The sequence below is a fragment of the Capsicum annuum genome, chromosome 4 (genome assembly GCF_002878395.1).
Source record: "Capsicum annuum cultivar UCD-10X-F1 chromosome 4, UCD10Xv1.1, whole genome shotgun sequence".
NCBI lineage: Eukaryota > Viridiplantae > Streptophyta > Magnoliopsida > Solanales > Solanaceae > Capsicum > Capsicum annuum.
Window position 1 is genome coordinate 215,174,631 of NC_061114.1, and position 72,089 is coordinate 215,246,719.

The following is a 72,089-nucleotide window of genomic DNA, read 5'->3' on the forward strand; positions in this document are numbered from 1 at the left end:
CATATCCAGTGTATTCCCACAAGAGTGGGGTCTGGGGAGGGTAAGATGTACACAGTCCATACCGCTACCTCCGAGGAAGTAGAGAGGCTGTTTCCGATAGACCCCAGCTTAAAGTAGAGAACAGTAAACAAAGGGATGGAAAACATAATAGAAAATCAGGAATAAGAAATAATGAAATAGACATCATAGAAATATGAAATACGAGACATAAGGGTGACACGGAATAGGAAAATAGGTACTAAGACATAAGACCTAGTAATAACCTACACTCCTATAAAGGACCCTATGAACACGAAACTAGGCTTACTAACCCAGCTACACTAGACTCTCCAGACTGCAAGCTACAACCCACACACCTGCATTAGACTTCTACCCTTATCCGCGACCTCCATACCTTCCTATCTAGGATCATGTCTTTAGTCAGCTGGAGCTGCTCCATGTCATGTCTAATCACCTCCCTACAGTATTTCTTCAGCCTACCTCTACCTCTTTTAAAGCCATCCAAAGCAAGCCTCTCACATCTCCAGACTGGGGCATCCGCACTCCTCCTCATCACATGCCCAAATCATCGCAGTCTTCCTTCCTGCAACTTTTATTCCACTGAAGTCACTCCCACCTCTCCTGAATAGTCTTATTCTTACTCTGTCACCTTTTGTAAGCCCACACATCCAATGCAACATTCTCATTTTGACCACCTTCAATTTTTAGATGTGCGAGTGTTTGACGACAACACTCCGCACCATACAACATGGCCGGATGGACTGCCACTCTATAGAATTTGCCTTTAAGCTTAAGGGGCACTTTATTATCACATAACACTCCTGAGGCTAGCCTCCACTTCATCTAACATGCTCCAATACATTTAGAGACATCCACATCAATCTCACCATTCCCCTGAATCGTAGATCCAAGATACTTTAAACTGTCTGTCTTACATACATCCTGGGAGTCCAACCTCACCACCCCTTCGTACTCCTATCTCAAGTCACTAAACTTACATTTCAAATACTCAGTTTTGGACCTACTCAACCTAAACCCCTTAGACTCAAGAGTTTGCCTCCAAACTTCCAATTTGTCATTCACACCCCCTTGCGTCTCATCAATCAGCGCCACATCATACGCAAATAACATACATCAAGGCACCTCGCCTTGAATTCTCCGTGTCAACATATCCATCACCAATGTAAAAAGGAATGGACTAAGATTCGATCCCTGATGCAACCCAGTCTCGATCGAAAACTACTTTGAGTCTTCTCCCACTGTCCTCACCCGAGTCTTCCCTCCATCGTACATGTCCTTAATAGCTATAACATATGCCACTGGGACCCCTCTCACCTCCAATAACCTCTAAAGAACCTCCCTCGGGACTTTATCATATGCCTTTTCTAGGTCGATGAACACCATGTGTAAATCCTTCTTCCTTTCTCTATACTGCTCCACTAATCTCCTCACCAGGTGGATTGCCTATGTCTTCGAGCGACCAGGCATAAATCCAAATGATTCTCTGAATAGACACAACCTTCCTCAACCTCCGCTCGATCACTCTCTCCCAAATCTTCATAGTGTGACTCAACAACTTAATACCCCTATAGTTGTTGCAGCTTTGAATGTCACCCTTGTTTTTATATAACGAAATCATTGTACTTCACATCCAGGCCTCAGGCATTCTCGCAGTCTTGAAAATACCGTTAAATAAATTTGTCAACCACCTTAAACCGACCTCACTAGCATACTTCCAAAAATCCACCAAAATCTCATCGGGCCCCGTCGCCTTACCCCTCCATATCCTATGAATAGACTATTTGACCTCCTCAACTTCAAAACTCCTACAGTATCTGAAATCACGACTCTCCTCCGAGTGCTCCAGCTCCCCCCACGCAATGCCTTTGTCTCCCTCCTCGTTCAAAAGTCTATAAAAGTACTCCTGCCATCTCTTCTTAATATGAACCTCCTCCACCAAAACACTACCATTTTTTCCCTTAATGCACTTCACTTGATCAAGGTCCCGGCCTTCCGCTCCCTAGATTTAGCAAGTCTATATAACCTTTTCCCCATCTTTCACCTCTAACCCCGCATACAAGCTCTCGAACGATACCGACTTAGCAGTCGTAACTGCTAATTTAGATTCCTTCCTGGCTACTTTTTAAGCGTCCCTATTCACCCATTTCTCCTCCTCATCTTTACTCTCAATTAACTTAACATATGTCTCCTTCTTAATCTCCACTTTCTTCTTCACATTCTTATTCCACCACCAGTCCCTCTTATGTCGTCCTGCCCGGCCACTCGAAATGCCTAACACTTCTCTGGCAGTCTTCATGATGCCGCTGATAGCCCTATCCCACATAGTATCCACGTCCTCCCTGCTCTTCCATACCCTTTTTTCCGCCACCTTTTTCCCCTATCTCCAGAGCATTAACTGGCGTCAAGCAGCCCCACTTAATTCTAGGTCGACCCTCCCTGACCCTTCTCTTCTTGCACTTCTTGATAGACAATTCCATCACTAGAAGCCTATGCTGGGTCGAAAGATGTTCACTCAGAATGACTTTACAATCCTTGCATAGCCCCCTATCCCCCTTCCTAAGCAGTAGAAAGTCAATGTGGATCTTGGCTATCACGCTGCGGAAGGCAATTAGGTAATCCTCCTTCTTCGAAAAACTCGAATTCACTATCACCAGCCCAAAGTCCATCGCAAAATCCAATAGAGCAGCTCCCTTACCATTTCTGTATAATAAAAAATAATAAAATAATTATAGAAGAATTTAAAAAAAAAAGTAATAAATTTTTTTTAAACAATATCTTTTTAATTTTTTTGAAATAGCACAATAAAAAATACTTGAAAGAAAATGGGCCAAATGGCCAAATGACTAGTGTCCCGAAGGTCAGCAAAGAAAGGAGCCTGACATATTCTTGGTAAACCTTTTAGGGATCGTTTGGTAGGAATACAGATAATACATGGATTAGTAATACAGGGGTTAATAATGCAGGGATTAGTAATGAAGGGATTATAGTGCTTGATTATTTTTTATCAAGTGTTTGGTTCATTGTACTAAAAACAAAATATACCATGGATTGTGTTTTATTTAAAACTCTACAACAATCTTCTTTACATTTATACCCTTAAATTTTTGTGGGATTTTCTGTTACATTAAATTAGTCAAGTTAAAAACTAGAATATTAATAAAAATTTATTACTAATTTTCAAGTGTAATGTGTCACTACAAAAATCCTTAATAGAATGGTGGACTTTCAATATTTTTTTATTGTTCAAATACGACTTAAATTATAGATTTAAGGCTACATAAATGTTTAAATACCTAAAACTTATTTTTTAAAAAAAAAAATATTCAAGTCACCAATCCATGAATTAAACTTCTTTTATTTAAAAAGCCTCCTTCCCTACCAAGAAAACTTCAAACCCAGTAAGTAGGGGCTTTGGGCTGTAAGTGATAAAAAAGTTTTAAAATGAGGTGTAGGTGACACAAGTCTTAATAATTGAGTGGAGGTGACAATTACCTAATTATGGATTAAGAAATTTTGAGAAATTTCAAAATAACCCACAGATTTTTAAATTTACACTTTAATCCAAATGTTAGTTAATATAACGGGAAACGTAGGGAAAAAACGTGTTTTTCTCTTTTCTCATTCGTTATTATTTTCTCTCTCTTCGTGATATTTGTTGTTCATTGTTGTTGTTGCTTTATTCATCATCTTCTGATTTATTATCATCATCTTATACTTCATTATCATCTTCATATTCTTCTTGTTGACCTATTACTGTTGTTACCGCAACTGCTGCTCTTTGACCAATCTTTTAGGTCAACTTTTATTTTGTACATCACTTTCAACTTTGGCATTTACTTGAGAGGGAACTTTGATAAGTCAAATTATGCTTTTTAGTTGAATTTTTTATATGGGTAACTGCTAGTGTGCTATTTTTTCAACAATAGCTAGTACGCAAATATGAATGCAACATAAGAGCAATTTGTTTAAGCAGATACATCATCTGTGGCACCATATAAATATTCTGTTGCAACAGAAGACTCATGTTGGATTCATGTTTATGGTTCTAGGTGCCCGTAATATGAATCAAATAGATGGGTATTCTGTTGCAATAGATTAGTAATCTGTTCAAACAGACAATTAATTTGTTGCACCATATTAGTAATCTGTTTCAACAGATAATTAATATGTTGCACCAGATTAGTTATCTGTTCCAACAGACAAGTAATCCATTGCAACATAATATATATCTGTTGCAACAGATAATTATTCTATTGCAACAGATTAATAATCTATTTCGAACAACACAATACAACTCCTGTCACAAACCCAACAAATAACTCATATGTTGATCTTTTGCTATTGATACTAGATTCAAATTATTCTTTAATTATAGACACATTGTTGAGAAGAAAAAATAGACAGAATGAAAATTAAATAAGAATTAAAATGTCAAAGTGGATCAAACATAAATTTTTTATTAAAAAAAATATATAGGTAAAAGAAAAAAATAATCTTAATTATTATTATCATCATTATCATTATTATTTTTATGGTCAGCCGGCAAATTTTCAACCTGCAGCAGAGCGCCCTCCTCAGCTTGCGGATCTGCCGCAACATCCTTACTCTGACGGCGGCCAACTCCCACTGCAGGTCATGAAGCTCCTTCTGCAGTTCCTGCATGGCGTCTCGTAAAATAGTGACATTCCACACTGGATCATCCATATCTAGAACATGCATAAATTGACAAAATACGTAAAAACAAAAGAAAAAAAAAAGAAAGAATTCAAATGTAATACAACATATATTTACACAAAAGCAAGAAAAAAACTTATCAGAGACATAAAAAAGCTATCAAGTCCTTGAAGAGAAAGTAGTTGAAGGTGTAACAGTAACAAGAGCAAGGAATAAATAGAGTGTAGTAGAATGAACGATTAAGGAGGGACTTATTTATAGAGGATTGAACTTGAATGTGTTAGGCAAAAATGTGCAATTGTTCGCCTCCATTTATTAATGACATTTTTCATTACTGTGAAAAGTTATGACTTAATTAGATTAAGCAATATTGTGATAAGTCATAACTTTTTAGATTATTATTATTCATTAGTTCTTTCCAAGAACCATATTTATTGAGTTGTCACAACAAATTCTATATTTATTGTATCAGATAACTCATATGTGACAACAAATATATCATCTGTTGCAACAAATAAACAACCTGTTGCATTAGATAATATATCTGTTGCAACATATAATCTATCTTTTTTTGAAAAAAAATATCATCATATTACTAATCCAAATTTTCTAATTTTTTTATTATATAAATTAATAAAATAGATTTAAAGGTGCAACTGTTCGCCTACATTTATTAATGACATTCTTGATTACTGTAAAAAGTTATGACTTAATTAAATTAAGCAATGTTGTGATAAGTCATAACTTTTCAACTTATTATTAATAATAGTTCTTTCTAGGAACCGTTTTTATTGAGTTGCGACAACAGATTCTATACCTGTTGCATCAAATAACTCATCTGTAACAATAGATATATCATTTGTTGCAACAAATAAATAACCTATTGCATCAGATAATCTATCTGTTGCAACATACAATCTATTTTTTTAAAATTATCATCATATCATTAATCCAAATTTGATGATTTTTTTATTATATAAATTAATAAAACATATTTAAAAACAAAAAAAATGTGAAAAGAAATGACGCCTATTTAATATTAACATCAATTATTCAAATTAAATAATCATTTTTTACGGTTATAAATTGTGTTTATCATTTATTTCCTCATTATTTAAAAGAAATGACTTAATTAAATCAGGCTGGTGAGTTTTTTATTATTGTGAAAAGTCATGACTTTTCAGCTTATTATTAATAATTAGTTCTTAAATTTAAATAACCTTTTTCTCAATTTAAAAATCGAAGACACCTTTTCAATAATCGTTTATTTAATAAAATAATAACCATTTTTATTGAGTTATGGAAACAGATTGTATATCTGTTGCATCAAATAACACATCTGTTGCGACAAATATACTATCTGTTGCAATAAATCGAACATCTATTTTAGGATTTTTTTTATTTTTTCTAACAGTTGATTCATCAGTCGCAACAGATGGAAAATTTGATGCATCAACAATATTATTTGTTTGTTTAATGTGTTTAGACAAAAAGTCACGGTCACGACTGTTCACCTTTTTCTTAACAAACAATCATCATATAACTTAATCCTATGTTGTGACTTTTTTTTATTAAATAATCTTTCTTTTACGGTTATAAATTGGGTATATCATTTAGTTCCTTATTATTTATTTACGAACCATTTTTCATATTAAATAGTAGGAGAATCATGACTTTCCACCACCCTCTCAACAATAACCCTTTTTTATTATAATAACCGTCTGTTGCAACATATGATCCATCTGTCGCATCAGATTAAACTCTGGTGCCATAAATGCTCAATCCTTACCTCCAACCATCGACATGTTAAGAATAAGGAATAAATAGAATTATAATTAAATATTAAATAAGAATTAAAAATTTAAAATCGACTAAATCTAACATAGATTTTTGAATCCTTAGGTAGATTCGATATAAAAAAAGGAAAATACATACGCTAAAAGAAAAAACATAACCTAATTACTACTACTACTACTACTACTGTCAACCGGATAATTTTCATTCGGCAGCAGCAGGGCCCTCCTCAGCCTTGCTCCAAAGTCGGCCAAATCCCTCTGGAGTTCATCAAATTGCCTTTGAAGTTCCCACAAAGACTCTACATGAATCTTCTTGTACGAATCTGGATCAGTCATATTTGTATTGTAAGTCTAGTAGAATAAATGAGTGAGAGTGAGTAAGGAGGCCGGAGGGACCTATTTATAAATGGTTGAATTGAAAGGGGTTGTCAAACAAAAAGCCACGACTGTTCATATCCCTTAATTAAATAAAACCAGTGACTTTTCGAATATGTAAATTAAAAAAACGGATCTAAATTTTATTGTATTTCAAAAAAAAAAAGAAAATTGCTTTAAAATAAATCTAATAGATGGGTAATCTGTTGCAACATATATTTTATCTGCCGGATAACTTACAACATATTGACAATTTGTTACAATAGATGGATATATTGTTTGCTTTTCCAACAGACATGTCATATGTTGCAACAGATTGATCACCTGTTGTAACAGATGTCTGCAATTGTTTCACAATTTAAACAGATATGGCATCTGTTGCAACTTGCTAGTCAGTCATCTGTTTATCCAATTTAAGTTATAGATAGGCTAGGAAGAATAAGGTGCGTGCAGATGGATCCACTATCATATGTGTGGGAGTTAAGGAAGTATTACTAATAAGGTCATCGGGACAACACACACAAAATATAATATTTTTTAATGCAGTTTTTAACTGATTAGGCACTGAGCATTCAAATAGATCCTGCATTGTACAGTTAAGTTTGATGGGTTTGAATTGATAAGGCTGAGGGCCCCATGAAGATGGTGCAGATACTCTATTATGAATTACTGACGATTGTTGCTCATGTTTATGCGTGTCAAGTTTTGAGAAGGGATCAATATTTGGTGTCATTGTAGAGATCCAATAGCAATTGGACTTAACTTTAGGTGTTCATTGGACTTTGAGAAGGCCTTTAAAGCCTCGCACTGCATCAAACAAGAACGAAAAACCAATAGAAATTCCCCTGACCTAATTATATATGGAAGGGTTGATTGAGAAGATGATTATACGCCAGAAGGATCCAAATGAGAATGCTTGCGAAGGAAAGGGGAGTTGATGAAAGACTATATCATCTGAGAGCTAATTGAAGAAGAGACATAGTATAGAAAGTAACTTCTAGCGAGTTTGGCCAATGAAATTATCTTAAAACATGATAAATCTGAATCAAGTGCAAATATGAAAAGTATATCTGATAATGTAAATTCCTTTGTTGTCTCTCTGAAAGAAAAATAATGCAGATGGACACTTTGCTAGAGAGCTGCGACTAGGTAGCATGGTCGGGATTATCACCTAGATAGAAAATAGCAGAAGACCAAGAAAGCAGCCTTACGTACATCGAGGGTTGAAAGGATGTACAGTAAGTCTAGAAAACTTCCTCTAACAACAACTGCAGTTAAAGTAAGGAATCTAAGCGAAGGCGACAATTTCTGAATCAAGTACACATATTGTTGAAAACTTCCTTATTTTCAAATATTTTCAAAAGACTTTTGTACAAGACTTCTATGATGTTGAGATATTATTAATAATGCCTTCTGAAAACTTTCGCTCTGGCAAGAATTTCTGCTGACGGTGTAGATTTTTACATGGCAGATATCTTGTCATCAGTAGAAATTCTTGTCGTAGAAAAAGTCTTGGGAAGGCATGACTAGGAATCTCTCAATGTCACTTGATATTAAGAGATTATTGTTGATGCCTTCTAAAGACTTGTGCCCTGGCAAGCATTTCTGGTGATGGTGCAGATTTTTGTATGGCAGATATCTTGTCATCTATATTGGAGAAGAACGATCAACAGAAAGGCTGAGAGATTAAGCTCATTTGATTTGTTCACTAACTCGGGCAAAGTTTTTTGATAAGGTAATGAGCCTAGAGTTAGGCTTGGTAGAGTCGGTTTAGATCAAACATTACGTAACTCCTTGCTTATTAATTTATCAAATTCCTTAAAGGTTGGTTGAGCAAGATGTATTGAGCAACGCTCGGTAAAAGTGAGTTTTTCAATGTTTGGGACCACATCTTGAGTGTGCATCAATATATTTTGATCTAAAAACTTACACAAAGACCCTAATATATCCTTTAAGGCTTCTAAAGAAAGTGTTTTGAGGGGCTTCTAAAATGCCACAACTTTGAAGATGGTGTTCCTGATCGAGCTCACAAAAGATCAGGAACTCTATACCAAATTCAAAGACAGCAACGACAAACATAAAGACCGAATCAGAAAGTTGGAGGCAAGCTTGAAAATTATCGAGATTCGCATACTACAACAAGCCTCTGATCTTCTCCAAGGAATGTTGAAAGCATGCTAAGGCAAGAAAACACAATCAATTATAACCATATTTCTAAGGAAGTAATGACACTTAATCTGCCTTTCAATCTCGTTTGTGGTTCCGATCAGGTCAACAATAGTGGACCTAATCGAAACCACAAACAAGAAGGCATGGAATGCAATTTAAAATTCAAAAATTATCGTTTTCGCTTAGATTCATTACCTTAACTGCAGTTGTTGTTGACGAAAGTTTTCTAGACTTACTGTATATTATTTTAACCCTCGATGCCCGTAAGGCTGCTTTCTTGGTCTTCTGTTATTTTCTATCTAGGTGATAATTCCGACCACACTACCTAGTCGCAGCTCCCTAGCAAAGTGACCATCTAAACTATTTTTCTCTTAGAAAAACAACAGACGGATTTCATTACTGGATGCACTTTCATATTTGCACTTGATACAGATTTCTCATGTTTTAAGATAATTTCATCGGCCAAATTCACTAGAAGTTACTTTCTACCCATATGTATTCTTTTTAATTAGCTCTTATATGATATAGTCTTTTATCAACTACCCATTTTCCCTCGAAGGCATTCTCCTACCGCACCTTCCAGCATATAACCATCACCCCGAGCAACCAACCATATAAATTTGGGCTAGGAAAATAACTATATTGGTTTTTTGTTATTGTTAGATGCAGTGCTATGCTTCAAAGGCCTTCTTAGAGTCCAATAACCCTAAAAGTTAGTCCGGTCGCTATTGAATCTCTTTACAATGACACCTAAACAAGATCCCTTCAGAATGCTTGACAAATAAACATGGGCAACAACCGACATTAAATCTTAACAGGGTATCAGAACTTTATTCATGGTCCCTCAGCTTTATCAGTTTGAACCTACCAAGCTTAACTATAAAATTACAGATATCTTGTTTGAATGATCTATGACTAATCGGTAAAAACAACATTCATAAAATCAATGTACTCTATGTGTGCTTCCATGATAATATTATCAATAATATATACCTCCCATATACAAAGTAGTTTCATCTGCATGTAGCTTATTCCTCTGAACCTATCTTTACTACAACCTCTGGTGATGGTCAGGAAAAAGTTGATCAACTTTCAGTTTCTTATATCTACAAAGAAGAGGAAAAAATTAATGTCACAAAAAGAACATTATCTATCTGTTACAACGTATGTAGAGTCTGTTGCATCAGATGTGGAGTTTGTTGCATCAGATGTGGAGTCTGTTGCAACAGATATGGAGTCTGATGTTGTAGATACGGAGTCTATTACAATAGATATGGAGTCTGTTAGAAGACATCAAACCAGCCTTGCTAATGGTTTGATTTGTGCCAACAGTTGCTCCGTCTATTAAAACATCAACAACAGTATAAACTACAAAGAAACAATAAATAAAAAATATCAACAACAAGAAACAACAACATTTGTTCCAACACTATCAACAACATCATCAATAATAAAGAAGCATCATCCTTTGTTCCAACACCATCAACAACACCACACCACAAAATCCAATAACGCCAACCCCACCAACAATATCAATTACAACATAAATAATAAAGAAACAAACAAAATACATACAAAAAAAATGATACCGCCAAAACGGCTTTTAAACTTCTCCTAATAGAATACTTTTTTTGCAAAATTCTTGGTTCGTTTATTCAACACTTAAAAGTTTCTTCAAATTTAAATAAATGTGATATGAGTAAATGATAATTAAATAAAAAAATAGATGTAAATAACCTGTAAAGAAGAAGACGAGAATAAAAGAGCAATAGTGAACCATACCTTAATATCAAAAGAGGATCAAAACAATAATTTCAGTGGAGGAAAGATATGGATCGATTTAGATCCGAAAGGATCTTTATGAGAAAGAGAAGAGAAAAGAGAGAAAAAAAGTTGTGATAACCTTAAAGAGGAGAGAAAGAAAAATATGAGAGATAAATAAAATAAATTTAGGGCTGAAGCTGAGGAGAGATGAGATAATTCTAGATGTATTGTGTTCGTAGACGTAGGTTTAAGTATTTATTAATTAATATAACTAATATTCATTAATAATTTAAGGGGCACGAGGAATACTAGTGACATTGAAAAGACAAGATAAGACTACTCAATGAACTCATTTTTGAGTTATCCAAGAAACTCTTCATTTTTTATCGCATTTTGTAGTACTTAATACTTTATCTACTCGAACAGAAGCTTACTTTAAAATTGGAAGAAAAAAAAGATTTTCAAACAGATATATCATCTGTTACAACAGATATTAATATCTGTTTAAAAATCCCAACAGCACACAGTCATCTGTTACAACAGATACAAATATCTATTTAAAAATTCTAACAACTCACAAATGCAAATTTCCATTTGATAATTAAATCAGATATGTCATCTGGTATAATAGATATCAATATCTATTTAAATATCCCAATAGCTCAGTCATCTGTGACGACAGATGCAAATATCTATTTAATAATTAAAACAGACATATCATCTGTTACAACAAATATCAATATCTGTTTGAAAGTTTCCAATAGCTCAGTCATCTATCATAATATATGCAAATGTCTATTTAATAATTAAATTACATATGTCATCTGTTGCAACAGATATGAATATCTATTAGAAATTTCCAACAGCGTTTGTTTCAATAGATTTCATTGCAATTGATTTAGGTAGAACTAGGGATAAATGAATGAGTTCATAAGGTCAACAACAACTTTAATTGAGTCATTTAAATTGTATGGTATTGGTATTGCATTTATCCCGACTCAAGTCATCGATCGATCACTCTAAGTTAAAATGGGGTCTCATTAACTTAATGTTAAGATTAATAGTACCTAAATTGATTTAGGTGGAACTAGGGATAAATGAATGAGCTCATAGGGTCAACAACAACTTCAATTGAGTCATTGTAATTGCATAGTGTTGGTATTGCGTTCATTCCGACCCGAGTCATCGATCGATCACTCTAAGTTGAAATGAGGTCTTATTAACTCAATGTTAAGATTAATAGTACCTAAATTGATATAGGTAGAACTAGGGGTGAATTAATGAGTTCATAGGGTCAACAACAACTTTAATTGAGTCGTTGTAATTGCATGGTATTGGTATTGCGTTCATCCCGACTCGAGTCGTCGATCGATCGCTCTGAGTTGAAATGAGGTCTCATTAACTTAATGTTAAAATTAATAGTACCTAAATTAATTTAGGCGTAACTAGGGATGAATGAGCTCATAGGATCAACAACAACTTCAATTGAGTCGTTCCAATTGCATAGTATTTGTATTGCGTTCATCCCGACCCGAGTCATCGACGATTGCTCTGAGTTGAAATGAGGTCTCATTAACTTAACGTTAAGATTAATAGTACCTAAATTGATTTAGGTGAAACTAGGGATGAATGAATAAGCTCATAGGGTTAACAACAACTTTAATTGAGTCATTGCAGTTGCATAGTGTTGGTATTACGTTCATCCTGACCCGAGTTATCGATCGATCACTTTGTGTTGAAATGAGGTCTCATTAACTTAATGTTAAGATTAATAGTACTTAAATTGATTTAGGTGGAACTAAGGATGAATGAATGAGCTCATAGGATCAACAATAACTTTAGTTGAGTCATTGGAGTTGCACGGTATTGGTATTACGTTCATCCTGACCTGAGTCATTGATCGATCACTTTGTGTTGAAATGAGGTCTCATTAACTTAATGTTAAGACTAATAGTACCTAAATTGATTATGTGGAACTAAGGATGAATGAATGAGCTCATAGGATCAACAACAACTTTAGTTGAGTCATTGGAGTTGCACGGTATTGGTATTACGTTCATCCTGACTCGAGTTATCGATCGATCACTCTGAGTTGAAATGAGGTCTCATTAACTTAATGTTAAGATTAATAGTACCTAAATTGATTTAGGTGGAACTATGGATGAATGAGCTCATAGGGTCAACAACAACATCAATTGAGTCGTTGCAATTGCATGGTGCTGGTATTGCGTTCATCCCGACCCGAGTCGTCGATTGATCACTCTGAGTTAAAATAAGGTATCATTAACTTACTATTTTAAAAACTATATCTTTCAAAATTTTAATAATTAATTAAGATTAATTCAGACCAAATTAACAATTTCAAAACTTGTCATTCTTTTTCAAAATTACAAATCAACACATACAAATCATCCATTTACGGGAAAACTTTTTCTCATTTCAAATCTCAAATTCTCGCTCATCTCTCTCTCTCTCTCTCTCTCAATAATACAGACAATAACTACTCAACACATTGCTCAAGCCTTAAAAATAGATTGATTTTCTTCCTATTTTCGACACATAGTTGTTATTTTTGACTTCATTCTCGCTTGTATCCATCATTTTCTCTGTCTTTAAAGGTAACAGAGTTTGAGAAGAGTTATACATTTGTTCTTTATTCTAAAAATTAAGGCTTTTTAGTTAATGATGAAAAAGAAAACTTTTAGTGGTATTATCTTCGAGAATGAATTGACAATTTTGTGTTTTGATGCTAAAAACGTAGGAAGCACCTGAGAAAACCCTAGTTTTTATCTCTGTGTTTTGTTGACTATCGTGGTATTATTGGATGATGTTTGTGGTGTTGTTGGTAGATATTACTGGTGGTGTCAGTATTTGTCTTTTTGGTGGTGGTGTCGGTGGTCTTGGTGTTGGTATTGGTATTGAAGGCATTGGTGGTGGTGATGGTGGCGGCATTGGTTATGGTGTTGGTGGTCCATCTGTTGCAACAGGTGAAAAATCTGTTGGAAGATATTAAATAGTTCTTCAAATAGATTCCCCATCTGTTCCAACTGATGTGTTATCCGTTGGAGAATTTTTTTGTAATGTGGCGTAGACTAATTTATTGAAATTTGTCTTACCTTTTTTAAAAAAATCATGCAAACATCAAATGCAATGTATTTTTTGTTTTCTATTGTTTGTAGTTAAAAGATGTCTCCCAAAAAGAAACTAAAAGTGGATCAATTTCTGACCACCCAACAAAAATGGCCATAGTATAGATAGATTCGGAGAAACTTCCTGAATAATCTCAGTTGGAGCAAAATGAAGCTGAGGAAAGTGATAACCTTTTCTCACCAATGGGGTGTGAATTAATATCAGAATCCCAGCAATATCCTGCCGAAACCATTAGTATCAACAGGTTTTGAGTTGCGATCTTGATGAATAACCCTAACAAAGTAACTGGTGATCTTGTACTTAAATGTTAGTTGGGGAAATGTTTTGATGAATTAAGGAGAATTATGAAAAATGAAAACATAGACGGACTTTTTAACAAGAGTTGTTTTACATACTTTCTTGAGCTACCTAAGGACTGCACTCTCTTTTGCAGGATCAAGTATGTGGGGGATGATAAAGATCTAAAGGAGGGAAAAAAATGGATGAAATTTGGATCAACTACTGTGATATATTGGTTTGTTTTGGGTTGAAAGAGTTTGCCATAGTGACGAGCTTGAGATGCAATCATCCAGAAGAACCTCTCATCAAGGAAACACCCCCACAAAGAGTCCAACATATGCAAGGGGAAAAAAGATGGGTTGTTGGGCATTGTTGGATGTAGCAGCTACAAAGCGGAGGATTTGATGGCAGATCTCAAGAATAAAGACATACCAAAGCACTACAGGGAGAAATTGTGCTTAGTTTAGTTTGTCCATTCCGTTTATTGGCAAGAGACGTCAGGAAATTCATAAAAGATAATTTCTTGGCGCTTGCTGATGGTTTTGACAAATTTAACGATTATCCCTGGGGATACGACAGTTACTACTTGATTGTCGAATATTTACTGACAAAGCTATCCACAAGGACGATCACATTATACGGCTTTCCTTGGGATTTCATGATAAAATTGATCACTATTTTTACTCATCCATTAATTTATATTGAATATAGTTATTATGACTTTTTTTGCTTGCTTTCTGTTTACATTATTTAGGCTTGGGCATGTGAAATCATTCCTTCCCTCCAAAAGCAGTTCAAGAATTACCCAGATAAGGTTTCTCATCCAAGGATCCTTAGGTGGTTGGCGACTGCAAAGGGCAACAAAAAATATTAAGAAGTAGGAGATTGATCTATTTAACCCTCCGAATGATGCAATATGTCTTCTTTCAACTAAAATAATTTTCCTCAAAGAAAGATATTAAAATAGATGCTCTATCTATTGTGATAGATGGGTCTTCTGTTGCAATAGATTACCCATCAACTACAACTGGTGTAACAACAGGTAATCTGTTACGATAGATGATCCATATTTCACAACAGATTAACCATCTGTTGCTATGGTTCTCTGAACCCAACTCAACAGATTACCCATCTACTATAAATTATGAAATAATGGGTAATCTGATACAAAATATTATCAATCTGTTGCGACATAAGATCAACTATTGCAGCAGCTAGATCCTCTGTTGCATATGTTGGCTGTGTTGAAATGTAACCCAACTGACTGCAAATTATTATTATATGATTTAAATTCTTCCTGTCTTTTTTTATAGGTTGTGCATCCTTTGATCGAGCCTACTGTTGATGAGTTGGGGATGACTTCTTTTCTTACTCTAGGTCTTGTTGATACAAAATAAGACCTAATGGTGGAGTTAATAAAGAAGGAATTAGCTGGAGTAAAATCCATAAGAAGAGTAGTTAGGCAAGGTCAGCCTAATGTTGAAGATCTTTATAACCAACCTCAAACTGCAACAGATCCGGGTGCTTCTTCTAAGGTATTGCTGGTAGAGTTGTTGATGATTGTGGCAGCCATCCTGATGTTGCTGTTGCTGCCAGTCGTGATTATGAGCATGTTGGTGCTTAGCAAAAAATAAATACATTTGAAAACACCCCTTTCACAGTTCCCTCTCACCCCTACACCGGTCCTTCCCTCCTTACAATGGTACCTCTCACCCTTCTTTACCCTCATGTTATTATTGCAAATGCAAAGTGTGCAAGGATAGAGAGGATAAACTCCTTGAAAAGCTAGAGACTATTGTTGAAGTTGTTAAGGAGTTGAAATACAGAAGGGGTGTCATACCATCCAACAGGGTGAAGAAGTCATACACTCCTACAGTGGTGGTTAGGAGGAAGAGAAGAAACATTAGACAAATTTTCTCCATTGTGAAAACAAAAAAAATTGCAACTCCTCCAGCTCCAAGAGTTGTTAAAGTTCAGGGGCCGCTGAAGAAAGTGGACATATGCACAACACTTGGCAATGAAAAAAAGAAGGAACTGTAAGAAATCATGAATAACAAGATGAACGTTCAAAAAGAATACAACATGCATTCATTTGCCGCCAAAGACTTCACGAATATGAAAAATATGTGTGAGTGGTACGAGGACAATGTAAGTTTACTTTTGCTGCTAACCTAGCCTTTCAATCTACTCCATGAAGAAGAATTTGTGCAGTAGATGTATAATCTATTGCAACAGCTTGGTATTCTGTTGCAACATAATACACATCTGTTGCATAAGTTTTGTTAGCTGGGTAATCCGTGAACTGATTCAGAGAATCCTCTGCAACAAATTCTTTACACTGTAGTTTTTTCTTTACAATTTCTAACCTATTTAAAAATTGTCTTCTTATACTATAGTATGTTGATGACATTCTCTGCCTCATGAGGGGCAGGCAATTACTGTACCCAGATACTTATGATGCTGCCAATAGGATAATGGACCTCAAGTTCTATAATAATTTCAAGGATAGGTACGATGATCTCCATATGCTAGCTGGTCCCAATAGCCAGAGTTTTGATAAGTTAGTTTCTACGTTCTAATGGGATGAAGACATGATTAACTATGTTAGAGGGAAGAGGCCATATCCACACGGCAAGAGCTGGATCAAGGCAAAGAGAATCCTTGCAGTCATGAACGTGGAAGTCAAACATATTTTCTCTGCTGAGATACTAATCTACAGGGGGAAAGATTAAGGTTTGTGACTGCAATTTACCTGTCTTAAACGAGGACACATTTTTAACTCACATGCAGTCACTCTTGAAGTTGTTGCCCAAGTTGTTGATGAAGAGTAATCTAATAGATCATTTACCAGCGAAAGTCTTGATGAAGAAATCATGGGATTTTGAAGGTCGAAATAATAATATCCAACTCCCAAAAGATAAAACCGATGCAGCATGAGGGCCGTACTCGCTTGCATACATCGAGTGTTTACGGACCGGCATAAAAATAATTGGTGTGTGCGACGCTGTTGTGGGAAAAATGCAAGAGGTCTGGCCTTATAGGGTACTAACTAAATCCGTGTATAAAGAAGAATATGTACAAAGACAGAGATGAACATGATATCAATTTTTTATTTCAAGACACTTCACTTTACATGTAGTGACAATAATTTTTATGTCTGGCGAAATTTGAATTTTGTATAATACAACAGATTGTATATCTGTTGTAACAGATATAGTACTTGTTATGATAGATTGATTATCTATTGGAATAGGTTGGTCATCTATTGCATTATGCAGATATTCTCAGTCTGTCTGTCGCAACAAATATACAATGTATTACAACATATAATTTATCTGTTACAACTGATAGATAATCTATTAGATCAAATCCAAAAAGTAAGAAGACATGTTATATAATTTCCAGCAGATGACCTACATGTTGCAACATATGTCTAAATTTATTTGATAAGATATGTCGTCTATTGCAGCTGATATATTATCAGTTATGTTATATGAATCTAGTATTTCATTTTAATTAACATATTCAAAACTAAGGATTGAACTATTCATAGACAGCATAAAATAACTCAACAAATAAATGAAATGTAAAAAAGTTATTATGGGTACAAATGATCTACTCTACAAATAAATCAACTAGTTAAACCAAGGAGGATAGGTTATTACATTGACGGACTCAAGCTATAAAGATCTACTCAATATGGATAAGTTGTTCTTTATCCGGTGCTACAAAATTTGGCTTTGGTCATCGTGGATCTTTAATGTCGCTTGCATATGGCTTCTGAGCTTTCGTTTCTCCGTATTTCCATAAAAGAGCAACATATCTTTTATGGAGTAATCCGGTATCAAGTCCATCATTTGTTACTTGTAATCCATCGCTCAAATACTCGGCGTAGGCGGCAACAAAAAAACTGCAATCCCTACATTTTAAAAGAATAGATAATCCGTATCTTGCAGTTCATGCAAGCGTTGTGAAATTTATGAAATGAAACTAAATCATGACACTTAAACTTACATGCTACCAATGGTTTATTGAGAAATTTCTTCAGCATATTGTACATCAAATGGATTACCCATTTTATTCTGGTATGCTTCAATCATCGATCAATCAGTACGAATCTTTTGGTCTAAAAAGCCACTAAAAACAAGGTAAATAGGCAATATTTTGGCCAGCTTTTGTACCTCAGACGACGGCCTGGAACATCTCTTTCGCGACATCGAGTCATAAACTCAAATGCTCCTCTCTTTTAGAACGACGACAGCCAACACCTAATGGAATTCATCACCATAATTGATTGGGATGTACACTTTATTGACCAAATGCCAAGGTAAGCCAGCTTGAATGCTAAAACCTTTGATGATGTTGATTAAGCATTCCTCATTTTGAGAAACTTTCGGTTGTGTTGACAATACCTATCGTAGGCATTATTGATGTAAACTTTGTACAAATAATTACCTGTCGTGTATCTGTATTGTTCTTGTGTTTGCAATTTGGCCTTCTTTCGGAGGTAGTAAAAAATGACATCGATGTGCTGCACATATTATCAAATATTTTAGATTACGTGACAAAAAAATTAATACACAGATGCAATTAAATAAAGTATTAATTAATAGCAATATGTATGATATTTAAACCTCATCATTCCAGCAAGTTTGGGGTTGTGATATCAAATAGAATCAATTCATCATTTCAGGATGTGCAACAATAAAGACGAACATATCAAAATCAAGACTCGAATCATTCACTTTGTAGTGTTCGTTATTTTATTTTCTACATGATGATTTATATGTGTTAATATCATGTTCTTACATCAAGAATTATATAAATCAATATCTTTAAAGTTGATTTATGTACCTCCTAATATGATACTTTAACAACCCATCGGCAATCCATTCTGAATAGTCGTTGATCAACTATGTTAGTTTTTGGAGCCTCGTCCGAGATGTTGAATCATTCAAATGGTAATTTTTTTGTTCTCCTGAATTGACAGACTCCACTTTTTCTTCTTCTTTAGAAGCAGTTGATGGATTATCAACTGTGATATTATGCTCTTCAACAATAGCTTCTACTGTGATATCCACCTAGAAAGCCAGAATTATCAATGTTAATTACAGATATACAACAGATTATCCATCTGTTGCAACAGATGAGTCTTATGTTGCAACTGATGAATCATCTATTGGGATAAATTCAAATAGGTAAATCAGTGAAGTACAATAATTTTGAATAGATGATCCATCTATTGCAACATAAGACTCACATGTTGCAACAGATAATGCATCCGATGCAATAAGTTAGACAACAGTTGCAATAGATATATTTATATCAGTTTGATAATTTTCAGCAGATGTATCATTTATTGAAATAGATATGTGCCTATTTGTTTGTTGGAACAGATAATGTACATTCACCTTCGTCAGCTCATGTTGCTTTTCTGTGGCCCTTGCACACTGAACAACGGTGTAAGACAAAGACAGAGGCATTATAATTTTGATTTTTTCAATACTTGATGATGCCTTGGAAATATCTTTTTTTCTCCTCTTAGCCACCTTGATCTCTGTGGTGTGTATGGATATGAAATCTTCTTTGATGAAATGACACCCCTCTTAGATGTCATTTCCTTTACAGAAGCAGTTAGTGCGTTAATAACATTAATCGCTCCATCGTGTTTCGCTTTGAAGTCTTAACATTTACATGCAAATCATTCACTAAATGTGGCAAAATCTAGAGAAAAATCTGTACAATCAGTATGATCATAATCATAATGGCTTGTTGTTATAAAAACTGTAAGAGGAGCATTATTAGCCCCAAAAGCAGCACCACTACCACTACCATCATCAACAACAACAAGCCCACCCTTCAAAATTATTTTTCTTGTAATGGTTGTTACTCCAAATAATTCTATTTTTATTTCATCAACGGCCTTAGGGTCCAATAAAGTTTGCATAGACCGTAAAGTAAGAAAAGATGGCATCTTCAACTCTCGGTTGGTCGGAACAAGCCACGGATGGACAATCTAAAATAAATTAGTACATAAATTAGAATGATGATAAAATCATTTAAACTAATCATTAATTAAAATAAAAACTTGATTAGAATTGGACTTACTGCTTCTTTTGGTGGATTGAAAAGATCAAAAAAATTACATTTTTATCAGTTTTGGCCGACAACCATCTCAGGATTCTTGGATAGAAAACTTCTTCCTGGTAGTTCACTTGTTGTCTCAAATAAGGAATGGCTTCAAATGCCCAAGCTAACATAACGCAAATAAAATAAAAGCATTATTAAATAAAAAATAAATTATATCATGATAAAAGAAATATTTACCATGAAGGCCCATGGAAAGCCATATAAGTTGACTGTCTTTGGCATTAATGGAGTCAACAAATATTTGACAGTCATTTTGAAGCTTTCATAACTCCAAGAATAGTTGTTAAACGCCTCAAGATCCTCCGAGAGATTTATTAAACCGAGGCTTATGTTGTTGTTAACATTTCTCGCTCAAAGAATATTATGTACAAACCAAACCAAGCACAATGATTGCTTGTGCTTTTTTTAGAGTCCTTTACCTTTCAACGCTTCTATCAATTTTTTATTTTTGAAGCTTGGACTAACAATGGAACCAGGTCATCACGATTACTCGACTTGCCTTTACTTTTTTTGGGTGTGCAGGATGTTTTTTTTTGGTCAAAGTAGGTATAACTTGAGAAGGAGAAAGAGGGTAACATTTTAATCTAGTAACTATGGCAAACTCCTTCCAACCAAATCAAATAGGCATGCAACAGTAATTTATCCATACCTCATCCATCTTATCTTTGTTTTCATATATAAACCTACGCTTGAGAAGATCGTATACCATTTTTATCTGGAAACGAGCATTGTTGTCCTCCGACAAATCAAGATATTTCCCAAAGCAGCTTTCCCTAAAATAAGCATCCAATTTTTGTTCTCAAAGTATTTTTTTGAAGGCGTCAAAAGATTTTTCCATGGCTGACTTAACCACGAAATCATCCGTTAAATCTGTGGCACCATCGCACTATATTCTCACAGGATAATGATCAATGCTGAAGGTTTTGACCAACTCTTCGGCGGAAGGGCTATTAGTATTTGGATCATCTCTTTTGAAACATTCCTCCTCAGCTCCTAATTGAGATAACGCTTGTAAAGCAGGCTCATAGAGTGGTGGATGTAGCCGAGCAGCTACATGTGTTCCTTTACTTGGACTTAGTTCAGTTTTTTTTCTCTTGGGAGCCATATTATCTTAAATTAACAGGAACATAAAATAGATTATAATTGATTAATGCATTGTCAAAAAGGGATAACAGTAATGGTAAAATAACAGTTCTAACAGACCACACATCTGTTCCACCAGGTATGTTATCTGTTTCAATATATAACAGACCTATTGCAACGGATGAGTAAATCTTTGGAAACAATAAAAATAAATTGCTAATCTGTTGCACCATGTATTTTATTGATGCAACATATAACCAACCATTGCAATAGATGAGTAAACCATTAGAAACCATAAAAACAGATCATTAATCTGTTGCACCAGGTAGTTTATCTGTTGCAATATATAACCAATCTATTACAACGGCTGAGTAATCCATTAGAAATCATAAAATAGATCACAAATTTGTTGCACCAGGTAGTTTATCTGTTGTAACATATAACCAATCTATTGCAACGAACGAGTAATCCATTAGAAATAGTAAAAATAGATCACTCATCTATTTCACTAGGAAGGTTATAGCAGATCACTAATCTGTTGCACTAGGTAGTTTATTTGATACAAAATATAATCAACCATTGCAATAGATGAGTAAACCGTTGGAAACCATAAAAACAGATCACTAATATGTTATACCAGGTAGCTTATCTGATGCAACATATAACCAACTTATTGCAACAGATGAGTAATCTATTGGAAATCATAAAATAGATCACTCATTTATTGCACCAGAAAGGTTATCTATTATAATATATAACCAACCTATTGTAAGGATGAGTAATCCATTGGAAACAGTAAAAACAAATCACTAATTTATTGCATCAGGTAGTTTATCTAATACAACATATAACCAATCATTACAACGGATGAGTAAATCATTGGAAACCATAAAAATAGATCACTAATCTATTGCACCAGGTAGTTTATCTGTTGCAACATATAACTAATCTATTATAATGGATGGGTAATCCGTTGGAAACAGTAAAAATGGATCACTCATTTGTTGCACTAGGAAGGTTATTTATTGTAATATATAACCAACCTGTTGTAAGGATGAGCAATCCATTAGAAACAGTAAAAACAAATCACAAATTATCTGTTGCACTAGGTAGTTTATCTGTTGCAACATATAACCAACTTATTGCAACGAATGAGTAATCTGTTGGAAACTATAAAATAGAATTATCTGTTGCAATATATAACCAACCTGTTGCAAGGATGAGTAATCCGTTGGGAAAAGTAAAAAAAACCAATAATTTGTTGCACTAGGAAGGTTATCTGTTTCAATATATAACCAATATGTTACAACGGATGAGTAATCCGTTAGAAACTATAAAATAGATCACAAATTTGTTGCACCAGGAAGGTTATCTGTTGCAACATATAACCAACCTGTTGCAACGGATGAGTAATCTATTGGAAACAATAAAACAAATCACTCATGTGCTGAAACATATCACGAATTTGTTGTAAAATGAGTAATTTGTTAGATCAATATTGTTTAGATTTCTTCCAAATAGAAGAGTCATCTGTCACAACATATGAATGATCTGTTAGATTGTTCATTTGTTGCATTAGATTTTCATAGTTGCATAAGATGTTTTCATCTGTTGCATAAGATGTTTTCATATATTGCATCAGATGTTATCATCTGTTGCATCAGATATTTTCATCTGTTGCATCAGATGTTTCATCTGTTATAACACCATTTTTACCATGACAGACACCAAATCAACCCAGTAACACCAACATATCACACACACACACTAAACACATCAACTATGACAAAAAATCACTAATAAATTTGAATCAACAGTGCGACAACAAGAAGAAAAATATCAGAAATTAGGGTTTTATTCAGTCCACATTTTAAATTTAAGTTAGAAATATTGAAATTATTAACCAATACTAGAAGAGTAGTTGGCTCAAGTTCCTTTATTTTATCATAATTTTTACCTGTGAAAAAAGAAATGGGACGACGAAGAACTCAAAATTATTGTCGCTGGAGAAGTCTTCACGTCGATTGATGGTTGAAAGATAAAAGAAAACTCGCCCAACTATTTGTCCGCCGGAGGTTGAAGTCGTCGGGGATTAAAGGGAGAATTTTGCAAAACTATTTATTGGGAGACAGTTGAAAGAAACTATCAAGAGAGAGGAGAGAGACTGGTTGATTTAGATTGAAGGGGGGTGTGGGTTGGGTTGATTTGTATTTTTAAAAAGATTATAAAGTTTTAAAAATATTAATCAAGTTTTCTAATGATGTTTGACCCTTTAAGTTGATCAATGTCACCAATCCTTCATTCAGGACTTAAAAGACACCTTTCCTTTAGTTTTCTTCAGTAAGTAAAGCAAATCCAATATGTTTAAAAACTAAAAAAAGCAAACATATGAAATCATCAAATTACAATGAATCGGATTTGAAAAATTAAATAGGACATTTATAATTAACTCAATACAATTAAAGAGGACATCAAATTATAAAAGAAATTTAGAAAAAGAAATTGAGGGATAATTTGATTATTTAGGGGTCTTATCCATGGATTATTAAACCTTGGATTAGTTATTCCTCCATTTACTATGGATAAAATAATACCACATATGTTGTATAAGCAATCAATGTATTAAGTTAAAAGAAGTAACCAAACAGTGTATTGAATGAGACTAAATTTTAATCCAAGGATTATTCTAATTAACATGGCCTACCAAACGGGTCCTTAGCCGATTAGCTATTTTAAGTAATAGCAATGGTCGGTTGGTCATTTTTAATTTTTTTTAAAAAATATATCATTTTTGTATAAAAATATAACTTAATGATATTTTGCATAATTTTTCCTTTAAAATAACCCCTTAAGTATTACATGTACAATCTTAGCTATTTAATTCTAGCAAAAAATAAGTATTTTTGATCTCCATAAAATATTTTTCAACCTCAATTATTACATTTACAATTAAAGTATGAAAATATAAAAAAGTAAAAATTACATATATAACGATATGTTTACTACTAATTACTAAAAATTCCAATTTTTTTCAAAATCTCCTAAAATCCCAACATTTGACCTCTGATGATACAAGTTAATCACATTAGATACATACTGCTGATACATGTATTAATTAACTAAGTCAACACCTTTTAAGGAATGTAACAGATAATTTTCCATCAAATTAGCATTAAAACTAACTAATTAAGGTAAAAAGGCAAAATCAAATCCCACAATTAATGGGAATCCGTTTATTACTCCACTTTGTTAAAACATAAACTCTCTTTTAATATATTTTTGACATTGAAAAATCTTCATTCTTCTTGTTCAGATAAAACATACCATTTTTTTATTTGTTATTTTCGGTTGTTTGATATAAATATTTTGGTGCTTTTACTTTATTTCAGTGTTTGGGTTAACGGAATCGGGTATGTTGGTTATATGAGTGATGGAATTCTGGTTAGTGAACATGTTACTTACGAAAAATTGATTTCTATAATTGCGGGAGAACTTGAAATCGACAAAACAAGAAAAAAAATAGACAAGAGTACTCTCATTTCGGTTATGGCGCGATTTGCAATTGAGCAGTCTTTCAATTACTATGCCAAAAGATCGGGCAAGGAAAGGTACGCTAAGGTTGTTTTTTTTTTGTAGCAGGCGTTGTTAATTTGTTGTACATTAATTTAAATTTGTATTCAATGTTTGGTTGATGATTATTTTACAGATTGTTTTTGTGTTTTTATGTTATTAACGTTGATATACATTTTGTTATGAAAATGATACATTTTGCTAATCTTGTATCTCAGTTTATGAAATTTTGGTTAATTATGTTTCTTGTTGTGTTTTAGTCATGACGTTATGTTAATTTGGTCGAGATATATTTATGATAAAAGATACATTTGATCATCTTGTATCTAGGTTAATATATTGATGTCTAATTATATATCTCGGTGAATATATTGATGTCTTATTATACAGTTTGAAAGTAACTGAAGGTTATAAAGTTGAATTTTTGTTTTCATTGATTCAGTTATGTCTTATGATGCCGTTCAAAGGATTATGTTTGGATATTTAAAGCATCATCTTGATAAGTTGTGTTACCACCTAAATACAAACGTCAACCTGGAAGGCCAAAGATATAATAGAAATGTCCTAGATACATAGAAATGTCCTAGATACATGTTGTACAAGTTTCACGTTGAGATATATTTTGTTATGAAAATGATACATTTTGCTCCATCTTGTATCTCCGTTTATGAAGTTATGTTTAATTATGTTTCTTGTGTTTTAGTTATGACGTTATGTTAATTTGGTCGATATGCATCTTTATGATAAAGATACGTTTTGATCATCTTGTATCTAGGTTAATATATTGATGTCTATTTATGAATCTCAGTGAATATATTGATGTCTTATTATACAGTTTGAAAGTAACTGAAAATTATAAAGTTGAAGTTTTATTTTCATTGATTCAGTTATATCTTACGATGCCGTTCAGAGGATTATGTTTGGACATTTAAAGAATCATCTTGGTAAGTTGTGTTACCACCTAAATACAAACGTCAACCTAGAAGGTCAAAGAAAAACATGCACAAGAAATCAAGTGAAACAATGACATCGAGCAGTAATTGTTGCAGGAGATGTGGTTATGAAGGTCACAACAGGCTCACTTGCAAATTCTTTCCAAAGAAGGAGTTACAAATATAGTTTACTAATGAATAATGTTGAATAGTTCCTTGGAATGTTGCTGGATTTTTTATCTATTTTATTCGACATTTTAGTTGATGAAACTTTTGTTTTTTTATGAAATTTAGAAAAAGACATTTACCGAAATAAATAGCATTCTTTGTTAATTTGTTATTTAGTTATACATGTTTTGATGGTGTATTTTTTCGTAACACATACAGTAGAAATTTAGATATATTGAACTGACAATGTTATTATACATTCTATTAGTAGTTCTGCCATAGTGAACGATAGAAAATAGATACATTCTTATAGTATGTATCTCCATTAAATTTTAACAAATATGCATCTTTTATAAAATATAATTTGTCAATATTATTAAGATTTAGTAATGCTAGAATTTGTTATGCAGGTTATAGTCAAACATCTTTTTCGATTGATAAAAAGGGTTGTAGATACATAAAAATGTAAGAATTTGTTGGTTACTATGATTATATAGTAAAACAATTTTCTTATAATAGATACATACAATTTGAGAAGATGTATCTCATATAAAGTAATAGATACAAGATCTAATAATTTGTTTCACATGTAAAATGTAATAGGTTAATATTTTTAAGACTTAGATCTATTAAGTTATGATATAATTTGGTATGCATGTAAGAGACAACATGAATTATCTACAAAACAAAACTGTTATAGATACATAATACGACAATGTTGTGATGGTTAATACCTATATTGTAATATATCTTTCTTTATTTTAGATACATAAAATTATAAAATACAGTAAAACATGTAGCCAATACAATGTCTATATATTGCGTGAAAAAAATATCATAACGATAACATAAATATATCTTTATGTTATTTAGCATTGCGTTAGAATGTTAATGCAAATAGAAGTAATTATTCATTAAAAAAATTTAATGTATACTTGTCTAAACACTACTAACATCATCAAAGTTTATATCATCAACAATGTTTTTGTGAAGAGGCCATTGAATCGTACACATGAATACATCGTTCCTTTAATGCAATGACTGCCAATATCCAGTGAAAGGTACCATCACAGTTAATTAGGACAAAGACCTCATCAACCAAATGCCAAGGATGACCTGCGCGTGGACTGAATCCCTTAATGGTGTTAATCAATGTCATCTCCATATCAGCAACCTCATCAGTCTTTGCAGATTCATCTTGTGTGGCAAGCTCGTTGCCAGCGTCAGCATCATAGTAATTCACATATGCCTTATCGATGTACACCTTGAAAAAGCAATCTATGATAGTGTATCTCTTGCTTGGAAAATTCTTGCTCTTGTACTTCTTCCTCAAGTAGTACCTGATGACATCCAGATGCTGTTCAAATTGCAAACAAATGAAATATATGTTACATCAGCTTACCGTAATCATTAAAACTGAAAGAGGTACAAATTAAATGTTTTATGTATCTAATGTGATTAATGCAGGTAATAAACAATTGCTTCAGATAATGAACAAGATAGATATTAATACAGAAAGATACATGTTTTGTTATTATGCATCTAATACAAAATAAGGGTTAGTCTAACTACTGTCTGATCATGTGCAGAATTTAGGATGCACAAGAGCTCCCCATCTAAGGATTTAATATTAAATTAACTTTTATAAACAAATAATGTAAAAATGATTTTACATTATCAATGCATTTAACTTGTTATAACATACTTGTAACGTAATTCAATCCCTAAAAAAAAAATATTTGAGATGCAACAAGTTTACTCTAAGACAGTACAATATATATAAAAGCACTAAGAACATAAAACATTACATACAAGATTATACAAATGTATCTTTAATCTCTACAACATGTATCTCAGCGTGAAAAAATGTATCTTGTGTAATTCTACTTTCAATATCATTTAAACAACACAAGAAACATATCAAAACATTAATAGTAACTCACAAATACAAGTTAATATAACATGTATCTTAGAAATAAAAATATGTATCTATTATATTTAGACTTTAAGTAAAATTGAACAAAACTACATACAAATCAAAGCATTAATGATCACTCACATATACAAGTCCACTTAACATGTATCTTTGTACTTCTGAACTTGTATTTTATTATATTAATTTCAATAAAAAATAAAATACACAAGATACAATAACTTAGCAACAAAAAAACAGATAAACAATGAAATTTTAAACGTATCATGCAACCCAAAATATGTATCTCAGCCTAACATTCAATAGATTTGAACATGCAATTACCTTGGGAAGTTCATCTCTGGAAATTGCTTCGACAATTCTTTTTCTCTTGGCATGAGCTTTACTTTCAGGACTGTTAGATCCCTTTTTGTTAGAATCACTTTCTTTTTTCTTGTCCTTAGAATGCTTTTGCCACAACTTCTTCATAGTTTGAGGATCGTTTCTGTACTTTAATCTATTTTCATCAAAGTCAACAAATTCATAATCAAAACTTGTGGAAACGAAGTTAACAACTTCATGAGATTCTTTGATACTTTCTAATTGAGAAACCCGAATATTAAAGGAAGGTCCCAAATCTCTATTCATAATGGCAATTCAAACAATGAAGCCTAAAAAATAATTAATAGAAGAAATTGCTCAACCAAATCACCCAAATTTTACTCTGTAAACTTAGGCACAAAATATTTTTTTTGAAAAAAAAATCGTAAAAACAATTAGAAGAAATTGAAGCGGATTTTAGGGAGGAAAATTACCCTGCTTCAAGTTTTGAATTGAATGAGGAAGTTGGATAGAAACCGCTCCACAAATTGTGGCGTACAAAGAGGAAAAAGTGGGTTAGTTTTGATAAAGAATCTTTTTTGTACCAGCAAAGATCAGTCGCTGCTGGTCCGGTGGAATACCTTCGTTGTCCTGAATCTTGGCCTTGACGTTGTTGATGGTATCGCTGGATTCAACTTCAAGGGTTATCGTCTTACCCCTTAGGGTTATTGTCGATGGCCTCCCACAGGAAAACTTTGCAGCAAGAGCATAGCAAAAGCATATTGCAAATTTTCCTCTTTAATATAACCTTGAATATAATATCAGATGGTTCAAATTCAATAATAGGTTCACTATTGATTATATCAACAGATTACAATTGAAATTCCTTCCCAAATGTGCAAGGAGTTGATTTGAATAGTGTAGCATAAGTTTGTGTATCTAGATTGTTTGGGCTAAAGCAGCTGCAGTCATGGGGGACTAAACTTCCATTGAGATCGCCTGAAAGAAGAGAGAGTAAGAGAGCTACGATTTTTTTTATCTCCTTTTTGGTAAGAAGACAGTGAATATGAAATTTTACTTTAATTCAAAAGTTTGAATTAGAGGGAAAGAATAGATTGAAACTGCAGCTGAAATTATGGCGTATAATGAGGAAGAAAAATGAGTCTTGTGTTGGTAAAGTAAAGCATATGAATAGGAGATCTTAAACTTGTATCTCAACTTTTAGTAAAAGTAGTAAATGTTGGGATATATGTAATATTTTAAAAGTGAAGGGATTTTTAGTAGTTTTGAAACATAAGTTGTTCTTTTAGGTAATTTTTCCTATAAAAAATCTAATGGAAAACTCCGATTTTGGAAATACATTTCTTAGTTTACGTTATTTTTTGTATATTTTCAAGAGTTTGATATAATTTTGAAGGTTCAATTTCTTTTTTTTTTTTTTCCTGATATGATGTAGTTTCTTGGGTAAATGTACGGGTGGCATGGTATGGTATATACCGAATATTATATCAAAATCGAAAATTTTTATATCACGTTATGGATTTTATGGTATTTGGTAGGAGTTTTAAATTATTTTGGTATTTAATACGGTATTTGATATTTATGCAATAAATATCGAAATACCGTATACCGCACTGAAGTTTTTTAATAATATATAAGACCTATATATTATATTTAAGATTATTAAATATATTTATATATCATCCATTAGCCAATTGAACATAAAAGTAACTTTTATTCAGAAATAAATTTTGTGGGAAACTTTAGGAGTATTATGCTTAAATTTAGGTAATGTTGTTCAGAGTTTGCATCCTGGACTACTCAATCGTGATTGAAATGTTGTTTTTGTGTAATTGATTAACAAAAATAGTTGTTAGTCTGAAATAATTGAGATGTTTTTAAAGTTTAAAGTTATAGTTTTTTTTATATGAATATATGTAAGTCGAAATCAAATAAAGTATGGTTATCGAATTACCATACCGTAAAATACTAAAATTGAATTTAAAAATACTGAGCCATATCGATCTAATTTGGTATGGTAATGATATTATTCTTTTAAATACCAAAAATCGAAATTACCATACCAAAATTTAAAATATCGTACCATGCCCACCCTAGCCTAGTAAATGCATACAATTTTTGCTCCAAGCCTATGCAACATCTGAAATTACAAGTGTGTAAAGCAACTATTGTGTCTCAAATATCATTTATATTTGGATAAACGTTAATTTGCATCAAAGAGCAATTAACAAAAGACATCTGAATTACACATGAGACAGTTTTTTATGTTTCGATTTTGAATTTCTAATTAAAACTTTTACTATTTCTGATTAAATATTTAAAATAATGATTAAAACTTACAAATAGAGTATGATAAATATTCGACAGAAACCAAATTATTATTTTTAACAAACTTAATAAAGGACTAAAACTACTCATAGGATGATTAAAAGAAATATTTGAACCTACTACTCACTTCATGTTATGTGACATCATTTACCTTTTTATTCCATCCTAAAAAATGTCCATCTTTCTATAATTAAAATTAATTTAACTTTAATATTTTTCTTTTACCTTTACTCATTTTCTTTTAATTAAAGAGCTTTTCCTCTTTCAATTTTTTTTAAAACACCATGTCAAATTATATAATGACACATAAAATGAGGCGGTTAGATAAAAAAAAAAACATAAACACACTATAACTTATTGTATTTACACACATACCCACCTATACAAAGTAATTACAAACATTCAAACTGATTATGTACCTTCGTTGGATGTATCAGGGAGCTAATTATGTATCTCGAAAGATCCAAAATCGAAAAAATATATCGAAAGCTAATTATGTATCTTTACGAGAAGAAATGTAGTTCTTTAGATGTATTATATATCTCGACAGATTTAAACTTAGAAAAAATATAAAGGAGCTAATTATGTATCTTTATAAGAAAATATGTTTGTTCGTTGAACGTATTATGTATCTCGATAAACCTAAAATCAGAAAAAATATATCGAGAGCTAATTATGTACCATGTATTTTCTTTAGATATATCGAGAGCTAACTATGTATTTTGATAAATATAAAATTGAGATTTTAGTAATTATATGAAATATTGGAATTTTCTGTAAGCTCCAATCGATCGAAATTTAGGTTGTGCGATTTATTTATTTATTTTTTTTAAAAAAAAACTGGGGACTATCTTTCTCATTTTCTCCAGCTTGGGCCTTTTTCCCATTTTTATTTGCTGAATACAAAAGGTTTTACACAAAAAAAAAATAAAAAAAATAAAAAAAGGGAGAAAAAGCTCAAAAGCTACTACAGAACTCACTGATTGTCACTTGTGAAGGCTGATAAGGAGATAAAATCAAGGTATTGCCCTTTCTTACCTAATTAATTATTTAAATTGCAGTTTCTAGTTGTTCTTCCATACCCTTTGAATATATGAAGATTTTGTTTCTTGAATAATGTGGAAAAATTTCGCTAAATTTGAGGTGTTGTTGATGTTTTATGACACCCATTTGCGAATATGTTGTCCTGCTGATGAAAATTTCGAATCTTTTTTGCATTTGATGTTATGTGTTTACTCTGGTGGTAATGCCCTTACCCGGACCCTGTGCATGGCGGGAGCTTTAGGGAACTGGGCTATCTTTTTTTTTTGGTTTACTCTTGGAAGGTGTTTGATGATCCCTTCTTCAGACATTGTCAAGTTCAAAGCTTTAGCTGTTGTTCTTCTTTTTCCACTGAGTTAGTAGTACACTGTGGGTGTGTTAGATATGAGGGAAGATGTTTTTGATGGCAATTGTTTTCTAGAAAAATGTCCTTTTTTGGAAAATAAGTGTGTTTCTCACTTATTATTCCTAAAAGCAGTTGTATATAATCTAGACAAATATTGTGGGCGGTGGGGGTGGGAGGTAGGGGTGTGGAGTGGTGGGGATGGGAGCTAAGGGGACGGGGGTGAATATGTGGTGTGTTGGATGGTGGGGGGACACAATCAATGTGGAATGCTGCTACTTTTGGAACTTGTTTTCCCTACTTCTACTAGGGAAGACATGTTCCTCATTTGAAGGAGCTTCTTTTTCCCAGAGAAAATATTTTCGAGAAGATCAGAAATCCCTCCATACTTAACACACCCTATGCCGAGTCTCTTTTGACTGAGACATTAGCTTACTTTCATCTGAGACATTAGTGAATCCAGAATTTGAAGTTAGTGGTACAAAATGCAACTTCAGCCGTTACTCCTTTTGTGGCAGCAAATGTGAACTAAGACTAGTACTCCTATATGTTTTTCAAAATTACCGTTGTTGTGTGTATATATAGAGAGAAGGATATATGGGTTCGAAGTTTTAGCCCTTCTTGGGTTCTAAATAGATAATTTGTACATATTAAATGAATTTCTTAAGAGTCGAAATTCATTGTCGAAACTCTATCTCCAGCCCTTTATATACACATACGTCGCATTCAAGCGCCCATTAGTCCAGTACCAAAACCTTGCATCAGCCTATGGGGGGGACCTGCCAGCAACTTTTGCAACCTATCTACAGCTGGCCCATTTCCAAAACACAACTTTATCGCTTTGAACAAGATGCTTATCATTGATTTAATTGCTCACACATCCATAGTGGCCTAGTGGATGTGTTTGTACTCATTTTCGTTAAGCAAATTCATGGACTGGGTGTTTTCTTGAACAAGATGCTTGCCATCAAATTAGCTGAAGGATTTGGAAAGGAAAAAAAAGAACAAAATTGACTGATATGATGCACTGCGCCTTCAAGCAACTGGATGGTATGATTTGGTTGATAATATAGTTAGTATGATTCGTTTCAGACCATTCAATTCTTCTTGGTAGGCCATATGTGTTTGAGTTTCTTACTAAAGACTGGGTTCGGTATTGGACAGAGAGTAAGGGCTTGAAGTGGTAGAGGCTTAATATAGATCTAAGCATTTTGGCAGGCTAAAAATGTGGTCTGGAGTTCAAAGATCAAGCAATTGCCCATTAGACAACTTTTACTCTTCTAGAGGAACCCTATCAGCCCTATTTTTTTCTGCTTCTAGACAACCTGTGTGTACCTTGCCGCTAGCACATATATATGGTAACTTTTAACCTCAAAGATTCAGACAGATGGAAAAAATGACTTAGCTTTTATTGCTTTTGTTGGAAATCCTGGTCTCTTGTGGTAAATGGTAATTTCTAGTTTCAACCTGAGGATACATAATGCTATAGGATATCACAAGGGTGTCAAAAGTTGAAGACTTACATGGAGATGGTTATATTCAACATATAGACATAGGAAGCACGAAGGAAAGTACTTTGAAATGAAAAGAGCATATGGATATTTTGGCCATGTTAGGCATATAATCATGTGTTTGACGCATAGCAAATAAAGGCTCTGTTCTCATATATCAAATAAGCTATATTGACCCTAATAGGAGAAACATCTAACCTAAGGTCGTGCCTTAACAACAAAGGAGGTTTTAGCTTTACATACCCTTGAGGCTTGCTCTACTACCATGGTGCACGAACTTTGCCTTTCATTCGATAATCATTATCTATACCAAATGACAATATGGAGGCCGAATAAGCAGCTAACCAAGAAGCACGGCCATGCCAGCAGTAAATAAATAACTACGAGCGGCAAGCTCGACAAACACTATAAACAAGCAGTGTATCATGACACCCAATTCCCCGCCTCCCAAATGAACACATGATCCCCACGTGAGGTCAAGATTACTCCTGCCTTACTTCACAATTAATAGCCCTTGTAATGCTTAAACAAGTACATCTAACGGAGAACTCACGGCTTTTGACTACCGTCCCGTGAATTCTTTACCATAACGTGTAAAACCGCTCTCATGAGCTTACCTTATACATCCAACCTTAAGGTTTTCCTTCACCATACACCTCTGCAAGTATTATGCCAAAAGCTAAAAGTGGAGAAAAAACTTGAGTTGGCATCACATAATCAATGGGCGAAACCTGAGCCCGAACTATAGAGGAACCTTACCTTAGACCTTATAGATCAAGGATATCACTCTGGAGAGCTTCCAAGAGCTTCATGTGAGAGAGAGGTGAGAAATGAGGATTAGATCAAACTTTACACATACGTAAACTTTGCACCGCCTTACCTTCATGGAGCCATTATTCGTAAAAGTGGCCCTAAACCACCATCCACGGCTGTGAACCCACCATAAGTGGTGCTGTGGTGGAGGCCTTCTTATCCAGAAGCTCATCTTGAGCTCTCCCTCAACCACACCCACATTCACGGTTGTGAATTCGATTTATGGGCCGTGAAACCTATTGTGGCTAAGTTTGGGCAATGTCCACTGTCTTAGGAGTGGTTCTATGTATGTTGAGATGTACTTACCATATCTTCATTTCACGGTCGTAAACTATACTCTATGATCCAACTAGCTCCATTTAGGAATTTATAATAGTTCAGTTTCTTAGAGCCTTTTTGCTGTAAATATGGTTCACTGCAGCCAAAGTACTGAGCTTATCTTTCTTGAACATTTATAGAATATACAAAGTTACCAACAACAACAACATACCCAGTGTATTTCGACATAGTGGGGTTTGGGGAGGGTAGAGTGTACGCAAACCATACCACTACCTCAGGTGAAGTAGAGAGGCTGTTTCTAAGAGACCCCCGGCTTAGGACCGATAACAGTTATACAAAGTTACCAACTTTCAAAAAATAAAAAAGACTATACTCTATGATCCAACTCTTTGCCTCAAAACTTAGGCCTTTTGTATCAAGTCTTAGACCAAGAATACGAATCGTATGTGACCATATACGACAGTGAATCCCTTCGTGGATTAGGCCTCTATGTCTAGGCTTCATTGTTTGGCTTCTCAAGCTCACTTATCTATATGTAAAACATCTTGAGTACTTATACTTTTGGTCTTACAGGTGCAAATACGTACAATTTGTCAACTTCAATTTGGTCACACATGTACTAGTAATTACGGGGTGTTACATTTCATTTAGTGGCCATTTTGCCATGAAATCCAAATATTATTTATTTTAATGAAATTTTTAAAATTGGAGTTGGAGTTGTGCTTCGCCATTTTTTTGCAAATAATATTTAGAAATTGGATGTATTTTTTAAAATATGATCGATAACCCCCAGTTTTTGAAAACTAGCAAAATCAATCAACTTGACTAATCTGCGTTAAAACATACTATCAAATTTATTCTAAAAGGGTAATATATCAAAATAGATAGTTACATAATGTCAGATTAGATCCCATATACGAGCTACTACATATTATTACAAATATTTTTTCACTTTATTTGGAGTTTTGAAGTTAGAGTTGTGTTTGACTATAGTTTCGCAAATATTCTTTGGTTATTTGAATGTACTTTTTCTAAAAATCATGAAATATGATTTAAACGTGAAGTATAATTTAAATGAGATCATTTTATAAAATATAAAATGAGAATTACCCCCCCCCCCCCCCCCCACACACAAAAATAAAAAAATACCCCTTTTGTAAATTGTCTTCTGGTCTCATCAATAAACTAATTAAGTTGAGAAGCCTTATAAATTATGAGTGGTGTGTGTGTCGCGAGTTTGATAACTAAATTTTATGTTTTTCCCATGAAAGTGCAGCTCGAGCTGCCATGAATATGGAGAAAGAAGGGGAAACTTTATAAAATGAATAAAAAAAATATATTTTTAAAAGAATAGTATTATACACATGTCAGGGGCGTGTATCACTCTTGGATATTGATTTCTGATTGTTTTGGGATGAGGCTATTAATTTACTTTAGACTGCAATAGGGATATACAACAACAACAACAAACCCAATGTATTCCCACAGCATGGGGTCTGGGGAGGGTAAGATGTACGCAGTTCATACCGCTACCTCCGAAGAGGTAGAGAGGTTGTTTTATTATTAAATAAGGGTATAAACGCTCGAAAAGTTAAAGTGTTAAACTAAGTTTAGTAGACAAGTTTGGGGGGTGAGGGTGGATTTTATATATTTTCTCTTATATAAAGAGAATCTAGGGTAAAATTTGAAAGTGAAAGTGAACAAAGTTTTGGTGGTTTTTCAAATTCCAAGTACATTCAAGTTGTATCTGGAATTTTTGTGACCAGACGTTGATTTTCAAATAAAAGTGAAAAAACTTCGAGAAAAAAGTGAATACTCACGGCCAAACAGTTCCTTACATATCCTCCTCCTATTGTTATGAACTTTAGAAAAGAAATTATATGTGTGTACAGTTCTTTTTTCTAAAAATCATCAAGATTAATTAAAATATTTGTGATTTTTTATCAGGCCTACAAAAATCATTTGAAAATGAGTTTACCTATGGGTGCTAGCAATATTGTTCAAGGTAAATTAATCAACACTATCCTTTAAATTAATGTAGGCTTCATTTTTTTTTTGTATTAAATTCTTATGAGTTGTTGATTAACGTAAGAATTTTATACAATAAAATATTGAAGACTACAGTTATTTAAGTGCCAATATTGATTGATTTACCTTGAACAGTAATGCTAGCATCCGCAGATAAATTCACATTCAAATACTTTCTATTGGCTTGATAAAAAGCCACAAATATTTAATTAAACATGCTGATTTTAAGAGAAAAGAACTATATGCACACAATTTCATTTCTAAAGTTCATAAAAAAGGGAAGAGGAAATGTAAATGAAAATGTTGCATAACTTTCACAAAAAACTCTATGAAATGGAGAATAGTGAAATGAGTTATGTCTTCACGGGTTTTTATAGTGAACGCTATGTGTCTAGCTAAGATTACAACAATTTCAATTAGATTTACTTATATAGTTATAGTTTTAATTGGCAATGAGAAGGGAAATTCAATGAAGAGGATCCCATCTAAAACGTTTGAAATTCATATCAAACCAAAAGTCATGTGTAATAGATATGATAATTAACTATGATATAGCCCCCCCAACCTTTACCCCAAATCCCAACTACACACTTATACTTTGCGGGGGATCCTATGACCCCCCTGAACTATTTTAAAATGGAATTATTACCCCTGAACTATTTTAAAGTGGAATATCTACCTGTCTAAAAGCCCATACCCAAATTTTATTTTAATTTGTGGTCTACACGCGCTGCCACGTGTCATTCCACGTAATTCCACGTCATATTACTTTTTTTTACTATAAAAAGTTAATTCCACATCATATGCCATTCAATTCTTCTTCTTCTTCTCTTCTTCTTCTTCTATTTTTCTTTTTCTTCAATAACTTCTTCTTCTTCAATGGCATAATGAATCATATGGAATTCACACGATAGGTAATCTTATCAAAATCAAATCAACAATTAATGTCCAAAAATATTCGATTTTCACCAAATTCGACATTGTTTCAACGTTCAAAATTCGATGTCCATCGGCGCTGGACAGTGACGACGTCGGCAAAATTCAAAATTCCGGCGACTTTGTTTTTTTCGATGAATTTCAACATTCTCAACGTTAATCAATTTTTGGGGAGCTAAGGACTGATTCTAACTCAGAAATTAATTCGAATTTTTCAATCTAAATTGATTCAACATTCTCACGTAATTCGAGAGGAGGAGGAGAAGGAGGAGGAATATTAAAAATTATATATTAAAATTATATATATTTATTAAAAATAAATTTTTAATAAATTATTTTCGTTTTCACTCTTTTTTAAAGAGAGTGAAACACACTCTCTTGCCATGTCAGCGTTGGGGGGTAATAATTTTATTTTAAAATAGTTCAGGGGGGGTCATAGGATCCTCACAAAGTATAAGTGTGTAATTGGAATTTGAGGTAAAGGTTGGGGGGGGCTTTTGACCATTTTCTCTATAAGAAATATATAGAACTATTTTAATTGACATTTGACTGAGAATTTAAAATTTGACCAGTTATGATCAAATTTAGATTAGTGTGAACGTATCAAGTCAAAACTTGATTACAGAGAATTTGAATACCTATGATATAAGAAATATATAGAATTATTTTAATTGAACTTTGACTGAGAATTTAAAATTTGATTAGTTATGGCTAAATTTAGATTTTGTAGTGTCAACATATTAAGACAAAACTTAATAGAGAATTTGAATATCTATGATATAAGAAATATATAGAATTATTTTAATTGAAATTTGACTAAGAATTTAAAATTGACTAGTTATGACAATTTAGATTTTGCGGTGTGAACATATTAAGACAAAACTTGATTAATGGAGAATTTGAATATATTTAACATAAGATATATATATATATATATTAATTGAAATTTGATTGAGAACTTAGAATTTGATCAAATCGTCGACCTTGCAAACGACACATAATATTTTTAAAAATATATCTAAGTAAATAGGCTTAAGTTGTTGCCTTGCCCAACAAGTCGCAAGATAGAATTTCAATCACAAGTTGTTGGGTAGGGTTCATTTTTTTAAAAAAAAGTTGGAGCCCATTGATCAAACATCTATTTGGTGTGGATTGTTTGCCACTTTGTTTGTCATTGGTAAAGCATGAGATAAACCCGTTTTGGTTGGTTTGACATGTTCTTTAAGCTCCAAACTCAAAGATAAGTAAATCAAAGAAACAACAATACTAATAAAATCGAAGAATAGATAATGCTAGCAATAATTATAACTAAGATAATAACAATAATAATGCTAAAAGGGAACAAATAGTTTTCCAAACTAAAACCCTGCGATACAATTGGGAAGAGAGAAGACACCCAACTCCCTACTAACCATCTACCCTCAAGAGGGAGCCAAGTAGGACCAAGAGGGTTCAGACCTCCTTCGGTGAACAATTGCATTGTATATATAAGGTTACAACTATTTTTATGTATGTATAGTAGATGCTGAATTTCCTTGGCGTCTTCGTGCATTTAGTTACTTCATATTTTTAAACTTCCTTAATGAAAATCCTGGATCTACCACAGTCTACCCTATCCTCACCTTTGTACTCTCCTATTTAGGGTCATGTCATCGGGGAGTTGAAGTTGTGCTATGTCCTATCTAATCACCTCTCTCCAATTCTTCTCTGGTCTACCCCTTTCAAACCTATAACCACCAACTTTTGCACCTCCTTATCGGGGCTTTTGTTTATTAGACAAAAAACTAAAAATCAATGCTCCAAATTTGCACCAAAGCCAGATGATTCAACAACAACAAACCCAGTGTATTCCCACAAAGTGGGGTCTGGGAAGGGTAAGATATACGCAGACCATACCGCTACCTCTGAAGAAGTAGAGAGGTTGTTTCCGATAGACCCCCGGCTCAAGCTAAAGGAGAAGCTAGATGATTCGACTGTCCTATAAGTCTTTAGTAGAAAAAAGGGCTTGCGAGACTTCAAGGGTATTTTTGTCATTTTCATTATTTTATCATGGGATAACTAATCTTGGTACTATTATTCCACCTTCTGAAAGAGATTACAGGCCTCAATACTACTTATTAATCTCAGTGTCGCAAGATTAGTAACCAAATATGAGATAAGGTTGTACAAAAAATTCTGCGTGTCGTCATTTTTAGGATAATGAAAATGCCAGAAGAATGGAAGTGGAGTACAATGATTTGGTTGTATAAGAACAAGGGCGACGTTCAAAATTACAATAACTATTGAGGTATTAATCTACTAAGCGACACTACGAAAGTTTCAGAGAGGGTGGCGGAGATGAGGGTGAAGAGGGTTGTGGAAATTTTCGTGAACCAGTTCAGAGTTCAAATTCATGCTAGGACGCTTAACTTTAGAAGCCATTCATCTGGTGTGGTGAGGAGACTGGTGGAGCAGTATAGATAGAGGAAGAATGACTTACACATGGTGTTTATTGAGGTAGCTGTAGCCCGTAGTGGTAAGGTCTGCATACACTTTACCCTCCCCACCGTGTGGGATTATACTGGGTATCTTGTACTTTTTATATTTGTTCGATGAACCAAATGTCAAATAAAGTATTGGTATATCACATGAGAAAAATAGACGGGTGGATAACTCAAAAATAATATACCACTTTGGCATATCAAGCGTATGTTGGAAGTTTAATTATTTTTTAAAATAACGTCCTCTCTAATTGTGAGAGTCTAACGTTACAATTTTATTGCATATTTTCAATTTAAATTTTTTTTGTTTTCGGTTTAGAAGACTAATATATTCCATATATAATTCTTTTTATCAAGTAAAAGTATTTTCATTCATAAACATGACCAAAATAGTTGTATACAAAGGTTATACCAAAAGATCAAGAAGGAACTATCCATTTACACCAAAGAAAATAGAGAGCGCAATCTACTCCTTGACCGCAAGGAACTTGACGCTACACTCTCCTATTTCTCTCTCCAGACTACCCACATTAATGGAATCAGAACCACGTTCCAGGCCCTTTGTTTTCACCTCCTTTCGCTCTTCCAATTGAGCATTAGATTTTTCACAGTTCTGGGCATTACATTACCTAAGCAGTGCGAAACCATCTAAACATATCCCACAATATCATGGTAAGTGATCCATCTCCTCAACCTTCTCCGTGCTCATGTAACACCAAATAACATAGACAACCTTTCACTTTCTAAGATTTTTCGGCCATCAAAATTACCCTTCTAGCGGCTAGCCAAGGGAAGGCACACACCTTCCTTGGCACACTTGGAGCCCATATTGGATTACATGGGCCCTAACCAAAAGTTTCTCATAAAAAGACTGACTTCACAGAGAACACTCCATTACTTCCAAGACCCCATCACACCAGGATTATCCACCGTATTGACTTGCTTATGAAGTAGGTTTATCAATCTTTAGAACTCAATTCACTTCCCAATCTTGAAACTCCCTTCTATATTTCAAATCCCAAAAAATCTCCCCATAGAAAGGTCTACAGTATGTGGGTTGCCTCTCTATCCCCTTTGAATGCGAAGTTTTTGTTTCCTGAATAGTATGTAAAAGATTTCTCAATTTGACATGCTCTTGATGTTTTATGACACCCATTTGCACATATTTGTCCTGCTGACGAAATCTTTTAATTTTTTTTGCGTCTGATGCTATGTGTTTTAACTCTTGGAAGGTGTTGATGAACCCTTCTTCAGCCACTGTCAAGTTCAAAGCTTTAGCTGCTGTTCTTTTTTATCCATTAAGCTAGTACACTACACCGAGTCTCTTTTGACTAGTGGATCTGTTTACTTTCCTCTGAGACGAAATGTGAATCCTGAATTTTAAGTCAGTGGTGCAGAATACAACTGCAGTCATTACTTCTTTTGTGGCAGCAAGTGTGAACTTTAGACTAGTATATGTTTTTGAAAATTATTCCATTGTGTGTATATTGTTGAATATCATTAAATAATAAAAGTAGCTCTCTAACAGCTTAAGCTTAAGCTTTTAGATGAGATGATCACACACTTCAACATGGTATCAAGGTAAGCTGAGGTCATAGATCGAAATCTCACCGCCACCCAACATTAAAAAAAATTTCCACTTGCTTGACCAATGAAAAAGAATTGGGTCTGCACGTGAGGGGGCGTGTTGAGAATATAATCAAATAATAAAAGTGTGCTCTCTTTAACAGCTTATGCTTTTAGATGAGATGGTCACACACTTCAACATATATATATATATGCAGGGAACGTAAGCGGTGGTGAATCAAGTTGAAAGTGAAAGCCACAAAAAACTGGTGGAATGCTATCGAAACCAGTTCACTTGAGTGAGACAAAGGAGAGTGGAATTTTGTGTGTAGGGGTGAAATTCGGGGATGTACGAAGGAACGCCAAGAGCGAAGGTAGTGCTCTAGGTCCCTATCGACTCTGAGGTGCAATAACATGGGGAGCGAACACGATTAAATACACTCATTGCCCATGTCATAAGTGATGAGTCTTTACCCTTGATCTACACTAAGGCTGTCAACGGACCGGAACCGGAACCGCCGGACCGGTTTGACCGGATCCGGAACGGTACCGGAACCTCATTACCGTTTTATATCGCCGGAACCGGAGTTACCGGAACCGGAATACCGAAAAATTTCCCTTGTTTGGACCGGTCCGCTAGCTACCGGTGTGGAACCGGAACGGACCGGAGTGATACCGGAATATCGCCGCTGGTACCAATTTTTTTTTTTTTTAAAGTTCTAATTTAAATTATAACTTAATGAGATTAATATATAAGTTATATATATATATTTTTAACTTATATAGTTTATATAATTTATTAACTTTTTTATAATATGTTTAAGTTTTAATTATTGTAAAAGGTTTTAAATTTTAACTTAAAAAATATATGTTAAGTTAATATAATATTTTTAGTAAGTTTAAGAAGTTAAAATTTTTTCTAACTTTATAAACTTAAATACTTAATATAATATTTTTTTTTTTTCATAATTGCAACAAACAAAAGAGAAAATTTAAAACAAAATCAGGCGAATAGCCGTTATATTTATTCAAATTTCGTACGTTGTACATTTATTACAAAGATATTAAATGTAAATCTAATCTACGCAGCCACCTTCTAGGAAGGGTTCTGTGTGAATTAGATTTCTATTGTAGAATCTTATTAATATCTAAATTGTCTATAATTTTTTTAGCGTAACTTTTCTAATTCTTCGACGGATAAATCCTCCGAAATTGGTCTATTTCCTTGTTCCTTCATTGCTTCCATTCCATCATCACTATTTTCCTCAAAAATTTCATCTATTTCGTCTTCAATATGGGGCGGTAATTTGGGAGCCCAAAATTTCTTCGTTCGGCATTGATCCAATCTCTAAATAATACCGAAATCTCCAAATTATCTCTTGCTAACAAATACCGATGATCTCCTATTATAAATCTTCCTGCGCTGAAAGCTTGCTCCGAAGCAACTGAAGAAGCTTGAGCTGATAACAAATCTCGAACCATCCTTGAAAGTTTTGGAAATTGTCTGATCTGGGTCTTCCACCACGATAAAAGTTGTTGTTTTCCAGTTTCATCTCTAATATTTTCCCGGTCCTGCAAAAGATACGAATCAAAATCATTACTCCTACAACATTGAAGACCAAGTTCTTCGCCCATCTCGTCATCTAAATCATCATATCTACGTCTAAAACTAGGAGGTTCAATCGGCCCAATATTTTGTTCCATAACTTGATACAAGTTATATAAACTCCTAGCTGTAGATACTATGCTAGCACAAGAAGTTTCAACTGATGGCTTTTGATGAAGTCCAATTTCTAAATTGTTGTATAATTTTCTAACCAACATCATTGTACCATGTTCTTTATAAAATGGGTTTGATAAATTAGTTGTTAAAAGAATTTGTGGAATAGGAAAATAATATTTTTAAAATTTTTCAATCATAGCTTCGATTGCCTCTTTGTTAGGACATATTTTTTTATATTCAACAAGTACTTTAGAAATAGCAGTAATAGTTACTAAAACAGAACAAATAGTTGGAGTATATTGAGTAGATACTGTGTTCGTAGCTTGATAAAAAGTTTTCAAAAATTTACAAAGTTCTTCTAGTTCAGTCCAATCATCTTCATCTAGCATTAAATTAACATCCTCATTATAAGAAGTATAAACTAATTGTATAGGTTTACTATATATAACAACAACTTCAAACATTTGAAACAAAGAATTCCATCTAGTAGGAATTTCTTTTGAAATTTTTCTATATGGAAGGCCACATTGTTCACATTTACGTTTAAAATCATCCATTACAGCCTTTTTTTTATTTTTAAACATAGAACTACAAACAATTCGCACTTTAAGACAACCATTTCCAAACAAATGAATACCATCATGTACTATCAAATTTAAAATATGTGCAGAACATCTAACATGAAAATGATCTTGATACATTAAACATAATCTAGTTTTTAACTCGTCAATAGCTTTCAAATTATTAGAAGCATTATCTAATGTGCATGCCATAGGTTTACCAATAAATCTAAAATATTTCATGCTCTCCGCTATTGTATTAGCTATATACATACCGGTTTTAGACTCATCGACATATTTATAAGCAATAATTCTTTTTTGCATGTTCCAATCGTGATCAATCCAATGAGCCGTGAGAGTAAAATAATCATTACCGACAACACTAGTACCCATATCAGAAGTAACAGATATTCTACCATCAAATTTATCAAATAAGCAACGAAAAAAATGACAATGTTCAGCTTGAAATTTAAAAATATCATTTTTAATTGTATTTCGTGAAAAACCTTTAAAAGAGGGATTATATACTCGTTGAATATAATGAATAAAACCGGGATGCGAAGGAAAACTAAAAGGCAAACCCATAACAACAACCATTTTCGCTAGTTCTTCTCTATCTACATCTTCACTATATGTCGAGGATGAACTTGCTTCAGCCGGGTTAAACATGTCTAAACGTGTTTGAACCATATTACCTCCTACAGATTCATGTACAAATGTTGTACCATCTTTTTTTTGCCTTAGCCTCGTTTTTTAGACGAATAAATTCTTTATTACATCTTATCAAATGCGAAGTTAGCAATCCTGTCCCGCCATTTTTCCCCCCAGTCAAATATTTAAAAATATTCTTGCATTTATTGCAAGTAGCAGTACTTTTTACCCTATCATGCTCCATAAATTTTCAAACTAAAGACCTTTTAGTACGTTCGGTACCTTTGGCCCTAGTAAATTCCGGTAAAGGGGATAGTTCTTCACCGTGTTCCGGTAATTCCGTAACCGGACTAGTAGGGGTAGGGGTATCACCTAATTCTTGTTCTTCTATATCATCTTCCTCTGGTAAGTCTTCCTCAAAATTATTATAACGCCTATTCAGGGTCTCATTATCTAATTCCATACCGATACCAACATCAAAACCATTAGGTTGTGATAATGAAGTTTCATTAAATCTAACCGGTAATGAACTAGTACTAGCCTTACTTTTTTTATTTCTACGAAAGACCTTACCAAAATTTGATTTTTTACCACTACTATTTTTTTCAAAATCCATATTTGAAAATAAAATATTAAAACAAGCAATACAAATACAAATTGATATTCGTAAATAAATGTAGATACTAAAAATAAAAAATATAGATAATTAACGTAAATAAAAAGAGATTAAAGTTGGAACGAATATACCGAACGCCTGCGTAAAAGCAGACGTATAACAAATGTCGGAATTAAAAGATGATAATTGAAGCTTGTAATATCTTCAAAAAATCTTCAACTCCAACTAATATAATAAATGAATCCTCAACTTCAAGTGTTCAACTAATATAATAAAACTAGAAATATTTAGAGAGAATTTGAGAGAATATTAAGAGAGAGTATGAAAATTGATAATATTTGTGTGAAAAAAATAATTGAAATGAAGTATATTTATAGTAAAAATTTTAAAGGGTGGGGTGGGTGGGGGGGGGGGGGTAATAACGGTTGAAATGAATGGCCAAAAGAGCCGTTGCAAACCAAGTTTTTTTTAAAAAAAAAGGCCAAATTTTAAAAGTTACGAACCGAAAATACCGGAATTTTTCGTAGGTCCGGACCGGTATCGTTTTCCGGACCATTGGGTACCGGTAAACTGGAACCAACCGGACCGTGTCGTTACTGGTACCGGAAATCAATCGGAAACGTCACTATCGGAACGGAACGGAACGGAAAGTTCCGGTTCCGTTGCCAGCACTAGTCTACGCGGATCAGGGCCCGTCTAACTTGTGAAACAATCTGCCTGGGAGTATAGTCGCAAGACGAAACTCAAAAGAATTGACGAGGAATTGCACAAACGGGCATAAAGTTTATTTAAAAAATAAGTAAGACTTTTAAATCTTATGGTCCTAAACTAAAGATGTTTGTAATGTACCAAAATGCCCTTTGAATCTTGTGTTCTTAATATGACATATTGGGCGTAAAGAATTACTAAATGTAGAAAGTGACACTCTTTTTCAAATGGACTTAAAAGAAAAGTAAGTCAAAGCGTGTGTCGGAAACGGAGAACCTCTCTAACTCACCCCATCCCCATCCCACCCACCCAAACACACACAAAGGTAGGGTAAGGTCTGCGTACATCCTACCCTTCGCCAAAACCCACTTGTGGAAATACATTGGGTATGTTATTGTTGTCATTTTCTTAGTTGAACTGGTATAGCATTCATAATGTTTGAGGAAATGATGAGGCAGAAAGTATGTTTTAGCTGCCTATTCTGATGCTTCACTGAGTAAAAAGAATTTGTTTTTAGCAGTAATTCATGGGATTCGCAGTAAGCAATAAACATACTCTAAAGGAATGTGATCCTGTAAGTGGTTAGACGCTATAACTTCATATCTATTGAGTGCAGCTCAATCGTACCTTCTGAATAAGCTCAAGTGATAATAGAGTGAGTGCAGCTCAGTTTCAGTATGCTGGTTTAGGCATATTTGTCAATAAAAGTTCGAAGTTTGGTCCATCAGGAAAGTCTGGCGCAAGACTGCAGTGGAAAAGCTATTTGTAATCAAATGTTTTGGGGTATGCCCAACAAAATCACTCATTTATTATTTAGCTGGGAGGAGGCAGGAGCAACTAGCAAGAGCTGCAGACAGAGACAGATGGAGGATTGTCCCAGCTTGTATCTGGTGGACAATATGGAAAGAGAGAAATTCTAGATGTTTTGAGGGCAAAAACTGTGATCTACAGAAGATCAAGCTAAATTTTATCAAACTGTTTTGTTTTTGGTGTAAACAGATATACTTAGAGGATACTGAGTCAATCATTGACATCCTAGGCTCTTGTTAGGATTTGATTCAGTTCTCTATTCTGATATGTTGTAAATATGGTTTTAGTACAACCTATGTACTATCTTTTGTTAATATACACAAATGTTACCTTCTCAACAAAAGAATGAAGCAAGAATGATCTTCTGTAAGCTAAAGTTTGGTATCAATTAGTAAGGGCACTCTTATGTTTGTGGTGATGTATAGAAAGTAAAGGTCATTCTTTGGATTGATTTTGTTGTAGGTTTTTTTTTAAGATTTTAATTCAATTAGCCCCAAGTTGCCTTTAGTGGAGCCATTTTCATAACAGCTCCCGTGTTGCCTAAGGGTGGCCATAGTTAATATTACAAGAACAAAGTGCTGAAGAGCTTGCAAATAGCTAGCGAGTAGGACTCGTACAATAGGAACATTATATTGTATACTGAGTTAACTTTGTCATTAGAGAGTAGAAAACTGATCGTGATTTGCAAGAGGTACTCAAATTCATTTGGACAGTGTGATTGGTTTTCTGTATGATAGACGTTGGAACAATACAGGTAGTAGGATATCTGCTTCAACAATAGCAATGTCCATAACTCATTATTGCACCCAATTTCAACTAATAAGCTCAGCTAGTTTGAGTGATATCTAAGTTGGTCAAGTCTAGCATATGGGCTAGACAGGCGTTGATAGTGGCCAACTTCCACTTTAGAAACTCATGTCATCACCAGTGAAACAAAAAAGAAGGCAACTGTATGCTCTCCCTTCTTTTTACCTTCTTTATCATCAAAAGGTTGTGCAATCAATGTTTAAAGGTTCAAATCAATAATAACGGTGTCATAAATGATATGTTCATGTTCTTCGGTTAGCGAAGTTGATATGGTTTGGGCATGTGAAGAAGAGCGTAGATGTCCCAGTGAGGAAATGTGAGAGGTCGTTGGCAGCTGTAGGTGTTCAGAGGTACATGTAAGCTGAAAAAATAATGCGGGAGGTGATTAGATATGGCATGATGCATCTTGAGCGTACCGAGGGCATGACCTTAGATAGGAGGGCTTGGAGGTCGAGGATTAAAGTAGAAAGTTAATTGGTAGTTAAACATTTTCTCATTTTCTTCCGAGATAAGCTAGGTGGTGGTATCAATATCTACACTCTTACCCGTAGTATTAGCACTATTCTCACAGTTTCTTGTTTGTCGATTGATTTTATCATCTATGTTTCCTGTGCTTCGATTATCACACTAGTTCGTTGTTATTATCGTTCTTTCTCTGTATGCCACATTGCTATATTTCGTTGTTGTTACCACTTCCATTTCTGTATTTTCTTTTTCAAACTGCTTTGAGATGCTTTACTTGAGCCGAGAGTGTGTCCAAAACAGTCTCCTTATCTTTTTGAGGTAGGGGTAAGGTTTGCATGCACTCTACCCTCCCCATACCCCACTTGTGGGATTACACCGCGTATGTTGGTGTTGTATGTCCTTCAGTTAGCTAAAGGCATAAGAGGAACCCATAATGTACACTGCCCCTTCTTTCTCCAACGCCTCCTAATTCCAGGTTGAGCCTAAAGATACCGATCCTGTTAGATATTTGGATGCATTTGTTTCATTAATCTTTGTTTTGTTTTATGCTAAATTATTTTGTTATTATACTACTTATTTTGTGTGTGTCTGTGTGTGTCTTAACATAGGCTGTCAAGGAAAAGGTCGAAGCCTTGAAGGCTAAATATTTTCCAGGTAGCAGTAATGGTGGAATGGTGGTGGTCTGTACTGGGAGCTGCTGTGCCAGCTGTAGTGGCAGGGCAAGCTTTCTGGACGAAGAAAAAGCGAGATGAGGAGGGAAGGTTAAAGAGGGCCAGAGGCCGTGAAAAGAACTCCGATGATATATTTGTTTGTGAAAGAGTGTGTACTTCAAACAGGATGCTCAAGAAGGTTGGTGCGTTTTCGAAAGACCCGACACCTGACACTTGTGTTACTGTTTGTGGTGTTTCTGAGCTCGACGCTTGTGCTGATGCGTGTGCTCGGACTGTTTGTGTTAATCAGCATCAAGTGCCTAACTGGAACGATATTTGTCTCAAAAGGTGTCAAAGTGAGTGTCTTAGGCTCTCACAATCTTCTGTGGTGTCTTCTTAGCACATTGCTCTAACATTTTGCTTCTATCTTTTCCATAATTCTGGTCTGTTGACAATCTTCTGTAGTTTTTTCTTAGCACATTGCTCTTTACATTTTTCTTCTATCATTTCAAGAATTCTGGTCTGTTGACGATCTTCTGATGTTGATGAATATTATTGTGGTATCTACTTTTGACTGTTCATTGAGATATTTGATAACAGCCTCTCTACCACCTTTGAGGTAGCGGTAAGGTCTGTGTATACCAGCGGCGGAGCCAGGTTATTCACTAAAGGGGTTCATAAGTGAACATACGAACTAACCAAAGGGGTTCAACATCTAATATATATACCTAGAAAATAATTTTAATCATGCATATATAGCATAATTTTTCGCCCAAGGGGATTCAAATGAACCCCCTCGGCAAAGGTTAGCTCCGCCCCTGGTGTATACTCTACTTTCCTCAGACCCCACTTCGTGGGATTTCACGGGATATGGTGTTGTTCTTGTTGTATCGAGATATATCGAGGCTTGCTAATATAACAACGGAAACCTGATTGCCAGCACTACAAGAATCCATTAGAGATTGAGATTGATGTTTCCAATCAAATGAGTTAAGTTTGGTTGGATATGTTTTGTCTTTTTTCAGACATGAAGAGTTGTTCGAAATTGTGACACAGATTGCATCTTCTGAAGTATTTATTCAAACAAGTATTTCCATCTGAACAGCGTTACTGCTGCTTTTTTATTACAAAAATTTGCATGGGATGTTTCTTATATGGCTACGTTTTGGTGGCTACTATTATCTACTAGGGAAATATAGCAAGTACTGCATGATAGTCGAGGTACAAGTCCGGAGCCTAAAGGGCAACTTTTTTTATCCAAAATTCCAAGGGGCAAAGGCGTGGCCTTCCTCAAGCCTTACTTTTAGGGCAAAGGCGTGGCCTTCCTCAAGCCTTACTTTTAAAAGTTAAACGGATGTGCGTTATAAAAAAAAACTAAGGCGTGAAGGAGGCAACATCACGCCTTGGTCTGTGTGTCAGGCCTGTTTACTTGCTAAGGCGTGCGAGAGCTTTCACCTGACAAGTCGGCCTCCTTCACGCCTTAGTTGTTTTTATAACCCACGTCCGTTAACTTTTAAAACTAAGGCCTATATTTTTCTTACTATGCGTTGCGTTCGAGCAGTAGTAGCAGCTTAAACTTTGAGGATGAAAAAGATAAAAGATTGTCTAGGCGAATCAACATGATAATCTTCTGGATTTAAAGTTAAAATTTTGTTTGGACGTGCAATTTAAAATCTTAAAAGTTGTATTTTTTTTCTCGTTAATATGAAAAATCTCACGACATGTAAAAACCATCAACATCTTCTAGACCTTTTATATAATCTTAATAAGTGAGCAAAACCATAATTGATAAATGTGATATGGGACTGTCCTAAAGCACCCCATTAAGAAATCTTATATCTCCTTGTTCCCTTGATAAGTAAATGCTTGTGATTACACGCTTATACGAATTTTTAAATACACAAATTTAAAAAAGATGTTGTATGATAGTAGTATGGACTGTGTATACTTTACACCCTCACCCCCTCCCCCCCACCCCACCCCAAGACTCCATTTTGTGGGAATATACTGGGTATATTGTAGTTGTTGTATAATTTAACAAAGATTCAATCGTGCAACAAGCAACAATGTAGTAACTAGATAGCCATCTTACGGCTAACCTAGCCTCCTCCGTCCATAACAAGGGTAATATAAGAATATTCACCCGTTGTCCATAGACTAAGCCTTTCAACATGATCTTAGACCTAACTAAGCTTGAAGAGAAGCTCTTAGGTTGTTGAGGAAAATTGTGTTGGTAAAGTAACAAGTAGAGTAGTCGAATAATTACTTTTACAATAAATAATGAATCTTTTTTCCGTTTTATTTTTTGCAAAATTTTAAAATTTTCAGCTAATTGCTGCAGCCAAACTTAGCTCAGATTAGACACATAAATTTTAACTTCAAAAGGATTTTGTGCCATCGAGTATACTGGAGCATAAGGATTCCCTTGTGGTCTGGCTTTGCTCCGATTGTCGCACCTAGCGGGAGCTTTGGAGCACCGACTTTTGCTCTTTCTCAGAAACTTATCACCAAGATCGTGAACGCAATCTGATTTGGTTGGAAATATTACTTGCATATACCTAGTTATGAACCCAAGAACAGCCCTTTTTGGTCAATTTGATTCTGAGATACCTAGCAGAACACTACCTATATACCACTTTGAAAAACCTTCATGGTCCTACAAGATTTGCTTGTTCTCTAGCGCAGGGCAAACTTTTCCTGACCTGGACCATCTCATAAAGAAGTTGAAATCAATGAGTTGGTCTTATTAACAAGAACCTGTACATATCCTAGATCGTCCAAGTACAAAGGCCAAAAGAAAAAAGGATGTAGCTTCTGTTAAAATCCTAAGGCGTAATCATAATATCCAGGAAGCAACTTGAAGGCGATGCAAAGCCATGAGAACTAAGCAGGGGAACTAGTTCAATTAGCCATGTTCTAAACCCCAGGACTTGATTCAATTGGCCAAGATTGAAGGACTTGTGAATTGGGCCAAGTGAGTAGTTCGAGCTCTACGCCACTTGAACTAAAGCAAGGGGGCTAAATGGAAAAAGGCAGATGAACGCCAAAAATCACTAGGAGAAGAAGCAAAGGAAAAAAGAATGAAAGAAAGTGTGGCTCTATAAAAACAACCTGCTCAGAGACTAAAGACAAACACTTGAATTTGCAGAAGAATGACTACAAAGAATGATACTACAAAGAATTGCCCAATGATACCAAAGCACAAGCATCCTTTACACAAAAACATACCAGTATAGTGCCACAAATGGTATCAGGGGCGGGTAGGGAGTATGCAAACCTCACTCCTACCTTTGGGGGGTTAGTGACTGCATCTGATAGACCATCACAGCTCAAGAATTTCCAAACAAGTTTGAAAGAAATGCAAGAGAAAGCATTGCCTTTACACAAATGATAAAGTGGCTGAGTCAATGATAAGATGATAAATTTTTTATGTAGTTTGATGCTAAGATGATTTATAGACAATATTTATACAAGAACCGGGAAAACTTAAAGAAAACCATTAAAAGTTGACTCGCATAGCTGATCAACAGTTTACCATTAGAAGTCCAAAACAACTACGATGCCATGATCTGACTATCTCTAGAAAAACAACTTTAGGAAAATGTGAATTAGGATACGACGGAATTTAGAAATTTGAATTAAAAGATCATTCAAAAGAAAAAAAAGAAGGGAGGGAGGGCAGCCCGGTGCACCAAAGCTCCCGCCATGCGCAGGGTCCGGGGAAGGGCCTAACCACAAGGATCTATTGTAGGCAACCTTACCTTGCATTTCTGCCAGAGGCTGTTTCCAAGGCTTGAACTCGTGACCTCCGAGTCACATGGCATCAACTTTACCAGTTACTCCAAGGCTCCCCAATCATTCAACTACAAATAACTCTAATTCTGGAAAACTGAATCACATACATACCTACAACCCCAAGAAAGCTACCACCAACAAGAGAAATATTTACAACGAGAAGAAGCACAGCTGTGAAGTCCTGAGGTCATCACACATACTTCTTCACATGAATGAAGAAAATCAACTACTTCGGATCACTACTCACTTGCTAACATTTGGAGCATTCAGTTTTGAAAGGATTCTTGGCTCATATAAACTAACCAATATGCTAAAGCACAAATATAACCTTTGAATAGAAATGTTCAATCCAAAATGACGAGCTGATTTATAGACAATATACACAGAAATTCACAAAAACTTATAGAAAATCATTAACAATTACCTCAGGTACCTGATCAAAACTTTACCACTAAACAAAATAAATCACCATGCCTCAAAGACAGCTTCAGAAAGATGTGAATAAGACAAATACGAGAATTTAGAAATTTAGCATAAAAGATGAAATTAGAAATTTGGCATAAAAGATCATTCAACTACAAACGCATCTACAACTACAAGTCTGGAGAATCAAATAAATATAGTACCTAAAAACCCCAGAAATCTACCAACAACAATAGAAATTTCTACAAACACTTGACATCTAACAACTAGAAGCTATGAGAAATTTCTACACAATGAGAAGAAGCATAGTTGTGGAGTTATATACTTCTTCATATGAGAGAAGAAAAGCAACTACTTTTGCTCATTACTCAACTTACTACAACATTGGATCATTCAATTTACGAAGATTCTTGGCTCCTGTAAACCTTACCAATTCCATCTGCCTCTAAGACAGCTTCAGAAAAATGTGAATAACAAAAATACGAGAATTTAGAAATTCGGCATAAAAGATCATTCAACTACATAAGAGTCTACAAGTCTTGAGAATCGAATAAATACAGTGCCTACAAAACCCCGGAAGCCTACCAACAACAAGAGAAATTTCTACAAACACAACGACATCTAATAACAACAAGCTACGAGAAATTTCTACAATTAGAAGAAGCATTGTGCAGTTACATACTTCTTCATATGAGTGAAGAAAAGCATCAACTTTTGCTCACTTTGCTCAACTTACTACGACATTAGATCATTCAATTTACGAAGATTCTTGGCTCATGTAAACCTTACCAATTCATCTGCCTCAACCCCCACTAAAACATTAATTCCATACACTAAAAATTCTTGAGGCAATTCATTTTTGAAAACCATAAAAATCAAACCTTTTTTAGTTATACTTCCTAGGTCTACCTCTTTTCTTAGGTCCAGTTGACGACATTGGTCTCGGAGCAGCAGAAACAGGAGCCTGAACCCTCACTGGTGCTGGCGCTGGCGCTGCAGCTGCAGCCTGAACTGGAACCGGACCCAGAGGAGTAGCATTCGGGATCGCAACATTCACATTCGCATTCCCATCAGACGAAAACATAGGTGGCATCCAAGTAGGAAATGCACCAGTAGCAGCAGCAGCAGCGTCAGTCGCGGTGCCTTTCCCATTACCCAACTCCTCCATATTCCCAGTCACAAATCCCATTGGGAAAAAACCCCAAATACAATAATAAGCTTCTCTCCCTGGCACCAATGGTGGCATTGTCAAAATCTCAGTAGCAGTAAAAGCTCTCTTACACTTATCACACCTCAAACAACACCCTTCATAAACCCTAGGATACTCATACAAATTATAACAGTAAGGACACGAAGTCCAAAAATTCACCACCCTTTGTCCCCTTATCCCACTACTCACTGGTGTTGGCGGCGCCGCCTTAGGTGGGGGCGGGGTAGGAGTCGGGTTCGGGTTGGGACTCTGACCCGAATTACCACTAGCCCTACTACTCCTCCTGACAGGCAATTTATCATCTCCTTTCTTGTGCTTATTATAACTACCCCTCGGCCTCCCACGGCCGCCTCTTCCTCCACCACCACCGGGCACCATATTAACCCGTGTAAAAAGCGAAAGTTCGTTATCATACAAACCCTTTTTGTTGGGATCTGAAAGAACAGCCCAAGCATCAGCAACAAGACCAAAAGCAACATCAGAAGAAGGGTATTTATTCTTATCAGGATGAAGGAGAAGAGCAAGACGACGATACTGTTTCTTGATTAACTCAGAATCTTCAGTACGACCTTGGATTTGAAGAATGGAATACCAATCATGGTGATTGTTGATACGCTTTGATGAAGCTAAAAGTACTTCAGCAATTGCTAAGATCTGGTCAGGTCCTTCGAGTAAAGGCTCAGTTTCTTGTGCTAATAGAGCAAAATCTTTACATGGGGCGAAGTCTTTTTCACGTAAGAGCTTCTCTGCAACCCCTAGGAGTCTTTCTGCTTCTGCTCTGCTTGTTGTTGTGTGATGTTCCATTTCTTTTCAGGGGATTTTCGTTTTGGTTTTTTGGGTTCTTGATCTGAAATGGGGACGGAGAAAATGATGGGATTTTGGGGAGTGGAAGAGAGGGGGTGGGGGTATGATGGGTGCGTGGGGTGGGTGGGGTGGGGCGTGGGCGTGGGGGTGGGGGTGGGCGTGGGGGTGGAGTAAGTGTAGTGTGTTGAGAGTGTTAAGATTGTCTTAACCAAAATGAGGTTTGGTTAAATCTTATCTGACTTAGATTGTTGTACTTTTTAACTGAGGGTATATCTGTCATTATATATATATATATTTATATTTTTTTAAGATAAAATTTCTTAAAACTAAAATATTTTTTATCCGTTATCCATCCATACCTGATTAATCTAAAAAATTAGTGATTAATTTACCGTCTTGGTTTGTTTTACACTTGCTATTGTATATTTGTATTTAACATTCAATATATTTTTGAAAAAATAAAATTTATTATATTAAAAGGATGATATGATAAAATTACATACTATTATTTATTGGTTGTGTGCTAAGTCAATGGTTTGCGAGTAAAGTTGGATAGAGGGGTAGTATTTTTCAATCATTTTTACTTGTTTATTATATTAAAAATAAGTGTATCTTTTTATTATTCAATTAAAAAAAAATATTTCCTCCATTCATCTTTACTTTTCTAGTGTATTAAAAAATATAGTTTAAAAATCAATAGATAATTTATTACTTTATGACTATTTTATCATTATTACTTCACTCGTCTTAAAATAGTGAGCAAATTTATTAAATATTTTAAATAGTTGACATGCTTAAATAATTAATAGATAACTAATATTTTTTCAACTCTATCCTTAGTAATAATTATTTTAAAATTAAAATGCACCTAAATAGAGAAGGATTAAAGAATTGATATGTGATATATTAGCCAAATCAACCTCTTAATTAATTTTTTCCTAATAGTTGTGTAAAATTTATACATATCAACTATTTTGAGACGAAAAAAATATTAAATATTATTTATTTTTTACTATTTAGATAACTTTAAATTAATAGGAATGTTTATAACTAAGTTTCTTAAAACTAAAATTTCTCTCTCCATTCATTTTTACTTGTTCAATGTACTGTAAATAAATATCTAATTATATGTAATTAATTTGAAAAATTAATGAATACTTTACCATCTTTGTTTATTTTACACTTGCTATTAAATATTCAACATTTAATATATTTTTTCAAAGCATTAATTTTACTATGTTGAAAGAATGATATAGTAAAATAATTTCTACTATTTATTATTTGTGCGTTAAGTCAATAGTGAACAAGTAAAGTTGGATGGGAGAAATACTTCCTCCGTCCATTTTCACTTGTCCATTTTTTTTATTTTGAGATTTCCAACAATACTTTTTCGATTTATAAAACTAATGGATAATTTATCTATTTCTATCCATTTTACTACTAGCATTAAATACATTTTGTCCTTAGCATTAAGTATGAGTTATTATCTAAAATATTTTTAAAAGTATTAGATTTATTATATTTAAAGAATAATATGATAAAATTATCCTATCATTTAATGCTTCTTAATCACCATGTCAATAGAAAAAGTGGACAGGTAAAGATGAACGAAAAAAATAGTATTTTTTTTCTTCATCTTTAGTTGTTCACTGTACTAAAAATAGATATATCATTTTTTTTGTTCAGAATAAAAAAATAAAAAGATACTCCATTCATTCATCTTTACTTATCTAGTATATTAAAAGTATTATTCAACTTTACTTGAAAAATTAATAGATAATTTATTAATTTATGGCTATTTTTATCCTCGCTACTTCATTCGTCTCAAAATAGTTGGCATATTTACTAAAAGAAATTTGTCTCAAATAGTTGCCATGTTTGAATAATCAAAAGATAAATAATTTTTTTTCAACTCTACTCTTAGTAATAATTATTTTAAAATTAAAATGATTAAAATGCATATAAATAGATGAGGATTAAAAAAATAATATCTGATATATTAATCAAATCAACCTCCTAATTAAATATTTTTTTTGAGTTGTGTAAAAATTTATATGTGCCAACTATTTTTTAAAAAGGAAAAACTATTAAATACTATTTATCTTTCTACATTTAAATAACTTAGAATTACTACGAGTGTTTATTATTTTTAAGAAATATGTTGAGTCAAATATAAATAAATAAAAATAATAATGGTGGGAAAGCGTAGATTGTTGAGTGTTAAGATTGTCTTTTTATTATGACCAAATGAGATTTAGTTAAATCTTTCTCATTTCATTTGTTTTAACTTGTCACATTTTGATTTGACATATATATTAAAAAAATAATTATTAACATGACTATTTTATCATAATATCCCTTTTAATCGGTGTTTACTTTTGTAGCTTAAAATTAGTTTAAAGAATAAGCAATTAATACTAAGATAAAATAGGATGAAAAAAATTAGATTTTTTTATATATGTGAAAAAATGATAAATAAAATAGGATTTTAATACATCCTCCGTCTATTTTTACCTGTCCAATTTTTATTTTAAAATGTCCAACAATACTTTTTTAGTTTATAAAACTAATGAACGATTTATCTATTTCTACTCGTTATATCCGTACCATTAAATATAATTCATTATTCATACATTTTGTAAAGTATTAAATTGATTATATTTAAAAAAATAATATGAAAAAATTACTCATATCATTTATTGTTTCTTAATTCTCATGTCAACAAAAAAATAAAATAAATAGAGATAAATAAAAAAAGAATAAAATAAGTCAGAGCTAAAGCCAACGAGGGAGTATCTGACAGTCCAATGAGTTTAGGTTGTACTTTAACTGAGGGGTGTATCTATCATTTCTTATTATTATTATTTCACTTTTACGTTTCTACTATTTTAATAATATTTTTTTTTTATTTATTTATTACTTTTAATATATTAAGATTTTTTTTTTGTTCATGTTTCATGCTTAACGTTAATTATTTATTTTTCAAATTATTGTTCAAGACCTAATACTAAACACTAATTAATATGAATGTTATGGTAAAATGCTCATGTCAACATTATTTTTTTCTTAAGTGTGCAAAGTCTAAATGAATAAATTAAGTATCATCTTCTCCGTCTATTTTTACTTGTTCGCTATTCAAAAAATAGATATATACTTTTATTTGTTCAGTTTTGAAAAAATTTATTTGTCATTTAGTTTATAGTTTACCCTTATCAATATTAACTAGCGATACTTACAAAAAAAATACACACACCAAATATTTATTGCAATTTTGTGGTCAAAAAAGTAAATTACATTTTACGGCCCAAAATTAGATTTTGGTCAATTACATTTTATAGCCCAAAATTAGAATTTGGTCATGGAATGAAAAATAACTTTATTTTTTTTGTATATCATTGTATGCATATACATATATTGTATTGTACGTTGTTGTATATACCATTCAATCTTTTTTATTATACTTCATACAAATATTTTCAATAACAATACATAATTATACAAATATATACATATGTATATATAATGTTTAAATAATGTATCTACATTGCATAAGTGTATATAAAATAAAAAGAAATAAGAAATCATCGAAATAAAAAAGACTGTATTTTATATACAACAATATACAATACAATATACAAATGTATACAAGAACACGAATTCCGTCTTCTTCTACGAATTCAAACGCCAAATTCATCCAAAAGTACTTAGAACTAAATCAAATCATCCAAAACTTCTACTTGTCATTGTTTCATTTTTAATGTCAACCTATATGAACTTTGACCAACATTTTAATGTGTAGAATATAATATTTAAAATTTAAAATTTAATATGATGAAAAAATACACCTTAAAATGTTAGTCAAAATTCATGCAGATTAACTTCGATAAACGAAATAGTGACAAGTAAAAGTGAATAATTATTTTTAAATCCATACTCCGGTATATGGGTGTGCATCGATCGGTTCGGTTTTATATGTTATTGATTCGGTTTAGCGGTTTTCGATTTTTAAATATGTAAAACCAATAACCAACCAATAATATATTTTCTTATCGATTTCGGTTTATCGATTTTTGGTCCTTAACGGTTCGTTTTTTCGGTTTAACCAATAAAAAAATACTTCTAAAATAGAAATAGTAACAACTAACATACTCTTAAACCGATACTCTTTAATGTGCTTACATAATTTTTTTTTAAATGTGCAGAATCTTTAATGTGCTTACATATAAAATTGATTTGATACTTATTGGGTTAAGGTTAAACCAATACGTTGTTAAACCAATAAGAAAATATCAATAAGTAACAACTTATAAGTATCAAACCCAATACCAATAACCCAATAACCTTAAAATTGATTTTTAAGGTTGGGTATCAAAGCTAAAATTGATTTGAAACTCTTTAAAAATAAGCACATTAAAGAAATACCAATAACCCAATTACATACTCTTCAATTTTATTCCTTAAAGAGTATCAAATCAATATTGGATGAATAAAAACGAATGGAAGGGATATATTTAAAATGTAAATGTCAAAACTCAAAATCACTCTTAAATTATGAAAAATTGAATTAAAATGCCCTCTATTAATCACTTAATCCAAAAATACCCTTACCATTAATATATTCGTCCAAACATGTCTCGAACTTTAATAGATTGGCCCAAAAAACTCCTATTATTTAGTTGCGTCAAGAATGTCTTCTTCTTATTTTTTATAAACATATAACTTTAGAAGAACTTTAAAAAAAAAACCAAAAAAAAAAAAACCTTTAACTAATAAAAAAGTGAAGAATTTTTCTTAGAAAAAAAATGTTTTCATCTATTTTATTGCTCCCTCAGTTTCGTATTAGTTAGCTACTGTGAATGTGGCACACTCATTAAGAAATCAATAAATAGAGACTCCATTTTATGGAAATACATAATGTTTGTTGTTGTTGCATTTTACTCCATCCGTCTCATTTTACCCGTCCCAAATTGGGATGACACAGCTATTAAGAAAACAATGGTCGGTAATGTAACTTTACCATTTTGTCCCTCTTAATTATGTCTTGTTGTTAGTTCCAATATTGATGTATGGCTAATACCAAAACACCATTTATATTCTTAATGATGTACTCTTAATGGTACTCCTCTCTGCAACATTTTTCAAGAATACTAATAACAAGGAGCAATCAATTATACTAAGGGTATAATGGAAAAAAAAAATTGTCTTGTCTTGATAAGTAAAAAAGGACAAGTAAAATGGGATAACAAATTAGAAAATTTGGGACGGGTAAAATGGGACGGAGGGAGTACATAATTACCCTTGTATGTCTTTTAGAGTGCAATAATCAATGCAATGATTAAACACTAAAATTTGGTGCATATTACTCCATCTCATGCATTACGTCTAGAGCACTGAGTATTTATAATTGAAACTAACAATAATCATTTAATTTTGATTTTGAGGATTGAGATCACTTGTGCACCATTCAATAATTTTGAAAACTGTAGATGTATTTTATATTCCAATTATGGATAGTGGTATGAACTGCGTACATCTTACCCCAGACCCCAATATGTGGGAATATACTGGGTTTATTGTTGTTATTGTTATCAATTAATACGAAACGGAAGAAATAATTAAAATTAATTGTTAAAGTTTGATAAATATTTGACAGAAATCAAGAGTCTTGAGACAATATGTTAGGGACCACGTTAAAATATACCAAAAACTTAAGAATCATTTTGGGACTCTCTTTAACGTGCTTACATAATTTTTTTGTAACCGAAAATGGACCATGTACCCTTATGGGTTAGTTTTGTGACCTATAATGGATCATATATCCTTATGGAAACTTATTTTATGCTATCTTTTTATCATTGAATGCATGTATCTTGTTGTGTTCACCCAAATAATTCTTAATTATGTTCATGCATTAAAACTGATTAAGAAAAGAAAGATACTTCATATGTATAACATTTAAAATCACAAGAGAGGAATTTATTGGAAATTGAAATTTCATGAATATTCACTTAAAATAATTATAGTAACTTATTAGAAGAGCAACCAGAAACTAACATATTTATAATTTTGTAAGAATAGAAGGAAAAATAATGTAGTGGCTGTTTATAATATCCATGCATCTACCCATCGATTAAATTTTAGTAACTTGCCAACTTCTCATGCAGATTCATGAACTAACTTTGTCTTGGTAAGTAATTTTTGATACTTATTTGGTGAGTGTATACAACTGGATACATCCACTACATCCACAAACTTATAAATTTTTTATTTCATAATTTTAATTATGTATCTCTCTTTAGTCTAGTTGATGTATTATGTATCTCGACCAAATAGTTTCATAAATGAATGTATCTCAGCAATCAGAATTGTGTATCTCAACTTCAAAATTATAATGCATACTATATATCCGAGCAAAATGGAGTAATTAACTGCTACATTTTTAAGTTCAAAATTATGTTCGCAACTTCAAAATTATGCATTCAAATGCTAATTATGTATCCAAAAAATATAAAATAAGGAATTATTTATAATTTAGCAAAGAGTAGGAATAAAGAATAATTAGAGATAAACATATTAAGATTTATGTAAGTTTTACTTAAAAGATTTTACTTGTGCAAATCACCTCGATTTATCGTAAGAAGGTCCACTCCAAAACCGAACCTATCTGGCACTAAGGCCCAACCCAAGATTAAACAGTCAACAAAGAGGCCTTATCACCCTAAAAAAGGCTTAAAGGCCCAACATAAATCCAAACATCATAGATCAAGTGAACAATGCGATTCGTAAAGTTGTTGTCATGTGATCAAGAAGTCATGGGTTCAAGTTTTGAAGATAGCCTTTGGCAGAAATACAAGGTAAAGGTTGCGTACAATACATTCTTGTGGTGGAATCCTGCACATAACGAAAGTTTTAGTACACCGAATTTCCCTTTTAGAAGGAACCGTGTAAACGGATGTAAACAATTTTCTTATGTTGTGTTGGAAAAGTTTACAATTTACTGAGAGAACTCTCTATTTCTATTTTTACATCATGCATAATATTTTGATTTTAGATATGAAGGTGTTGAGGACGCTGCAGATATCTAAAATTTGTGGGACTCTACAAAAAGAATTCAAATTCTGATAGAGTTCTTAGAGTCTAGTTTACCCTAAACCCTGAATTATGCCTATATAAAGGGACAAATATTCCCTTAAGGAGGTATCTCTAGTATCCCACAAATTCACGGGATATTCACAAAGAGATCAATGATCTTAAAGGTCCCAATAAATTCATGGGATATTTATAGATCAAAACCCTTTCTTCTTGATAATCAAATACATCAAGAAGATCCACAAAACCTCCTTTCATGGAGATCACATCCAAATATTCCTACATTCGAGAAATACGCCACTAACGGCCCTCGAATTACGGATAAATCCTTATCAAATCCAAATATTTCTACGTTTGAGAAATACACTACTGACAGGCTCGAATTACAGAGAAAATCAAGAGAGAAGAATCAAGGAAGGAACAGATTTGTACCCACATCGTTTATCAATAAAAATCTTGTTTCTTCATATTTTTATTTGTGGTTGAAGTTTATTTTCCATGAATTAAATTATGTTGGAAACAAATTGGCACGCCCAGTGGAACAATCTCTACCTCTCATCTCAACTTTACATACTTTAAAGTTTAAGAACACTGAAATGACTTCCAAGAAGGTCAACTCTCAATCAACTGCTTCTAAGGCTGCTGATTCAAAGTTTTCTGCTGAAGTAGAAAGCATCCTTGGTATTACTTTTGGAAGCTTGGGAGCTGTCACAAGGAGCAAGGCAGGCTTGCTAGGACAACAAACACATACATTGTCGTCCACACCAACTCCAGTTTTTGGATCTTCAACCTCAAAAGAAATGAAGTCCAATGCAAGTGCTTCGAAAGGAGAAAACAGTGTGGCAGAATCACTCAAGAAGATCTAGTTCTACTTGAGAATTCTGATTCCAAATACTCTGGCTCAAGGAGCGATGATCGTTCAACAAATGCATTATCTCCACTTACACCGCATAAGCGAGAACTTTAAAGATCAACTTATAAAATAATCCATGTTACTCTCCAACATCTCCAGTAATCATGCAAGCGATGGTGACTGATGGCTCATTTATGGAGGAGCAGCTTGCGAATCTGACAATGACAATTGAGGGCCTGACCAAATATGTTCAAAATCAAGATGCTCGGATTAATAAGATATTGGATAAGATGGAAGGCCTGATAGACGGAGAGTCTAGCCATGCACGTGGAAAATATTTAGAGGATTACGAGATAGAACATCCTGTGAAACAAACACCACCAACTAAAGAGGTGTAAGTTTCTTATGAGGGAATGATCCTGATTGAGTAATTGAAGGAATTCATTGAAGGGACCCTCAAAGACAAGTATGACGTTGTCACCAAGTATTCCCTTGCATATGCCAAGCCCTATACTTCGAGAATAGATAGCCTCAAAATGCCTGCAGGCTATCAACCCCCCAAATTTCAACAATTTGAGGGAAAAGGGAACCTAAAACAGCATGTTGCATACTTTGTTGAGACATGTAATAATACTAAAACTTACGGTGAATATCTTGCCAAACAGTTTGTTCGTTCCCTAAAAGAAAACGCCTTTGATTGGTATAGAGACCTTGAGCCTAATTCCATTGATAGTTGGGAACAATTGGAGCACGAGTTACTAAATCGCTTTTATAGCACAAGGCGTACAATAAGCATGGTAGAGCTCACAAATACTCGATAAAAAAAGGATGAACCAGATATTGACTTTATCAATTAATGGAGAAATGTTATTCTAAACTACAAATATAGGCTCAGTGAAGCTTCTGCAATAGAGATGTGTGTCCAAGAAATGCACTGAGAGCTTCTCTACATCTTGCAAGGAATTAAGCCTAAATCATTTGAAGAGTTAGCTACCCGTGCTCACGATATGGAGTTGAGCATGCCTTTTGCTAGAAAGGGAGCAGTGCCTATCCATGACCCTCGAAGGGGAAAGGATAAGCAGGAACCCAAAAGATGGGGCAGGTTTGTCCCCAAAAATGACAATAATGAATCTATTAATATTGACATATCTCCTATGAAGGTCACCACGAAAGTGAGCAAGAAACAAAGTATGAAGACGACTTTTGGAGCACGTTCGAATTAGAAAACTTTAAAGGAGATGCAAGAAAAGAAATATCCCTTTCTTGATTTGATGTTGCTGAGATTTTCGATGAACTCCTTGAGCATAAGCTTATTAAACTCCTAGAGATGAAGCGGCCTAACGAAGCTGGAAGGACAAATAAACCTAATTATTGCAAATATCATAGGCTTGTAAGTCACCCTCTAGAAAAATATTTTATCTTTAAAGACAAAGTCATGCAACTAGCAAATGAGAAGAAGATTTTCTTCGATGATGAGACGGCCAGTTCTTATCAAACCTCTATCACTTTTGGATCGCTCGATCCAGTCCAAATATGTGTTGAAGAATATAATGAGAAACTATTAGAGCCCGACAGGTCTTTAATTGACAAAGGCAATAACGAAGGTTGAACTCTGGTGACCAGGCGCAGAAAGATGAGTCTATGAAAGGAGTCGTCCGAGTAGCCAATTAAAAGAAGGATGATAAAGAAACCAAAGAAACAAAAGTTTGTTTAACTTCCAAGAAAGACAAGGGTGACAGAGATTCACCACCAAAAACCATGGTGTCCAGTAACTTTGGAAGAATTCATACCAAGTTGATTTCTTTCAAAGACTGCTTAAGTCAACCTTGAGGTTTCTTGTTTTAATATTTCCAAAGATGGGGCAAAGGGTGAAAACCCACCCGTGGAGGTTCCTCCATCTTCTGAAAAGCCTACGAAGCCACTTATCCAAGAGGCACATGTATGTGATACAAAAATCACATTTACAAATAGCGACTTTTTTCTTTGAAGAACCCTACACAATCGTCTCTTGTACATGGTAGGTCAAGTTCTAGGAAAAAGAATAAATAGAATCTTGATTGATGAGGGATTCGGAGTTAACATCCTGCCTATTCGTACAATGAAGAAACTGGGCATCGCTACCGACGAACTGGCCGAAAGCCGTATAATGATCCAAGGCCTCAACCAAGGGGGCCAGAGGGCCATGAGAGCTGTCAAGTTGGGGATTCGTATGGATGATTTCCAATCAGATGTATTGATGAATGTGATCGATCCAAAACTTCATACAATATATTACTTGGTAGGCTTGGATACACGAGAACAAAATTATTTCATCCTCTTACTATCAATGTTTGAAGTACCTAGAAGGCAGAGTAGAAAGAAAGATAGTTGTTGATGCCAAACCATTCACTGAAGCTGAGTCACACTTTGCCGATGCAAAATTCTACTTAAAGAATTATGTTGTGAATGAGAAAAGGGTTGAAGATGTCACCAAGACCAAGTGTAACGATCTTGCATCTAATAAGGTATCGGTGACTGTCGAAAAAGTCGCCACTAAGAATCCCCTCTTCACTTCGAATAAAGAAAGCATCGCACCTATGAAAAAGAAGGCAACTCCCTTTCTTCGATACGTACCAAAGGTAAAGAAAGAGGAAGGTCACCCATCTGATGCCCAAGATAAAGTGCTAAAGGGGATAACTTTACCTATTAGGAGGATTGACGCAATAAATTTATCCTTAAGACTACTTGGAGAGTCCGTGGCTCAAAATCTGCCACAAGATATGACACTCCCTATGAAACGTACGAAGGATGGCTTTGACCCAAATGCATACAATCTATTTGTAAGGGCTGCATATAATCCTAATGAGACATCAAGTTTGGGCAAACTTTCATCGAAACGTGCAACCAGGTAGACACATGAAGGCCTAGGATATACGCAGCCACCTCCAATTCGCATCTCCATAAGAAGGGCGGTTAGTGACTACATACCTGTAGAAGAAGAGTTTACTGCATCCAACAAAAGACCCTCTGTATTTGATTGACTTGGAAAATCAACTGCAAGAACTTCTGTGTTTGAAAAGTTGGGTCCTCTAAATAAGAAGAAAAATAACAAGTGTCGGAGAGGTCGTCAAAGTACAACAATGCACTTTTCGCCTAAGATCCAGAAGGATTTACAAAGTTTGATTCCTTTTAGAGTGAGGTTGCAGACGGAACTGGTAGGTTCAGCAACGAGATTCTAAAAGCAAAGACTTATACTGTGATTTATACCAAGCAACTCAAGGAAGATGAAGAGAGTGTTAGCTCCTCATATCATGTTACGACCGAGAATGAGAGAGATATCTCATCTTAAATGAAGGTTGATAAAGAGATAAAAAAAAATTTCTGGTGTTATCATATATCCGTCAACAACAATAACCAACAGAAAGAAGAAGATGTTGGAGATGCTCTGTCACAACTTGAATAAGGAGTGAAGGCAACGATAGATCCCTTGAAGGAAGGTAATCTTGGAACCGATGAAGATCCAAGAGCAATATACCTGAGTGTATTTCTAGAAGTGGAGGAGGAAATCGCTTATATGGACATACTCAAAGAATATATGAATGTCTTTGTTGGAGGTATAAGAAATGCTTGGCTTTGATCCAAAAGTAGCAGTCCATCAGTTGGCAGTAAAAAAATGAGGCTCGTCCTATTAAGCAAGCCCAAAGACGTTTTAGACCGGAGTTGGTTCCATTGATTGAAAATGAAGTTAACAAACTCATTAAAGCTGGCTTTATTCGTGAAGTCAAATATCCCATGTGGATTTCAAGTATTATTCCAGTACGAAAGAAGAATAGCTAAATTTGAGTTTGTGCCGACTTTTGGGATCTCAACAATGCCTTCCCTAAGGATGGCTTTCCAATCCCCATACCGGAGTTGATGATTGATGCCACCACTGATTATGAGACAATGTCCTTCATGGATGGTTTATCCGAATACAATCAAATTCACATGGCGCCAAAGGATGAAGAACTCACTGCATTTTGTATGTCCAAAGGTATTTATTGCTATAAGGTAATGCCTTTTGGTTTGAAGAATGTTGGCGCCACTTATCAAAGGGCTATGCAAAACATCTTTGATGGCTTGCTCCATAAAAATATTGAATGCTATGTGGATGATCTAGTGGTGAAGTCAAGAAATAGAGACGACCACTTAAAAGACCTAAGAATAGTGTTCGAGTTACTTTGAAGATATCAACTTAGGATGAATCCATTAAAGTGTGCCTTTGCAGTTACTTCCAAAAAGTCTTTTGGCTTCATTGTGCTACACCGAGGAATTAAAATTGATTAATCAAGGTCGATGCAATTTTGAAGATGCCGGAGCCTAAAAATATTCATGAATGAAAAGCCTTTAAGGAAGGCTAGCATATATAAGGAGGTTCATCTCAAACCTAGCTGGAAAATGTCAACCATTTACTCGTCTCATGAAAAAAAATACTCCCTTCGAATGGGATCAAACTTGTAGTAATGCCTTTGAGAGTATCAAATCATACTTAATGAAGCCACCAGTTCTTGTGGCACCCATACCTGGGAAACTGTAGATACTCTACATCGCAGCACAAGAGAGGTCAGTTGGAGCACTACTGACTCAAGAAAATAGTGAAGGCAAAGAAAACTTTCTTTATTATCTGAGCAGAATGATGACGCCGAATGCGCTAAAATATTCTCCAATCAAAAATTTGTGTTTGGTATTGGCCTTCTCAATTCAAAAAATAAAACACTACTTTCAAGCTCATGTTGTCCATCTTGTGTCTAAGGCAAATCCCATCAAGTTTGTAATGTCGAAACCAATTCTTAGTGATCGACCTGTAAGATGTGGTACCTTCAATTTCAACAGTAAGATTGTGTATGTTCCCTAAAGGGACGTAAAGGGACAAACATTGGCTGACTTCTTGGCAGACCACTTGATACCTGGTGATTAGGAACTCAACGCTGAACTTCTAGATGAAGATGTAATGGTTATTGAAGCCAGACCCCAGTGGAAGATGTACTTTGATGGTGCCGTACATCGAGATGGATCTGGTATCGGTGTGGTGTTCGTCACTACACAACAAAAAGTTCATCCCATGCTCTTTTACCCTAACAAATTGTTGCTCTAATAATGTTTCTGAATATCAAGCGCTAATACTTGGACTTAAGATGACAGTTGATATAAAAGAACTGCAATTATAAGACTTTGGTGACTCTCAATTAGTGATCAACAAACTTTTGGAGAGTTATGAAGTCAGAAAGCCTGAGCTACGACCATATCACGATTATAAGCAAAAGTTAATAAGGTGGCTTAGAGAAGTAACCCTCCAGCATGTGTCGAGGAAAGAAAACAAGCAATTCGATGCCTTAGCTGCTTTGGTCTCAACTCTGACTCTTCCAAATCAGACTCAAGTTACTATCCATTAAGAATGGGTAGTACCGCCATCAAATGAGGATGTAGAAAATAAGGTTGAACACCTCGCTACCGTGTCTGAAGCTATAAAAGAAGGTTGGCAACAACCTATTATTGATTACTAATGTTATGGGATACTTCCAAAGGATCCAAGGAGAAAGACTGACATTCGTCGTCGTGCACCTCACTTCCTTTACTATAAGGACACGATGTACAGAAGATCATTTGAAGGAGTACTCTTACGGTATTTGGGAGAGGAAGAAGTAATTCAAGATTTGCAAGAAGCGCACTCAGGAGTTTGTGGATCGCATCAGTCTAGACCGAATTTCCATTTTCACATTAAAAGCATGGGACACTATTGGCTAACGATGGTGAAAGATTGCTTGAACTATGCTAGAAGATGCAAAGCTTGTCTATTCTATGTGAATTTCATTCATCAACCTCCTGAAGTACTACACCCAACTGTAGCATCTTGGTCATTCAATGCTTGGGAAATGGATGTTGTTAGTCTACTACCAAAATCTTCTGGTGGACATTTATACATCTTGGCTGCAATAGATTACTTCATAAAATAGGCCGAAGCTGTTGCTCTCAAAGAAGTAAAGAAGGAGAATGTTGCGAATTTCATCCGAGTGAATATCATCTATCACTTTGTAATCCCTCAATATATAATAACCGACAATGGCAAGTCGTTTGATAACAAACTAATGAATAAGATTTGTGATCTCTTTGGCTTCAAGCAGCGCAAGTCTTCTATGTACCATATTGTCGCCAATGGTTTAGCCAAAGCATTTACTAAGACTTTATGCAATCTATTAAAGAAAGTCGCCCCCAAGTCCAAGAGAGACTGGCATGAACAAATAGAAGAAGCTTTATAGGCATATAGAATAACTTACCGCACACCAACACAAGCAGCCCCATACTCACTTTCTTTTGGATTTGAAGCAATCCTACCACTTGATGAGAAGAGGCTGGAGAATCAACAAAATCTTGAATGTTATCAAGCCCGACTATCTCATTCTTTCAATAAAAGGGTTCGGTTGAGGTACTTCCAAGTTGGAGATCAAGTCCTTACAGTAAGAAGGCCCATTATTACTTCTCGTAAGTCTGGGGGAAAATTCACTCCGAAGTGGAGTGGACCTTATGTCATATAAGAGGCATATTCAAATGGTGCTTAAAGCTTGTCGCTGCAGATGGAGTGAAAACTAATCCCATCAATGCTAAGTTCTTGAAGAAGTACTATCCTTGAAGGGAGATGACAATCCTTAAGGCACGAGTATAAACTGCATATCCACTCCTTTCCTGCAAGAGTAGAAACTGTGTACGGCTAAAAAAATAAAAATAAAAAATATATAAAGAAGTTAGCTAGGTTGAAAACCTTGAAAGAGGCACGACCTAGGCAAAAGTTAGGACGAAGAAAAAATACTCACCCAGAACTATGCTGTGACTTGATCCTCTTTAGTAAGGTATGTAGGCGCTTGGAATCTCATTCTGAGTTCAGCAATATGAGTATCAAAAAAATATGTTCCTACATATCCGCCATATGATTGATAAGTATAAAACTATTCTAATTAAATTTTGGACTTACTCCAAATATTTGTGACTCAATGGGGGTAACCCGCCGAAAAGAAAAAGGGTTTATTCAATGGGATTTGGAATGCTAAAGTTCTCCAAGCCTACAACTAAAAGGATCTCAAAATTTTCATGCCTTAAGGTGGACAAGATTTGTCCCTTTGCACCTTAAGCTGGCCTCTCACGGGTTTATTCTTAAAAGGATATCGAAATTTCCAAGCCTTAAGGCAGAAAAGATTTGTCCCTTTGCACCTTAAGCTGGTCTCTAACGAGTTTATCCTTAAAGGATATTGAAATTTCTATGTCTTAAGGTGGACAAGATTTGTCCCTTTGCACCTTAAGCTGGCCTCTCACAGGTTTATCCTTACAAGGATATCAAAACTTCCATGCCTTAAGGTGGATAAGATTTGTCCCTTTGCACCTTAAGCTGGCCTCTAACGAGTTTATCCTTAAAGGATATTAAAATTTTCATTCCTTAAGGTGGATAAGATTTGTCCCTTTGCACCATAAGCTGGCCTCTCACGGGTTTATCCTTAAAGGATATCAAAATTTTCATGCCTTAAAGTGGACAAGATTTGTCCCTTTTCACCTTAAGCTGACCTCTCACGGGTTTATCCTTAAAAGGATATCAAAATCTCCAAGCCTTAAGGTGGACAAGATTTGTCCCTTTGCACCTTAAGCTGACTATCGAAAAGGGTCCATAACTAGAGAAGACCATTGCATAAATGCATCAGTATAAAGGCCCATACTTAGAGAAGACTATTGCATAAATGTATCGATGAAAGGGCTCATACTTAAAGAAAACCATGTGTCTTCAAGCAAAAATTTTTGGACTTAAGGTGATGGAGGTGTAGTTAAACTCTCGCATTTTAAGCCGATGTCCATCGTCTTCAAGCAAAAAATTTTTGAACTTAAGGTGACGGATGTGAAGTTAAAATCTCGCACCTTAGGCCGATGTCCACCTTCTTCAACCAAAAAATTTCAAACTTAAGGTGACCGAGACAAAGTTAAACTCTCCACCTTAAGCCGATGTCCATCATCTTCAAGCAAAAATTTTTGGACTTAAGATGATGGAGGCAAAGTTAAACTCTCGCACCTTAAGTCGATGTCCACCGTCTTCAAGTAAAATTTTTCGGACTTAAGGTGATGGAGGCGAAGTTAAACTCCCGCACGTTAAGCTGATGTCCACCGTATTTAACTAAAATTGTTCGGACTTAGGGTGACGGAGGTAAAGTTAAACTCTCGCACCCTAAACTGATTGTTGCATATTGCTATCTGTTTCAATTCTCCAAAAAAAAAAAAAGAAAACAACAAAGAAAGTAAAAACACAAATAGAAAGGATGTTACCTGTCAGAGAGTTGCGATCTTGAAAGTTGTATATGACCAACTTGGATTGAGACAAGATGCCTTGATGAGAATAAAACCCTCAAAATCTAGTTTGAATCAATCAAAACACTCTTTGATGATGATGGTCCCACATTAAGATATAAATTATTTGGTGACGCGGTGTAAATCTGGAATCCTCTGTCGGACAACATATAAGAACGACTTCAAAAAATCATCTAGAACAATCCAAGAAGTTTTAAAATTCAAATTTTAGAAATGTCATATGTACATGTTTTCGGGATCTATAAAATCAAGCGGATCATGATTTCTATACTCCCACATTGAGATATAATTTTTTTAGTGATGTCGCGTAAATCTGAAATTGTTGATGCATCAAAACTCAATGCTGATTTAGGGATAACACCTAAAATAATTTCAAAAGTATTAAATTATGAATTACGGATATACTGTATATCTTTGTGTCAAGTTTCACAAGAATCAAGCAGCTTGCAATTTCGTCCTTCCTGCTTCAAGATATGAAAGTTTTAGTAAAGATGCGTAGATCTGAAATTTTCAGCATGATAAAATTCAGAGCTAAATTCAAAAAATTATCAAAAATTATATTGATAAAATTTAAAGCTAAATTTTTGATATGTTATATATCTCAAAGTCTAATTTTTGAAATATCAAACGGTTCATGATTTCGATATTCCTACAATAAGATATGAATTTTCTACCACTAAGATATTGTGCTGAAAAATAGTGACGAAAATAAAAGAAAAGTAGGAGGGGAAAAAATTATCTCAATATTGTTCATGGCTTGAAAACCCAAAAATTGATATTGAAAAAGTGTGGAACCTACATCCTTTTATAAAGTTGTAGAATGTATGTTTCATTCTCCAATATAAATTTGAATTGGA

The 72,089-nt window shown here is 34.1% G+C and overlaps 2 protein-coding genes across 2 annotated transcripts; one reads left to right on the forward strand and one right to left on the reverse strand.

Moving 5' to 3' along the window:
* The first annotated feature begins 31,474 nt into the window (after positions 1-31,474).
* LOC107867368 (uncharacterized protein At5g64816) lies at positions 31,475-49,267 on the forward strand. Its single transcript, XM_016713560.2, has 2 exons — positions 31,475-31,734; positions 48,659-49,267. Exon 2 carries the CDS (start codon positions 48,714-48,716, stop codon positions 49,098-49,100), a length of 387 nt encoding a protein of 128 aa, XP_016569046.2. The 5' UTR covers positions 31,475-31,734; positions 48,659-48,713; the 3' UTR covers positions 49,101-49,267.
* Positions 49,268-53,398: 4,131 nt separating this feature from the next.
* Positions 53,399-55,066, reverse strand: LOC107867369 (homeobox protein Hox-A10). The gene has a single exon (XM_016713561.2). The coding sequence runs from the start codon at positions 54,930-54,932 to the stop codon at positions 53,805-53,807; it is 1,128 nt and encodes a 375-aa protein (XP_016569047.1). The 5' UTR covers positions 54,933-55,066; the 3' UTR covers positions 53,399-53,804.
* Positions 55,067-72,089: the final 17,023 nt, after the last annotated feature.

What these genes read in the sequence shown, in the direction of transcription:
- LOC107867368 (XM_016713560.2), top strand. Translation starts at nt 48,714, where the DNA reads ATGGTGGAATGGTGGTGGTCTGTACTGGGAGCTGCTGTGCCAGCTGTA.
- LOC107867369 (XM_016713561.2), bottom strand. Translation starts at nt 54,932, where the DNA reads ATGGAACATCACACAACAACAAGCAGAGCAGAAGCAGAAAGACTCCTA.